The sequence below is a fragment of the Aspergillus nomiae genome (assembly GCF_001204775.2).
Source record: "Aspergillus nomiae NRRL 13137 chromosome Unknown contig00109, whole genome shotgun sequence".
Classification (NCBI taxonomy): domain Eukaryota; kingdom Fungi; phylum Ascomycota; class Eurotiomycetes; order Eurotiales; family Aspergillaceae; genus Aspergillus; species Aspergillus nomiae.
The window spans coordinates 1-66,996 of record NW_015378164.1 but is presented as its reverse complement, the minus strand read 5'-3'; the positions used below and the strand labels follow the sequence as shown (position 1 = coordinate 66,996).

The window sequence follows — 66,996 nt, the reverse complement described above, 5'->3', positions numbered from 1 at the left end:
GACCTTTAAACAATGTGACGCAACATACGAAGTGTCTAACGGAAACCTTGTCCTCGCCAAACGCTATCTGGACCCTGTGCTCCATGATGTTCCCCAAGGCCCCCGAAGCAGAGCTCCGAAGGGACGAGAACCCATGGGTGGAGGCGTTCTTCAACTACCAGATGATCCATGTCGAGGCATATGTGGTGCATGTTGACATGGTATCTCGAAACGAGGTCGCATTCAAACTGACTCCGGAAACAATCGAAGCTTTGGTCGACTTTCACAAGGAGATTTACTCCGTTGACACAGCCGCAAGTACCTGGGACTGGTCTGAGAAGGAGAGCCAGTTGAAGAAATTACAGGAGGAGTTTGTCCAGGCTGCCAACAAGTTCGTCTATCGCACCAGCGCGCAGGCACTGGAAGGATTGGAGGAGGACGGTGCAGGTGAGCTGCTTGGGGGCCGGAGTGAGGAAGCAAAGTCCGCGATCACCAGCCTGTTCGTTCCGTTGCTTCCTCCCCCTCCACCCGTGGTCGACGTGCTTCGTTCGACACCTGTTCTCCCCAGTTCCACCGGGCCAGAGACATGGTGGCACGACCCTATGCAGCAACCTGTGTCGATGGATACGTGGAAAGTACTGCCATCCAGCCCAGCCACGGCCAGTACAGGAGATTCTAATCCGAATATATGGACCAGCCTGAACAACATGAATGAGTTCTCGTATGCTTCTCCGACACCGTCCTACAGCCAACCGTACACCACTGCTCCTTACAATGCGACGCAGTATTATAGCACCGCTGCTACGTCCGCTGCACTTGCCGCGCTCCCATTGCCAAGCATGCTGGTACAGCCCTGCAGCACAGCGGCGAATATGCTCGGGTTTGGGTGGGGGATCGATACCAAGACTTTGCGCTGCCGTACGGGACAACCATGTAATACGCCCATGGAACCATACACTTGACGTTGATGGTCTCCCTGACTTCGCGTATTTTTGGTTTAGATCCCAGAGTCCCTGTCTACAAGCCACATCTAGCTCGTTTGTACCCTTCGAGTCCGAGATACACCTACCAGAACGACCGGGAGCACTATACCCGCTATACAGACAACAGACTAATTGGCATCAGTGACGGCGTTACCATTGACGATTCTGCGACCATGATACTCCACTTCGTTTGCATGACCATCAAAGAACATAATATCTTCTCTCTTTGCAATTGTGACTACCTTGTGTTTGTTTGTTTTTTCTTCTTTTTCTTCGAGCCAGCGTTAGCGTTCCGTCTCTCCTTGATTCTTTCGGTTTTGTTTTCTTGCATGAAGAAGCGGCGGGTCGGCTATCTGTTTTGTTTGTTTCATGAGAATATCCCATTGTTCAGATCCCGTTTTATATGTCATGAAAGACCTGGTTAGCCTCGCGGCTTGGGATATGATTTGGATGAGAAACGCTCGCTCTGTTTTCTTTCGTCGCCGCATCCGTCCAGGATAGCTTGATCGATGGTGCTATGGCTGGGCCTAGACGCCTCGTTCTCTGTCCTGGACACCCTCTTTCTGGTACAGGCTGCCAGACTGGTCATCTGCTAGGTCAGATTGAAGAGGTATTGATTGCGGCGCTGCGAGTTACGTTATCGTTTCGTTCGCAGTTTTTCTGGCAACACAGACCACGTCGGCGTCGATAGAACAACGGAAGTTGGATTACTCGCTGGCCCGGGAAGGCTGTCCGTGACAGGCGCCCGGTGTTAGCTGAGGACCGTCGGGTCTGTGACCTTGATGGGACTCAGTCCTGCGAGTGAGCCAATCTCCCTTGGTCTGTTTGCGCGATGTGGACTGTGTTTGTCTATAGGGTCATCTCCTATCTTCCAGGCTGGGTTCTGAGTACCTGGATAAGCTCGTTCCAACCCCTCTCATTGAGTGAGAGGTGCGGGGCGAGAATCGGATGCTGGTATAGTCTTGCACTTGTTGAGGCCGGTTCCTCGTTCTGTTCTTTTGTCCCTGACTGTCGTTATTGTCGTACGCATTGATCCTTTGAGCATGATGTAACTAGTCTGGATAACATAATTTGAAAAATTGCAGGACTAGCGGAAGTGTATGGTCTCTTTGCTGGTAGATATAGTATGGTACAAATGAACCATCCTAGTATTAGTACTCGTCGTATGATCATAATTATAATAGCGAACAGTATAATAGTCGTCATGATAGTCATTCTGGACCTGGCTTTTTCGTGGTCTGCCGATCACCAATGACGTCACGGTCTGGGGAACCCGCCTTGTCTTCTGTTGCCGGACATCACGGCGACTTTCTGGAACAGGCTGCATGAGTTTTGCTGTTCACTTGTATTTACGTCTTTGTATATCCATTGAACGAATTGTGATTTTGAATTGATTAATTACGGACTACTGTTGGTGACAATCAGCCTCACAACTTGCATCAACCCTCGATCGACAGCCCACCTGTCTGTCGACCCGACAGTACAACTTGAATACGTACATCCAAAACTCCACCGGTGATCAACCTCCCCAAAGAAACCAAATGGCCGCCCTCCAAGAAGCCCTCGAATGCCTCGCCCCAATAACCTGGGACGACGTGCCCACCGACCCCTCCGCCCTTCGCGCCTACATCAACGACCTCTCCACCAAAGCCCACCTCGTCGTCAACTCCGTCCCAGAACCTCCTCCATCAACCACCGCCACTCCCATCCACAACGTCAAACCCTCCCCCGCCAGACTCAACACCTCAGACCCAACCCTCCAATCCCTCCAACAACAATGGAGCAAACCCATCAAGGTCTCCAGCACAAGAGACAACCCCCTCGACCTCCACATCCACAAACTCCCCGGCAACGACGGCAAAGGCCACTGGTTCGGTCGTCGCAGCGTCCACGAGGGCCTCCCATTCTCCACATGGCAGGCGAAGCTGTCGAGCGAGATGGCCGAGACGCTGAAGGCGAACCGCGAGCGCATGAAGCACGGCCAGACGCCCGACCAGTCGGTCCGCGGCATCGGGGCCGAGAAGCAGGTCGAGACTATTGAGGTAAAGGATGAGAGTGGGGGGAAGGTGTTGGCCCATGTAACTGTTTTTCATGTTTCGGCGCAGTTTCCGAAGCCGACGACGCCGAGGGATTTTGTTACGATGATTGTTAGTTGGGAGGTCGGAGTTGAGGAAGGGGGACGTTTTTGGATGATGATTTCGAAACCCGTGGAGCATGCTGATACGCCGCCTTGTCAGGGATATATTCGGGGGCAGTATGAGTCTGTGGAGTTTATTAGGGAGATTCCGGTTACGAGGGGAAGTGGTGGTGATGGCCAGGGGTCTGGTAATGGGGAGACGGGGGCGGCTTTGAAAGAGAAGCAGGGTGGTGATGTTAAGGTGGGCGAGGGGCCTGAGGAGACCAACCCTGTCGAGTGGATTATGGTGACGAGAAGTGACCCTGGAGGTAACATACCTCGGTGGATGGTTGAGAAGGGTACTCCGAAGAGTATCTGTTCGGATGCGGTCAAGTTTCTGGATTGGGCTTGTCGCGATCCTAACGCGTCCGCCGAGCAAGGTATGGACGATGGTCGCATGAGAAGGAGAAACAGCCTACATACGGCTGGCGTGCAGGAAACTGAAGATAGTGAGATCAGCGATTCTGAAATTTCGGATACCGAGGTGGAGCATCATGGTCTCATTGCCAGCTTTGCCTATCTACTCAACGCTGGATTGGAACGATACGCCCCCCAGGCTGTGCTGGACTATATACCCGGCCACTCACGCCATTCATCAGGAGACATGTCTGATGTGACTAAAGAGGACAGAGAGAGAGCGCCCCGATCCAGTGGGGATCCCGCTCCACAAAGGGATGCAATGGAAAAAGATAAGGATGATGCAAAGTCCCAGCTTTCGCAGGACAAAGCGTCCTCGATAAACTCCGGCCTCGCCACCCCAATCGAATCTGGACACCTCAATATCTCCGCTGCGGAGTTGGTGAAGATAGAGAAGAAGGACGGCAAGCTAACCTCGCATGAGAAACAGCTTGCTAAGCTAGCTCAACGTAAACGTGAAGTCGAGACTCACCTGGACCGAGTACGAGAAGACATCAGATCCCTCCATCTACCATCCCGCGAGGAAGGGTCCAAGAGAGACAAAGCATCTGCAGCTGCATTGGCGGCCGCCGACGCTAGCAGTGACAGCAGCAACCAGCGCCAATCGTCAGAACTCCGCTCGTCGAGCAGTCCTAACTTGGCTCATCTTCCAAGCAGTCGCGACACAGCGAAGATGCACAAGGTCGCTTCGGGCTTATTCAACGAGGAAACCAAGCTCCTCAAGCAGCTGGGGAAGATCGAGAGGCATCAGCTCAAGGAGGCATCAAAGATTGAGTCTAAACAGCGCAAGCAAGCAGACCATGAAGAAAAAACGAAGTCTCGAACGGAGAATGAGATCTTGCGCCACGAGAACGACCATCTGAGGAAAGAACTGGAGCGGCTTAGGAATGAGCGACGACAATGGCTCGAGCTGATCGCGTCCTTGCAAACTGAGAACACCCACTTGGCGGCGGCAGCTGGAAAAACGGAAAAGTGATGTTATGTTGGAAGCTTGACGTGTACATGTAGTTTTTGGTATACGGACGATCTTGCATGGCTATGTTTCGCATATGTATGAGTTGTTTTATTCGGACACCCTGTGGATGCATGCCCAGTCCTTTCACTAAAAGCATGGAACCGACGTTCTCGAATCATTATAGTACATGGAAATAAATCAACAAAAGTCAGCCCAGAGCGTACAACTGATAAGCCCAGTTCATCCCACCGAGCCGTCTAAGATACTCCGTAACTCCCAAGCGATGAAGCACAACAGTAAACGGACCGCATGTCAGTTGGCATCAAGCAGTACCAACCCAGCACCGGCGCTGATAACGAGTTCAACCCGCCAGCCAGCCATCAAGCAGAGTCCTCGCCTCAGAGAAAGCATTATCGTCCGTAAACCTCGACAATCATAATAAGACTATAGCTGATAGTCACCCGTCGCAATCAATTCACTCCTGCGTCTAAAGCCCAAACAATCAGCACTCACTCACACAATCCCCCCTACTCCCTGTCCCTTTCTCCCCCTCCCCCCAAAAAAAAGAGAGAGAGAAAGAAAAGCGAGAAAACTCACCTCAGGCGGATTCCCAGCCCCCCTCACCATCTTCTCAATAAACATCGCGCGCACCTTCTCCTTCGGCTCACCCATGCCAACAGCCATGTACGACAGCATCGGCGGATGCCCAATATACGAAGCGTAGCTGTCGCGGATGATGTTCGACGTCCATTCGTACTTGGTCGTGTCCGCGTGGCCCGTACCCACGTACCGCGCCTGCATGGCCTCGAGGTTCTGGAGCGTGCGCAGCTTGTCGGCCATTTTGGGCGATTCTGTCCGGTGGTAATATCTAGGAGTTGGAGGTGAGGGTGGTGGGGCGGTTGTAAGTTGTTCTGGACTTGGTTGGGGGTTTGGTGAGGCTGTGGGTTTATCGTGATATCTTTCTTTTATCGGCGGATTTATGTCTGGGTACTATGGAATCACGTGATAAAGATATATATAAGAAATTTTGTGGGGTATGATTGTATCGTGTGGGATTGTGACGGGGTCTTTCATTCTTTCTCTGTTACTCTTTAGAATTTGGTTATAGAGTGAGAGAATCCGAATCCGGATATGGAGGAGTCAGGCACAAAACCGCCGTTGGCATGTCGGATTGCGCGTCTGGTGCATGCGCATTTCGATGGCTTGCCTGCGCGCAGTAAGCCCAGTATTCGGCCTGATGGGACCAGGGAGTGGATTCCTATGTCGGGCATTGTGATTGTGAAGGGTATGTATGTTTCTTTCAATGTTTTTTCTTTTCTTTTCTTTTTTTTTTTTCTTTATATTTGTTTGGAATTGTATCTTCTTGGTGTTTTATTCCCTGTGCTTGCTTCGTGGTGTATAATATGTAGTATGGCGAGGATCTAACAATGCCGATCTTATTAGGGGAAGATACACCAGATGAAGAATTGACTTGTGTGGCTGTTACGTAAGTTTCCACTTCTATCTCACTGAGATACAAACGAAGAAGAAAAAAAAAAAAAGAAAAAAAAAAAAAAAAAAGGTAGAACTACCACTAACGATAAGCAGATCCGGCGCAAAATGCCTCTCAGCGTCTCAAGTCCCCCAAAGCAAAGGACTAGTGCTCCACGACTGGCACGCTGAGATCCTTGCTCTCCGCGCATTCAATCACTGGCTACTATCCGAGTGTCGGAGTTTGATTGCCCAGGAACGGGCCTCATCTGAGAACGATATAGCAACTGAGAAGAAAGAGGATGAGAAAGAGAAAGAGAAAAAGCCATGTTCTCCATACATTCGACGACGACAAGACTCAGCAGTAACGTTGCCACCGTTTGAACTCAACCCGGATCTGAAAATCTACATGTACTGCACCTGTGCGCCATGCGGAGACGCTAGCATGGAACTCTGCATGGCGGCGCAGGAGGACCCAACGCCGTGGGAGGTTCCCACGACGACGCCAGATGGTGAGGACGGCGAGCTTCTTGACGGCAGGGCGCATTTCTCGCGACTGGGCATCGTGCGGCGGAAGCCGTCTCGTGCGGATGCCGAAGCTACGCGGAGCAAGTCGTGCTCGGATAAGTTGGCCTTGAGGCAGGTTTCGTCGCTGTTGTCGTTCGAGAGTAGTCTGCTTGTGGCGACTACGGCGAATGCGTATCTCGAGGGGATTATTATGCCCGAGGGGGAGATCAGTCGGGTGGGGTGTGAGAGGTGCTTTGGGGAGGATGGGAGGATGGGAGAGCTCAAGGGGAGGTTTTGGTCCCCCGGTGCTGAGGAGGCAGTGGACGAGCGAAGATATGGCTGGCGGTTTCGACCGTTTAGGATTCTGTCGGTTCCTGCTGGGCTCGTCGAGGAGCTTTGGGCGTTTGGGAAGTCGGATCCCACGGCTGCTTCGAGGAAAAGTAAACCGGCGGTGATTTCTGCTGTTTGGGCGGCGGCTTCGTCGGTGTCGGTTCCTAGTGTGGTGGATAATGGCGCCAAGTCGTTGCCTAAATTGGGTGGCTCTCGGACAGGCTTGTATGAGACTATCATCAACGGGGTGAAACAGGGGAATCGGGCGTCGGAGCCCTTGGCACGGGGCGCTTCTGCGTTGTCAAGGGCGAGGCTATGGGGCCTATCAAAAGAGATTGTGCAATCTTGCGTTGAAGATCAGGATCAGGAATCTGGCATCGAGATCGGTGTGGAGGAAGGGCTGTTGTCCTTGGGACTGGATGTGACAAAGCGGATTACTGAGGCCCCGACATATCGGGAATTCAAGAAAGAGCCTACGGTTCTGACAGAGTCACTCCAAGCGCGGAAGAGTGCGCTACGAGACGCTAGAAGAGTATTGGGTGGATGGATCCCCAATCCAGGGGACGAGAATTGGGGATTGGAGGTACTGATTGATCCCAGGAAGCGGAAGCGTTGATCCAATTGATGGAATTTATGGCAATGAATATCATGACGTGGCTCTATATGATGTACATATTAAAAAGTAATAGTTATGAATACATAGAACGAAGCGACTGGTGTGGATCCAGGGTCTAATCCGAACACATCACGAACTTTTTGGTCCACGTAAACAGAAACAATATTAGGAGACCCCCAACATAGAATACAACGCGCGCGGGATCCGACTAGTAGATACCAGGGACGATGCGGCTGCGGACAAGAGACGTATAGCGGTTCCAATCAGGACCGTACTTCCTCTTGCACTTTTCTTCATCGCGTCTCTCGCGATGGATAAGCAGGACACCGAAATAGATCAAGAAGAAGTAGGTATAAATCATTCCCCAGCCACGGACCTCAGGATTCTGTACAACCTGCTTCTGCACGTCGCCGGTCTGGGTGATGCTTTCGATAATAGTATAACCGGCGAATCCAGTGGGCAGCGAATACGACCACGACATCAGCCAGTCACCCAAGTAATTGATATGACGCGCCATTCCCCACCATCCGGAAATCATCAGCTTGGATCCACTGGCCGTCTCAATGTATTTGATATGCTTCACACGGGGGTCATTGGGGTCCGTACGGAAACGGTTCTTCTGGTTGTTGGCGCCACGGAAAATCGAGTATCCCACGCCAGTTACGGCCAAGATAAGTAGGATGCCCTGCAGACCCAACTCCAAGGGGTAAACCGCGAGATACCGAGTTTGGAAATTGTAGACGAATGGGACCCACACCATGTCACCGAAAGAGAGCATGAAACCGAATCCATCCATGATCACGTCCATCGTGGTTAGGACAGCTGGCTCCATATACAAGCCATCCAGAACATAGAAGAGCTGGAATGCGGTGGAAAGAACGATCGAGTCCGTCACATAGCCATACGTTCTGTACTGGCGGGCAATGTTGGACAGGTTCAGTATATTCCACCCAAGCAAACCGGGCCGCATCTCACACCATACTTTTATGTCAATCGTCCGTGAAGCCTCACTGACGAAAGGAATAGGCAACTTCACCCGAGGATTAAGCTCCCGGCCGATGAAGAAATCATACAGGGCATTGCCAGTGTGGCCACCCGGTGCCAATTGTCTAAGTTCGGGGTTGAGTTGACCAGGCGCGGGGACGGAGAAGCTCCTCGCATAAACAAAGACCGCAATCGCTGTGCAAATGATCAAATTTGCCGTAATGACCTGCACGTAATTATCCCAAAGGAAGGTCCACACGACGAAGTCCGCACCGTCGACGTATGTGCCCAGAGCCAAACCGGAGAGGATCAACACGGCGGTGGGGAAGGCTGTAAATGGGTCAGCCGATATCACTCAAGCATCCAACATCAGATCCATACCATTGAACTTGTATCGAAGTCTTCCTGTGCAGGCTAATTCCGTACCCTCGACCTCGTCGCCGGGTAGGAACACGTTCAAGGCCAGGCTGAGGAGGTAATAGCTCAACACCCACAAGGTCACACGAGCGTCGAAGAACCCTTTAAGTCCATCTTGTGGCCAGTTAACCTCCTTCTTCAATTGATCCAGGGACAAGGTCGACGGATGGAGCAGCGAAGGAGCAGGACAGCCGGATACATCGTTACAAAAGAAGGTGAAAGCGTAGATGAGAGCTGGTAGGAAGGTCACAAATGCAAACGCGCCGGGGCTATTGGAAGGTCAATTGATAGGTTCCTGGCTGCGACACTCTTGAAACAACATACGGGCCACAGAATTCATAGCCCCGTTTTTCGGGAACGGGCTGTATCGGGACTTTAGTCTTGGTATTCTTCTTGGGCGCCATGATGCGACTGAAATTCGGGACGTCAGAGAATGCGCGATCCAAGGGGTCGCGGATATGCCAGAGAAACCCACAGACAAGACTGTAGAAGAAGTAGGAAGCTGTGGGCTTCTCCAATGGCAGGACAGCAGGTATTTATCTGTCGGTAGAAGAGTGTTTGTTGTAAAAAGAAGGTCTGTCGTCTGAGTCGGATGTTTGTTGGCCGACGGGGGCCGCGGGCCCTTTTTGCGTTTGTTCCTTTTTGTTCCTTTTGTTTTCTCCGCAGTTCCAGTGGATTGTTGGAGAACCACCACAGATCCAACATCTTACGTATCCTCCTCGGTTCTTATCCTTCGCTCCCCCCATTACTCACTCTCGTTCCATAATTCCTTCTTTTCCCTTTATCAACAATTCACCGGACTTTCTTTCCTTACTAATTTCGTCTGCGGCGATCTCGGTCCTTTTTATTCTATCATTGTTATCGCTATTCATCCCGCATTCGCCCTGCGGGACTTATCTCCCATCATGAAGTCGCTAGCTACGTCGTTGCTTGGGTTCCTCTTCCTTCTCTCAGCACCACATGCTTCCGTTTATGCTGCCTCGGATCCAACAAGCCCAAATGCCTTGCCGCCCTGTGTGGCACGCTCGCCAACTACCGGTTTCTACTATGATCTAAATCCAATCTCTCTATCCCCACCCAAGACGAAGGACGAAAAGCTTCGTGGAAACGTTCGCACTGAGAGCTGGCATGCCAAGGGTCATGACTACCATGCAAACTTCACATTAAACGTGTGCGCTCCGGTGGTGGAGAATATCAAAGATGTGGTGGGAGTCGACCGTGCAAGGTGGCAGAATATTAGTGCATATTATGAGAAGGAGGGCAAGATCTATTCTATCGGGTATGCTTGTGTGCGGGTTGTGACCATGATAACCAGAGAGAAACCAGGCTGACTTGTTCTTAGGCAACAAGCGTCTGAGCCATTGTTCCGGGGTCGCAAGCTGGTCCTGAACTACACTGATGGTTCGCCTTGTGCTGGGGAGCTTATCGGAAATGCCTCGCGCACGAAATCGACGATTATGTCGTTCCTTTGCGATCGTGATGCCCCCGCACATCAGGCAACCGCGTCCTTTGTGGGCACTATGGACCAGTGCACCTACTTCTTTGAAGTCCGAAGCTCTGCCGCCTGTGGTGCCGTGGCCCCGGCCGACGGCCAAGGCCTTGGCCCAGCCGGTATATTCGGTGTGATGTGAGTATTACCTATCCGATGGGCCATTTATGGAAGGGAAAAATTCGAAAGGGTTAACACCGTCCTGTAGTGCATTGATCGCCGTCGTCGCGTACCTTGTTGGTGGCTGCGCCTATCAGCGAACAGTGATGCACCAACGCGGTTGGAGACAGTGCCCGAACTACAGCCTCTGGGCGGGCATGTTCGACTTTGTAAAAGTAAGTATACTAGCATTGATACCGTTTCGGCGGGCTCCTTCCAGAGCGCGCCGCCATGATCGAGGTTCCTACAAGGAGTTCAACTATGCGAAGCTACCAATTTCGAGGATGGATTGAATGCCGCTTTGGCTGGTCTAGAGCTCAATTACATCGAGGGAGTCGGTACTTTCAGCATCTGGTCTATGTTCTTCCTATCTCTTGTTTGCTATATAATCATTTAGACCTATGTTGAACATGGGTAAACTGTGGTTTTCTGTGTACAGCAGCAGGATCTGCTTTTGTGATTAGCCCTTGAATGTTGGACATCAACGATTTCGTTAAATAGTTCTATTGTTTAGCAGGGTTCCTTCCACTTGTGTCTTTCTCATATGCCTAAACCATGACACCATTGGGAACCATCGCTAATCAGCAAGCGTAACTAGGACATGTTCACCATTGTCGGCTCCTCCCTAGGCCGCGCGTTCCGTCTCAAACGATCGCCGGCTCTCGGCCACACCCGCAGCGGCAGCCAGCGCGGCGGGTTCATCGGCGCGATCGGCGGGCGGAGAAACTCTGGAAGAGATGTCGATGCCGAAAATCGACTGATAGATCAACTGGACGAAGAATGGGAGGATTAACATATCATGATCCTCCCTGTTTCCTTTGCTTTGCTTTCGGCTGTTGTCTGTTCGTTATATGATTGTCATGTGAGATTTCACTGTATTACATGTTTGTGTAAGATTTCCCTCGACTGTTACGAATACGAGTCATTGGCGCTATGAATTCCTTCGCTTCCGAACACGGATATGATATTCGCTTTAGCATTTCGTCTGCCGAACCAGGTTTCATATTGAGTTATTCTGTCGATCCTGATATACGAAGTATGCAAAATCAAAGATACGTACGGAGTACAACGTACGATATACTATCGTGGAAAGACAGCTATTTATGAACCTGGCAACCTGTATGTACAACAGACCCTCCTCAGTACCAATACCATGCCGCTTCCCTATTATAGCAGTCCATACCAAAAATAAGTTGTCTAATACAATCCTGGCCAGTCTTTGAGTCCAGGGATGGCTGTGGTATTGATACCAAGGGCCATAATCCTTGGTATATTTAGCATAAATCTGAAGGAGATGATATCAACTAGCATCATTGGTCTAGTGGTAGAATTCATCGTTGCCATCGATGAGGCCCGTGTTCGATTCACGGATGATGCACTTTCTTTTTTGTTTTGATTTTGCTTGTCTTCCTGGATCTTAGTCCCCCTGTGTGGTATATATATATATAGATTTCGGGTTTTACAGATAGCGGGAGGTCTTCTTTTTTGCCTATTGTAGATGTGGGATGTAGAGATATGTTCTTTACTAGTTGGCACAGGATAAATACTTACCCAGGAGGACCTGACTGAACCACATGGTCTGATCCAGCCCAAGATATAATATAAAAACAGCAGAAGATACCCACACCATCAGAAGAGATTAGTTCATTCCCTAAACCCCAGGAAAATATACACATAAGACCACCGTACAGATATCAAGCGATCATAACAAAACTCCAACCATCTCTTTTTCCAAACCATCCCATACAAGCCGATCAAAAACTCGCCAAGTCGATCCCGAAAGAAAACCAAAACAATGAAAAACAAAAATCCGCCGGGATATCTAACATCAAGCGCCGGCGTTACTCGTTCACGTGAGGGCCTCGATTCACACCCGCTATGCCCATGTCAAACGTGCCCATGGGCATGTTTCCCGTGTTAAAGTTGGACATGTCTGGGGTTCCGCTGCCGGGGACTTGCGCGGGACTGGGGTCGAGGCGACGCCTGCGCTGACGGGGTCGAGGTTGAAGGGGAGGAACCAGGCGCTTGGTTGGTAGTACTCGCCTAGACCGGCGGGAGCGTTGGGATCTAGCTGGCCTGGGAAGATGGCAGAGTTGTCTGGGGCTGCCTGGGAGGCTCGGCGCCGTTTACGGTGGAGATGGGCGGATTGTCTTGAGGTATGAAGTTGGTGGAGGGATCGAGACCGCCGAAGGAGCCGTAGACGAACTGTCGGTCGAGTTGGGGTAGTTGGTCGGCTGGGACGGGGAAGTCGAATGGATACTGGCCGTAAAGTTGCCCACGAGCCTGGTTGAACAGTCCGGACTGCGGGAACCCGGCTCCAGGCGTGCCCATCATCCCGGGAGTGTTGATGTCAACCATCGGTTGAGAGGTTGGCTGGCCCATGTCAGACAGACTTTCGCCTCTGCTGTCCTTCCTGGAATGCTGTCGACCGGGCACGCTGGGCTGTGACGTAGGGGAGAGACTGGCAAAGAAGTCCTCAACGCTTTGGAGGTCGGCCTTCTGGCTCATCACGGCGTCGTCGGTTTTATTCTTCTGTTGAGTATTTGGGTCCTCCCAATGCATCCTCGAGACACCATGAGGGTACTTGTCGAACCAGTCACCATACTGAAACATTGCGGTGATCTGGCTGCCGTTCTGGGTGACAACCGACCCTTTAATGGCAGCATCTGCAAACTGCCGATATCGGTCCTTAGCGCTTTCCACCATATAATGGAACATACCCCAGTATTTCTTCATCTTGTTTAGATATCTATAGGTATATCGAAGGTTTTCCTTTGACCGAGCCTCCAGCTGGGAGTTCTTGGAGAAGATACCCCAGATGTGTACGGTGCTGGCTGAATATGCACAATAACCAGCAAAGGGAACGGTGAGAGGGTATGCCGAAGCGCGATCGATCAGCACAGAGATATGGTGGGCCGCCTCTACCGCGGCCCGTCCAGCGTTGCTCAAGAAAGCCTTGGGCATATCCCGTGGGGGACGCCCTCCCGGTGATAACGGAATGGCAAACTGGTTTAAGAATAGCATGTTCTGATGAATGATTATGTGCAGAAAGAGAAACTGGTTGGCGATCCTGTCGGCCGCATGAATCTGGAGATTCTCATAAGTAAATGCTAAATGGCTTGGAAGAGAGGCAGAAAACTCCTCAATTTGTCGTTTGAGATGCGTATACCCCGACTCGGGTGACCACAGTGGATGAGCATCTTTTTTCTTTCCTCCTAAGTTTAGATAGTCCACGATACGCCCCCATAATACTATGGCGCGGATTATATAGGCAGACACTCCCATGTTGTCCTTCGCGTTTGACAGCTGGCCCACGTCTTCTGGAACCGGATTGGGAACATTTCCATCCAGATCCTCTGTTGGACCCGGGATTTCCATCTGAAAATGCGATTCTTTGATCGGTAGTTGTATCTGTAAAAACTTTTCGTTTCCAATAGGTGGACGTTGACTTCCAGACGAGTTATAACGGTCCATCATGAAGCAAGCCCACATAGTCCGTCTTCGAATCTCTCGATCTGTAAAGCTGAGCTGGGACCCGCCCCCATTGGTCTGGCTCAATAGCGGGTCCTCCTCAAGTTCATTATGCAGTTGCAGAGCGTATGCCATCCGCAACGCCTGACCCCCGAAAGACCAACTTCGACCACCATGACAAGTTCCGAACTCATGCAGACCCAGCAGCAGGAAGACAGTCAGAATCGTGATGTTGGGTGCGTCGTGACGGCTTAAAGCTATTGCAGCAGCTGGATTGGCCCAATTCTCTCCGCGCAAAAAAGGCGGTTCGGAGTTAAGCTGTGGATGAGTTGAAAATCGAGCCGATACGGCGCAAACTGCCAGGATCAAAGCTGGCGGCACAGTCCTGGCCTTTAATCGACGCATGAAGCTAGGTTTGTGGAGCAGGAGGTAAGACTGCCCATAGACACAATCAAAGAAAACTTCCGCGAGATGTTCTTGAATCTCTAACGAGGGTAAAAATTCTGCTCCCTCAGTCATCAAACCAGTGCTATCGTTAATCTTACTTTCACGGCGCATTGGGAAGATATCCAGCGAAGCTTTGCGCTCTCCACGAGCCCACTCGTCCATCTCATTCGCAAAAGCTTCGTCGGCTGTCCGCTTCTTCTGGCTCTTCGAGGTCTGCCCTGGCTGGGGAGGGCGGACCACTGATCGCCCGATGGCTGACATATCCCTTGTCTCTTCCTTCGGGATCGTCTTAATGACGCGATCTTCCATTCGCTTTAACCGTTTATCTAGCATTGCCATATAATCTGTCCGCGGCGCTGCCTTCCGGGTGGTGACTTTGTACACGCAGGGAATGCGAGAGCGCGAGCAGTGTTTGCACGCGGGCTTCTCGCCGGAACATCGAATCTTTTTCCTCCTACACGCGATGCACGCCAAGGGGAGGCGCTTTCGCTCCTTCCCAGCCTTTGTCTTCATTTCGCTCCACGCTGGTTTATCGTTCTTTTGCTCACCATTCTGCGCGGAGTCTTGGTTCCCGTCCTCGGGGAGATGGTCGTACCCGGCTTCTAGATTATTGCCGATATCGCCCCCGGTTTGGACGCTCCCGGGGTCGCGCGAACTGGCCCGGCTCTGCGTGTCGAGATCGTCGGGGAGGGCGATATCGTCGTGCCCCAAGGTCAGGCCTGCGGAGGAGGCCAAGGGGGACTCGTCGGACTCGGGCGGGATCATGACGGGTGCAGGTACCCCAAGAGCCAGGCGCGGGTCATCGTTCGGTAGGCCGGAGATAGTCGATTGGGGAGAGGTCCAAGGATTCTCGTGGTCTCGGGAGAAGGACGGGACGAAATTGCGGGATGAGGCGGTCGCTTTTGGTGGGTATGGGGAAGATTGATGAGGGTCGGTCGGTGGCGGCTTGGCATTGCTGGCCGTCGTCATGATGGGGGATTATTAATGGGTTTGGCGACGGCCCCGAGTCAGGAAGAACAACTCGGGTTCACTACGGGCGTCGCCGGGGAGTTGAGGGATTATTTCTCTGTACAAAGTAGAAAGAAGCGCGAAAAGTGGAGGAGAAAGAGTTGCAGACTAAACTCCTCTTGGTAGCGGGTTCATGCAACTAAAAAGTCACGAAGGAATCATCGAGTCTGGATTTAAGTCAATAGGTGCCTTAACCCCGTCATCTGGGGGCCATCTTGCACGTTATATGCAATCCTGGTCATTGGGTGAACCAAATATTCTTTGAATTCGGATCCCAGGAGAATGGATCCTCTGAGTATATGACCTTTGGTTGGTGAGTTAGCCTCCCGTTTTTTTTCTGTTGGTTATACTTCCAATAGTCCAACTATGAAAACGGATGCGTGGGTTGTGGATCCTCACCGTGTTCGAGTCACGAGTCATGACTACCGCTAGTTCCTATTTGAATCTATCATCGACTATCTACGCATGGACGCCTGACAATTCAGGCGGTTACATGGAGGAACTCTTCCCATAGTCCGGGACATTTCCCATTCTCTTCGACATGGCGTATAAAACCCCTTGTGGTGACATTACGGTCCATTATCGACTGTCCGAGGTGAATACTCTACACTACCCTTCGAGCATATTCGGCAAGATAGTCCACTCTTGAAGATATACCGGTGTACTAAGGGGTGAGCTTGACATTACCGTGGTCGTCGCCCGGACCCCCATGACATCAAGTCTTTCTATTACATTAGCAATCAGAATATACATATCTAACATTAAACGTCACCGCCATACGAGATTACTCATCGAATTAATTATCACATCCCAAGATGCTTCGTTCGGCTGCGGTTCATGTTCCACGCGTGGCATGCCATGTAACAGTCCCCCGCATAAATGCCGTTCCGGCAACGGATCCTACTACGACCTAGGTCGCCCAGCACGCGGCCGTGGCACGGCGCTGACAAGGGAAGCCACGATTTCTGCGCCCAAAATATACATATTGTAGCCAGGGAAAACAATCCAAAGACCGCTGGCCCACCTGTAAGCGAACGAAGTGAGATCATGACCCAGGCAGCTTACTTTGGTATAATCCACAGGAAAATCAGAGTTACAGCATCGTTATGTCCAATGTTATCAAAGCCAGAGAAAGCCTCATTCAGCCCTGGGATCCTTGTAAGCAAGGCACAGCAATCCAATATAAAGGACTCTGCTTTTCACAACTCACAGTAGAGGACACTCTTGCTGAGAGTCGCCAGAGATGCGCTGTACGCGACTAAAAGGGCAGTGGCTCCAGTTCGGCCAGAGACCACCTTCTCGGTTCTCAGCATCCAAATAAGCCCCTTTTTGGCTTTGCGCTGCCCGCGACCGCCCGACGCGGAGACTCCGTGCCTATACACGATCCAGAGGTAATAGATGTACCCGACACATTCCACAAGGTTCAAGACCGTCTGTGCTGCTGGGAACCCGTTCCGAGCGTTGAACGCCGGCCAGCCGTAGAGATAGTCAATGGCTCCATACTGCGCATAAGGAATCCAAATAGGGGAGTGCAATTTGTTGCCTGGCATGCTATGCGGCCGGAGCAACACATAGCCTGCATCCCAGATAACTAGCGGGACTGACAAGACAAGCCAAATGATAATGGCAGTCGACGGGGCGTGTGCCCATCGGTTCGTAGCGCCATCGTTGTGAGATGGTGAGGAAGCCTTTCCCGTTGATGGAGGCGGAAAGTCGCGGGGATGGTGTCGCGTAGAAACCATAGCTGCAAGAGAATGATGGTGTATTGATACACTAGATAGTGACACCCACCCGAACAGTGAATTTGCGATCAATACAAGCCTAGAAAGCGTGAAACAGAAACCGTCTTAGGAATCGGGGAGAGAGATGATAGAGGAGTGCGACAATTGTTAGCTCTTGAATGAATAAGCAGCGACTGACGGCTAATGACGTTGTACAGAAGGCGCCGATTCAATCTCCCTTCAAGTGTATGGATCTTATTACGCACTCGACGGAGGGAACAGTGGTTCCAACCAGCTGTTGACCTGTCCGGATTTAGACTCCTTCATCTCCACTTGAAATGGGATGTTCCCGCCGCAAGCTGCAGCAAAAATCCCACTATTATGATGCGCTGCTCCACTGGACCCAGTGATAGCTCATTGTTCATCACCTTAACCCAGCCAAAGTGTCTTTGAGATGATGTGCCGAGGGAGATCTTACTTTTAACTACCGTTCCCGGTCGGGGGGAGTAAAGCTAATTTGCGACCAAGCTGCCCTGTCACGTGTCGATCTGGTTCTTGCCGTCCTCTCCAGAAACTATCATTTTTCCTTTCCTCTAAAGCATGGTACTCAGCCCAACATTACAGTCTAGCTGCATAAACTAAGTAATGGATAATACCAATCAAAAGGTTGAAGCCCCGGAGATCTAGTACCATCCAGTCAGTGACTGAGTTGTCTGACCCCGTTGCTAGAAAATTGATAAGCTTGCTCGAGTTCGAGAAAACCAACGCAAGAGCCGTGCTAGGAAGCAGGAGCACATCCGTGGCCTGGAGCAAAAGCTGGTGGCGCTCCAAGAACAAGTCCATAAAAAAGATGTTGAACATAGACTGGCTGTTCAGAAGCTGGAAGCCGAAAATAGGGGCTTGAAACGTCTTTGTTCTCGCTTAGGGTTTCCTACCGAAATTATTGCAGAATATGCTCAGGCACTTGCGGACCCAAACACGGCTCAGAAGGTTGCCATTCCAGCTCTAAGACAGTCCCCGGCCACGCAGAATCAACGGAACACTTGTGGGAGTTCGCCTTCATTACCTAGGTGCCAGGAGGGTGCCGAGGTCCCACACATAGTGGAGCTAGGAAGCTCATTAAAGACAGACGTGCTCCAGGGCGCTGCAAGGCCCGCCAAAAAACCGAGCCTCAGGAGATTTCAGATCAACAAATATCCGACCAACGTCTGTCCATATGTAGTTGTCTTCCTGGTGAAGCAGTGGGATCACGACCCACTAGTTATGATGTTCTCAATACGACCCTCTGCGCGATTGCGGAAGAGCTGATCAAGCAACATAATAGACGTGGCTTGGACATGGCAGAGATTCAGAAAAAGCTCTGGGCAGGTTTCTCGAATGGCCTTACAACTGACGAAGGATGCAGAGTGCAAAATCAGATTTTATTTCAGGTTCTAGATGAGATTAGTGGTGACTAATTTCTATCTCTTGGATATCATTTGGATATCATAAGCGTGCTCGATTGACCGCCACTACCAAGAATCCGGAGTTTCCAGGTCCATCTTCGTCTTTTGACAAGCTGTTTGACTAAATGCATTATCTTCGGGGACCAGAAACTCGATCAGAGGGCTGACTGTCACTACTGGAAACTGGCCACTGTTGCCACACCAAGAGTATAGCTACTGGTTATCTCGCTGAAGGAACCGTGACTGATGTAACGATGGCCGTCTGCACGATCGAGTCTATGGCAACTACAACTGCACAACACTCTATATTTTTACCAGCGTGCTCTTACCAGACCAGGGTTCCCAAAACATGTTAGTTTGCCATTGTGAAGGAACCAACATTGCAGTATACCGCATCATACTAACCTAAGAATAGTGCCACCAGAGACCCCTTTTGGACCAATGAATGACTGTGTTCATCCACACTATGGGGACTAGTTGGTGATAAATTGGCTTGGATGGTATTCCACTAGTGGACCACTAATACCGATGCTAAGACCAAGTTTCTTGCGTGAACTACTGGTGTAAGTCTCATACTTCATTGGTATGTGACCGGATACATCATAACAAACCAGCTGGTTGTTTTTGACACCAGCAAATACAAGAGCCAACAATGATACCTTTATACATTTATGGAAGGAGACCTACTGGTGGAGAAAACAATGTACACTGTTCCTTTGTGATATGTACGTGCATTAGTATGTGGCGGAGATGTTGCATTCACTCAGCTTGTTTGCTTTATTAGTTCAATGTAAGGATCAGGCTGAGTGCTCAAAATAAATGTCAGACTAGAACTCAACATGGAGAATAAAGTATAGCTTGGACATACCGTGATACGGAGGACACCGCGATTCCAACCTGTCCTGCGATGGATGGATGTCACGTTACCTATCCTTGTTTAGTACTAGTCCCCCAGTCAATCTATGGATCCTGACTCGAGGGACCTCCCGCCGAGCGCCATCCTTTTGAACCAAACCAAGTATGCATGGACAAACGGTGAGTTGCATGCTGCGAACGAATTGCAATAAGTTCCCCTGTGAATATACTTTCGGCTTGGCCCATTATGGATGGCTAAGGCACCGCAAGGTCCGCACACGGCTCACCACAGTTGGGAGTGGCTTGGTGTTTTAGCGCGGTGGCCTGACCTGTGCTCACCAATGAACTTGATAATACTTCCAAGAGCAATGATGCCGCTGTTGTATCTGAACACACTATTTCAACCATTGATATAACATGCTGGGACATGTGGCAAAGGACCCACCAATCGGCCTAGAGTCTCCTTGTATATTCAAGGAAGCAAGAGTGTTGATCGTGTGCTACTTCGGCCCATCCATCGCTAGCGGTTGAGAGCGCTAGAAGGACGACGATTGACAAGATCCCCATTATGACAGCGGGGAAGAGCTGTGACCCGCAAGCCACTTTACCACTAAGAGTGTGGCATTAGCCACCCAGAACAACGGATAGTTATAGCAGCGTTTCTTATATATTTTCTTGTACTCTCTCTGGGCTTTCCCCCCCTCCTGTTTTTCATCGCCTCCTGACTTCCCGCTATGGCAAGAGACTAAGTCACATCGCGTAGGGGTCTTTCTCCACTGCGGGTAATAGGCATGGACTAGCCAGCAATCATTTAATAACCCCGAAGCTATTTGTGCGCGCTTGCAGCCTAAACTAAAAGTAGTGGTTCTTAGCATGTGGCACAATGTCTGAATGCTGGTTCTCCCAATTCTTGTCACCCACACATATATCCGACGAAGAAAATGGGTGAACAGAATAAACGAGTTGCCATTATAACAGGCGCGACTGTAAGTACTCCATTTAGTCGATAGAGAGGACAGATCCACTTACTCCACGTCCACCCTCTGCTAGTCTGGCATTGGAGCCGATATTGCCAGGGACCTGCATTCACGTGGATGGAAAGTCGCCTGTGTTGGCCGCCGAACCCAGGCTGGAAACGATCTAGTGCAGAGCCTGGGTGAGAACGCACGTTTTTTCCAAGCAGATGTCAGCAACTATCAGAGCCAAGCTGCCGTCTTCAAAAAGGTTTTCCAGTTATGGGGGCGAATTGATGTCCTCTGCGCGAACGCTGGCGTGGGTGACCAGTCCTCGCTTTATCTTCTTAACCGGCGTGATAAAGGAGCGGAGGACGTCCCTCCAGAGCCGGACCTTTCCTGCACTGATATAAATTTCAAAGGTGTCGTATATGGCACTGTATTAGCAACGCACTTTATGCGGCACAACAGCCTGCGGCGGGCGGAAGGATCGTGGTGACCGGCAGTATCGGGGGTATTTTCCCTCATAAAACGTATCCCGAATACAGTGGGACCAAGGCAGCAGTCAATCAATTCGTTCGTGCCGTTGCACCAGCATTGAAGGCCAAGGATAACATCCTTATAAACTGCGTCTTGCCCGGTATTGTTGCCACGCCCATTGTTCCTCCTGAGATGATCGAGGCCGTGGCTCCGGAATGGTAGGTTTTGTCCAGTCGAAGTCGTTTCGCTGCTTTTATCTCGGCTCTCTTCCCCATATACCGTACTCTGATCCATATTTGAGCGGTTGCTGACCTGAAACCCCATAGTCGGACTCCGATGAAGACGGTCCTCGACGCAGTCCAAATATTCTTAGAAGATGAAACGGGCATGGCTGGCCAACTGCTGGAATGCTCCGCAGATAAACTGATCTATTACCATCTTCCAGAGATGGGGAATGGACATATCACCAAACGGGCTGTCACCGTCTGGGAACCATTGTTCAAGCTAGCGCACGGCGAGAACTCCGATCTCCCGGATGCGATTCCAGACATCAGCCCATTCAATGGCTCTTCTTTGGGTGCTCCACGAGATGCCAAGCTCTGATTTTGCCTGAGGAGCGACAGGCCTTGCCATCTCTGAAAAGCATGGCAGGAACAGCTGACGTATATATTGTGAACAGACTGTGACGACTATCATGGGAGGGGTTTCTTCAGATTGTACTTAGCTTCTATGGGTTTCTCTCCAGTATATGTCTCTGAGAACCAAACTTAATTTAACAGCGTAATTGAACCAAACTTTCCAGGACCTACCCTGCTCGAGAGCATGGTTCCGTAAAACCATCGAACGCACAACACGTCAGCACCACGAAGGGCAATGAACAAACATATGGACCAACCAAGTGACAGTCTAAACACCCCACGAACATTCGAGAAAAAGAGCCCCAAAAGACCCTTACGTCAAATAGTTACTAGTGACGAAGCTCTTACAAACCTTTCACCGGAGCTATATTCCCAAATGCTATAACCATGACCTATCCATTATCCGCTAACTTACCGCAGTTCCGACCGACCCGGGCCGTCATCTTGATGCTTTTCGGGAAATCCCATGGAACCCTTTTCGCTACCTTACCCAGTATTTAGCATGAAATAGCCACTTAGGCTATTATGCCGTTACCGGGTCATGGTGTCGATCGTCCCACGGTCCGATGTAGCAGAGAGAGAGAGGGAGAGAGGGTCGGGATCGGAACTTGAACTGGAACTAGGAAGTTAACCGTTATAATAACTATCGGTAATGGCCTTCGTAGCGGAGAAATGGTGGTTGGAGAGAGAGGAAAATTTACCGACCTCGGTGAGCGACTGTGGAGGCCGAATATGTCTGTGTCCGGTCCTTGGTTCCTGAGTTCCTGAGTGAGGCGGGTATGTGGGACAATGGCTTCGGGATTTACATTATGCGATGGGTTATGGATTTGTGGGTTGTTGTATCGGATGTAGTTCGAAAGTGCGATCAAGTATTCCAGCATATGGTGCATACTGATCGTATACCATGGTGTGATGGTTCCATGATGGGCCCATCTCACTGTGCGCGTACTTCTACCTTCATTCTTCACAAATCACGCCTAGGTACCATACGTTGAGCTATATGGAAATAGTACATTCTGAAGAGTTACAGCGAAGAAGCTACTCGGGAATGAGCGGATTGCCAATTCGTTTGCCGTTGGACCCGATACACTATTATACTGAATTTATAGTGCGGGTTTCAAGCCCAAGCGGCATACTCTGATTTCCTCTGGAAAGAACAGCAGATGCATAAACAGAAGCGAAGGCAAAAGGCAGCCTAGCAGCAACCAAACACCCTGCGCGGTCAATTTCATACCCAAAACTTTATATCTGAACTCTCCAGTCCAAAGTTACAGAAAAATGACTCTAAAGTCGGACTAGGGCACAATGGGTTACCATGTATAGAAGGAAAGGCACAATTTCCTTCTTTATGGCTAAACATCGGCAGAAGACATGGGAATCCGAGCGCCATCGGATTGCTAAAGTGCAAGCTGCGGTAGCCTCGGGGGTTGCGGCCAGTTGAAGGTACTCCAGATCCCCGGTTACCCCACGGGCGTCGTGAAATGTGGGGAATATTACTCCGAGTAAATAGACAAAGGCCTGTTTGTATCGTGTGTTCAGGCAGTGGAGTAGTGAGGATGACGTCAAGTTATTATTGTTGCTTGGCTTCTGAAGCCGTAGAGATGGTCAAAATGAGATGGGTTATTAAATACCACTGAGTGGGGGCATTTTACATGCACAGTATGCACTCCACAGTGCATTAAATGAATTGTAAACAGGCTAATTTGCGTATCCCGGTTAATGCTAAATAATGTAGCGGAGTATTGCTGCCGTGTGAAAGTAGCCTCATACCGAGATTCTTGGTAGCACACTCACCTTGCGGTAGTATGATATGTTATTGCCACATACCTCGATATGAAATATTAAGGAATCTTGTCAAACATATCGTGGTGAAGCGAGGAATCCTTTGCGGCGGAGGAAAAGCAATACTACCTTCATGCCATGTTGCCCCACCCTCAAAACCTTCACTAGTACTCCATACGGGTGATAACTTTCAATGATCGTAAAGAATGGGATTGTCGGAATGACCATGGGGATTCCAATCCCGAGAATCCATAAACGCCCCACGGATGATTTGTGGATTCCCCACAGCCAACCCCGAATCTTCGCATTCGGACCATTTCCGGGATCACATCTTCTACACACCGACGGAGAAGGTAAGAGGAGGCCGTCCGTGCCCCGGTACCGACTTTAGATGGCTCTACGAGCTTTATCTCGGAGTTTGGATTAAGGTGAAACTGACAGCCATGTGGCAAGCGATCTCTACTGTAGACGGAAACATGGTTCATCGTTGGAATGAAGATCTCGAAGGCTCTGCAAGATCGTCCCGGGATGTCGTAGGGACCACATTCCAACTGTATAGAAAGGCACCCATACTAGATCTGTCGGGAGCATGAACGCGAGCCATGCCGATGGATAGTATGATCCATGGAGAGGATTTGAACCCATCGGCTGCTAAAATGGATAAAATGATGTCGGTGTCTCTGCCGACGAAGGCCTGAATCAGGCAATAATGGAGGGCGATCAAGCGATGAAATTAAACATTGGACTCCACTCTGCGAGTGCATGATCACAATCTCTCGATCCCGTCTGTTCTGTTTTTTCTTCTTTCGTTGCGACTAATTGTCCCAGCCACGGAGTGATTTCTAGCGTATAGAAATAGAATAGATCTAGAATCACTGCACCGGACACGTGCCCGTTTCATCCCTTGCTCCCTGCCAAAGGGAATCTAGGACACAGGAGGCAGGACAGTGGCGATCCTGGCGACCTAAAAGTGATTGGAGAAAGGGTGAGCCAGCTCATTCCCTTCCCCAGCAAACCCTTCGAAAGATTGGAAGATGCGGGGGAGGCTGGTCTCGCAGTGATACCGTAACATCACTCATGTATTGTGTAGACGGATGCGGAACTTGTGATCTTAGTCTGGTCATTAAGACCATGGCACCGTTGGTAGAACCAACAAGGTTTTATTTTTTATTTTTTCTTATTCTTATTTTTTTTTCTCTCTCGAATTCACCTTTGTCATGAAAATATGGTGTAATGTTGTCCACTGGTACTTTCCTCAATCCTACCTAGTTTGATGGCCGCCTAAGGCCTATATCTTTCCTGGAATGGATATTGCGTACGGACTAGGGGTAACATGGATCGCGTCCTGTATCTATCCAGTTCTTGTCCTACAGGAGCATGACTTGTTGTGTCTCAACTCCTGCGAAAGAGTTGCCTAAATATTGAAGAGATAGGCATGTCAAGGATCTCTAGAAGGAGTTGGAATGTTAGGCCAAAAGTAAACGATGAATATTGCTGTCTTAACCCTTAGTAAATTCAGCAGTGCCTACTGGATATACTGTACTGAGAAGGCATGAAGGGACGGCGGTTCTGTAATCCGATTACCAGGGAACTACCCCTGAAGGGCACTAGCGCCGCCAGCTTCCCCATACACCATACAGGACGTACCTGATGGTCCCTTTGTTGTTCCCCAGTTTTCTTTTTCTTTTCTGGTGTCCAAAAGACAGCGAACCAAGGCGCGCCAGGGTTGCTGTTGCGGGGCAAATACCTTTCCAACCGGCTCACTGGGCCACCTGATGGGCTTTCTCAAGCCATGGCTCAGAATGCCGAGAAACAATGTGCACTGACTGACAACACACTACTCTTAAGAAACAGAGGTCTACAGGGTAACGAATCGGATCGTCATTGCTTTTTCCGCCGTGTAATGTTTATTGGTTCCCTTGCTAATAACCCTTTTTTTTCCCTTGAAAAGATCCATTATAGCTCCTCCCACATCATCGCATCTATTGATGGAATTTGTTCCACTCGCGTCGCTGAATCTGGAACACCCACGCCGATCACAGAGCAAACAGCGGGTCTCCCTTTCCCCCCTCTGCATGCGTGACAGCTTGCGCCGGGACGGCCAGTGGGTAGCTGTGCCGAGACCGCAAAGCAAGGACTACATCATCCGCTGTACTTAACCACTTTTTCCATTGTTGGCGGCGTCGGGTGGTCCCTCGTTGCCATGCCGGTAGTTATTTATATCATCTTTCTCCCCTCCACTCTTGGTGATTTTCCCTCACTCAGCAATCCCTTTTGGTGAACATCCTGTGGTGACCTGGTATCCATTTTCTGTTCTGCTGGTTACCTTGCACGTTATCATGAAGTTTGGTTGGTTCGAGGTGGCCGCATTGACGGCTGCCTCAGTAGTCAATGCCAAGGTATGCTTCACGATCCTATACGGTGCTATCGTACTTAGTCGAATCAGCTTTCTAACACTTTCCACTCCGAATAGGATGATCTCGCGTACTCCCCTCCTTTCTACCCTTCCCCGTGGGCAGATGGTCAGGGTGAATGGGCGGAAGTGTACAAGCGCGCTGTGGACATAGTGTCCCAGATGACGCTGACCGAGAAAGTCAACCTAACGACAGGAACGGGGTAAGCTTTTGTATACTCTAGTATGTCCGGGGCTCGATCAGCTAACATACTTTTTAGATGGCAGCTAGAGAGATGTGTTGGACAGACTGGCAGTGTTCCCAGGTAAGTAAATTTCCAACGTGACATTACACCCGTACAGAAGGCTAATGGCTGTGAATATAGACTTAACATTCCCAGCCTGTGCTTGCAGGATAGCCCTCTCGGTATCCGTTTTTGTACGTGTGGCTCTTCATCGCCCCTTTCTTCTTAACTTGTTTGCTGACAGTAGACGCGCAGCGGACTACAATTCAGCTTTCCCTGCAGGTGTTAATGTCGCTGCCACTTGGGACAAGACGCTCGCCTACCTCCGCGGTCAGGCAATGGGCGAAGAGTTCAGTGATAAGGGCATTGACGTTCAGCTGGGTCCTGCTGCTGGCCCTCTCGGTGCTCATCCGGACGGCGGTAGAAATTGGGAAGGTTTCTCGCCCGATCCAGCCCTAACCGGTGTGCTGTTTGCAGAGACGATTAGAGGTATTCAAGATGCTGGTGTCATCGCGACAGCTAAGCATTATATCTTGAACGAACAAGAGCATTTCCGCCAACAACCTGAGGCTGCGGGTTATGGATTCAACGTAAGCGACAGTCTGAGTTCCAACGTCGATGACAAGACTATGCATGAATTGTATCTCTGGCCCTTCGCGGATGCAGTACGCGCTGGAGTTGGTGCTATCATGTGCTCTTACAACCAGATCAACAACAGCTACGGTTGCGAGAACAGCGAAACTTTGAACAAGCTCTTGAAGGCGGAACTTGGTTTCCAAGGCTTTGTCATGAGTGACTGGACCGCTCATCACAGCGGTGTAGGCGCTGCTTTGGCGGGTATGGATATGTCGATGCCTGGTGATGTTACCTTCGATAGCGGCACGTCCTTCTGGGGTGCAAACCTAACGGTCGGTGTTCTTAACGGCACAATCCCCCAGTGGCGTGTTGATGACATGGCCGTCCGAATCATGGCTGCTTATTACAAGGTTGGCCGCGACACCAAGTATACTCCTCCCAACTTCAGCTCGTGGACCAGGGACGAATATGGTTTTGCGCATAACCATGTTTCGGAAGGTGCTTACGAGAGGGTCAACGAATTTGTGGACGTGCAACGCGATCATGCCGACCTGATCCGTCGCATCGGCGCGGAGAGCACCGTCCTGCTGAAGAACGAGGGTGCCTTGCCCTTGAGCCGCAAGGAAAAGCTGGTTGCCCTTCTGGGAGAGGATGCGGGTTCCAACGCATGGGGTGCTAACGGCTGTGATGACCGGGGATGCGATAACGGTACGCTTGCCATGGCCTGGGGTAGCGGTACCGCGAATTTCCCATACCTCGTGACACCGGAGCAGGCGATTCAGAACGAAGTCCTGAAGGGCCGTGGTAATGTCTTCGCCGTGACCGACAACTGGGCGCTCAACAAGATCGCTGCGGCTGCCCGTCAGGCCAGCGTGTCTCTCGTGTTTGTCAATTCCGACTCAGGAGAAGGCTATCTTAGTGTGGACGGAAACGAGGGCGATCGCAACAACATCACGTTGTGGAAGAACGGCGACAATGTGGTCAAGACCGCGGCGAACAACTGCAACAATACCGTTGTCATCATCCACTCTGTCGGACCCGTCTTGATCAATGAATGGTATGATCACCCCAATGTCACCGGTATTCTCTGGGCTGGTTTGCCCGGTCAGGAGTCTGGCAACTCCATTGCCGATGTCCTGTACGGTCGTGTCAACCCTAGTGCCAAGTCTCCTTTCACTTGGGGCAAGACCCGGGAGTCGTATGGTTCTCCCTTGGTCAAGGATGCCAACAATGGTAACGGAGCGCCCCAATCTGATTTCACCCAAGGCGTGTTCATCGATTACCGCCATTTCGATAAGTTCAACGAGACCCCCATCTACGAGTTTGGCTACGGCTTGAGCTACACCACCTTCGAACTCTCCGATCTCCATGTTAAACCCCTGAACGCATCCCAATACACTCCCACCAGTGGCATGACTGAAGCTGCAAAGAACTTTGGTGAAATTGGCGATGCCTCGGAATACGTGTATCCGGAGGGGCTAGAGAGGATCCATGAGTTTATCTATCCATGGATTAACTCTACCGACCTGAAGGCATCGGCTGACGATGATAACTACGGCTGGGACGACTCCAAATATATCCCTGAAGGCGCCACGGATGGGTCTGCCCAGCCCCGTTTGCCCGCTAGCGGTGGTGCCGGCGGTAATCCCGGTCTGTACGAAGATCTCTTCCGCGTCTCAGTGAAGGTTAAGAACACGGGTGATGTCGCCGGTTATGAAGTTCCTCAGCTGGTAAGTTGACATGATCGGATGAGGCGTAAGGATTATCAATGCTAACTTCTTCCGCACAGTACGTTTCCCTGGGCGGCCCGAATGAGCCTAAGGTGGTGCTGCGCAAGTTTGACCGTCTGCACTTGGCTCCATCGCAGGAGGTCGTGTGGACGACGACCCTTACCCGTCGTGACCTTGCCAACTGGGACGTTTCGGCTCAGGACTGGACCGTTACTCCCTACCCCAAGACGATCTACGTTGGTAACTCGTCACGGAAACTACCACTCCAGGCCCCGCTGCCCAAGGCTCAGTAAGGGGCGATTATGGGTTGTACAGCGCATTTCCAAAGTTATGATGTACATGTTTATGATTTACCTAAGGTAGAATAACACTTAGTAGGTTTAGTTCTAATTGTTGAAGTCAAGTGTTGGAATAGTGTATTGACTCACTGAGCCGATCAAGAAATTTAATCTAAATATTCTTCTCACTTCATTCATCACCGGGACTGTCAGCAATTAATACATTGATCAACTTTTGTAATCTAAGATGCTGGTGGCGAATGTGGTGAAGCTACAGAATTAAAGTCAACTGGCGGTGGGCACATGCGTGCCATCGACGTCATCCCTCCGTCTCCGAGGCTAAATTTAATCATTCAAGTCTAACTATTACTGTGGCTGCATACCCTCAGTTTCCGCCGAGTTCACCAACACAACTTCTCACTCAATTGCGTGAATCCGGAATTCTATTTGACTCTACCACATATTCTGTTTTATTCATCATCCTCAGGTAAATTGACTGAGGAAACGTGGAAGGCTCAGAACAGGGGATCGAAAACCGAACGAAAATAGGCAGGTGAAAAAAAACATGGCATCACCAGACAAATCCCCTTCTCCGACAATACCGCGGTTATACCAACCACCTACGGCTGCCCTCCTTGTCTATCCTATTACTTTAATTATAGGATCGCTGTTTTCTGTTCTCTCCCCGACAGCACAGGGCACCCGAGATCCCCCCTCCGGCCATCCGACGCCTCTAGCCCCTTCAATCGCCGCCGATGTGAACCTCCCCCAACACCCCGTCAATTACTTCGCCCGCAAGGACAATGTCTTTAATGTCTATTTTGTGAAAGTTGGCTGGCTTTGGGTGACTGCGGCTTTCGCTTCCCTTCTGTTTTCTCAGCTCCCGTACACGACCTCGTCCAGTCAACAACCGCGGCGGATCGGTCAGGCGCTCGCGCGTTATTCTCTGGCTACCCTAATCTGGTACCTGACTACACAATGGTTTTTTGGTCCGGCAATAATCGATCGCAGTTTTGTGATTTCGGGCGGGAAGTGTGAGCAGGTCATACCGCAGGCTGAAGAGGGTTCTGCCTCGCTCCACACACTGTTGACCGCTACAGCGTGCAAGTCCGCCGGTGGAGCATGGAGAGGCGGCCATGATGTAAGCGGACATGTGTTCATGCTGGTTCTTGCGACTGCGATGCTGGCATTTGAGACAATTGGAGCATGGAGGGGCGCTTCGGACATCGACCAGGGAAGCAAGAAGTCGGAGGACGGGGATCGCGAACTGAGTGGGTCGAGGAAGTGGTCCGTATGGTTCGTCGGTGCAGTTACGGGCCTGAGTTGGTGGATGTTGCTGATGACTGCTATCTGGTTCCATACGTGGTTCGAGAAGGTATTTCGCCCCTCTGACATACATATTCAACCGAATCACCTTTGCTTTGAGGATTGACTAATACGTGATAGTTGACCGGTTTACTGATCGCCCTAAGCGCTGTTTATACCATCTACATTCTGCCCCGGCGGGTCATCCCCTGGAGGGATGTTGTGGGCATTCCTGGCGTATAGAGTGTTCATTGTTCTCTTTACTTGACGTTAATACGATTTGCCACCCGGGTCATATATTGTCGAGCATACACGGTATCTGGCACAATGATGCATATTGTAGAGTACTGGACGCAGAATATACACATGAATTTTTTTCCAAGTACATCTTGACTGCTCAGTATCTTTGTTTGGTTAGTTCTCTGGCCTGACCAAAGGCTCAGGTCCTAAGTACCCGCGAGCAAAAGCTGCACATTTCGGTCAGTCCAATCTTATCAACGTACTGCAGCATTGGAGATTGATATACTAACCTCCTGGTAGCAGTGCCGAGGCATACATCACCCGCGTTATTGGGCGGAGATCATCTGGTGTCACTTTTGTTGCGAGTGATCTTTGCATGTATATATTCCATGAGTCCAGGATATTGTTGGCATACACTTTGAGATCAACGGCGCTTTCCTTCTCAGACAATTGCTCTGACATGCATTTGATGCCCATACAAGTCCCGAATTCCCGAAAAGCCAGGCGATATTTGTGGCTGCGGTCGAGGTAGCGGTCAATCTCAAAGAGCTCATCTGTCTGATGTTATTACCAAACACGACGAGAGGGACAACACGAGAATCAAGGACATACAAATTTGTTCAAAGCATTGACCGGACAAGCTTGTTGCCCAGTCCTCCTTCTCTGCGAACCAATGTGCTGTCCACAAGCTCATCCCCAGATCCAACGGATCACTCGTCACAAAGTGCTTCCCTTTTCTCTCCATCACCTTCTTGTAATCTGCAATCTCATTGGCTAGCACCTCGCCGTCGCCCATCTGCATGGCTGCCGCCTGCAGCAACCGAAACGTCACAAATCCATCGACCGGGTCCAGATTGCCCTCTGAGGCCACCAGTGCTGTGGTCAGATCTATTGACATCTTCCACACCATCCGCGGCCGGGGCAAATGGCGCCCGATGAAGAACCGAGGATGGATGGCTCTGGCCAACGCTATCGCCTGCCGATTGTACGTTGGATCACCGGTTGCCAGCGATAGCCGGTTGAGGGCGAACATCCATAAGGTTAAATAGTGATGGTATTGGCCATCACCGTCTGAGCCGTGCTCTTCTATCTTACCAATGCGCAGTCCACCACCCATCGGATTGTCGTCTGTTGCACCGGGCAGGCGACTTTGACCATCCCGCGTACGCCCCAGAACCTCGTGGACTGTTTCGACTAGTCGACGTGCCAGCGTCAAGTATCGGTCATCAGGTGCAGAGGCAGAGGGCGCCAGCCCCTTCTCGTACTCACGATGTAGCGTGATGAAGTTGATCACCCCGAAAGCGTCAGTCCAGAGGTATCGGCCGCGATGACCACCAGACTGCGGGGGTGGAGTCCAATCCTGGGGATTGGCGATAGAGCGGAGGTCGCCATATAATGATTCCTGGGCCTCCTGGAAGCGCTCTAGGCGAGAGGTGGCGTCGGGAAATGCATCTGACATGATCCTACGATTGCAGGGATATAGAGGACTATTGTAGGTTCTGCTTAAAATTACTGGATAAATAGATCTTCTGAGTGTGTAATTGGGAAATGGCATGACCTACATCCACCTGGAAAGGCTTTGATGCTTGTTCTTTGGCTTGATTGCTGCGAAGGCGTTATATGGAGAAGATGTGAAGTCATGATGACCACCGTTGCCGGGCATGTGATTTTATTTGCCGCTCGCCCAACAATAGAACGAACACTATAACAAATTTGCTTCGCTACAGTTGCTGAGAATATTAAGCCATTATGTTTACGACATTTGATCCATGAATCGCAGATTTTGGCATTTTATGCGACCGTTCCGACAGGTTCGTACTATGCCACAACTCCAGGAGCTATTCGCAGCGGCAGCCCATCCCCTGCCGGACATTCAAGACCCCAGCTTCAGCTCGAACTTCGACAGCTTCGCGGATTATCGTCTTGTCCTTCTGGGAGATGGCAGCCATGGCACCTCAGAATTCTACACCGCGCGGGCGGAGATCACCAAGCGTTTAATCGAGCACCATGGCTTCACCATGGTAGCCGTAGAGGCCGATTGGCCCGACGCTGAAGTAATCGACCGCTACGTGCGTCAGCGTCCAGGCCCCAAGACAAACATTGGCGGCCACTCGAAGCCCATTGATCCCTTTACTCGGTTTCCCACGTGGATGTGGCGCAACCGCGAGATGCAGGAGCTGGTCGAATGGATGCGCAATTACAACACACAAGTCCCGTACCACAAAAAAGTCGGGTTCTACGGCCTTGACATATACAGTTTGGGGACCTCGATCCAGGCGGTGATTGACTACCTCGACCGTGTTGATCCAGCTGCCGGTAAAGTTGCCCGTCAGCGATACAGCTGCCTGCAGCCATGGGTAGACGATCCCGCAATGTACGGGCTGGCTGCAATGCGCGGGATGGAGAATTGTGAGAAGGGGGTGCTAGACACGCTCCGTGACTTGCTACAACGGCGACTAGAGTATTCCGAAGCCCGCCATGACGGCGAGGAGTACCATAGCGGTGAGCAAAATGCGTATCTGGTGCGCGATGCCGAGCGCTACTATAAAGCTATGTATTACAGCTCCGCGGCGTCGTGGACACTGCGCGATACACACATGGTAAATACTCTCCGTCGAACACTGCATCATAAGCCCGAGGGCACAAAAGCCGTGGTGTGGGCACACAATTCTCACTGTGGAGACGCACGATACACCAGTATGGGGACCCGGCGCAAAGAGGTGAATATCGGTCAGCTCTGCCGTGAGCAGTTCGGCCGTGAGAATGTTGCATTGATTGGCTGTGGCACGCATACTGGTACGGTGGCAGCAGCGCACGAATGGGACGAGGACGTGGAGGTCATGGAGGTTCGTCCCTCGCGGAAGGATAGCTGGGAACGTGTGGCTCACAATACGGGAATCCCGAGCTTCTTAATCGATCTGCGACGGGACCGCATCGATCCAAACCTGGCGGCTGCATTTGAAGCTGAGTCTCTCCGGCTTGAACGATTTATCGGTGTGATTTACCGGCCAGATACAGAGAAGATGTCCCACTATTCGGCGGCAGACCTGCTCAATCAGTTTGATGGGTATGTATGGTTCGATGAGACCCATGCTGTGAAGCCACTGGAAAAACATGAGCCGGCGACGCCACTAGGAAAGGAGGAGACTTATCCATTTGGATTATAATGAACGATAACTGAAGTAGAACCAGTATAATAAGTCATCTGTGCACAAAAGTTTATAGTAGACGAACTGAACAGCCATTGTGATTCATCCGAGGACCGTTTTATGTAAAATATCGGCAGCCGGCTTCAACGAGATCCGTGGAGAAAAGAACAGAAACAGGCAATTTCTTGATTTCTAATCCTTGAACGCAGCTCGATGTTTGTGCCCTCCGGAGATTGGAGTTAAGACGGGAGCCGATTTCATAAACCACGGAGAAAGAGTCTAACCCTGGCCCGTTTTGTTCCATGGCCCTAATCGCCGATCCATCCATTCCTAGTAGGACTGACCCCCACATATTCATCATACCCAACGTTTGATCACTGTCCATTAACTTGCATAGGGGTTCGGTCTCAAGGGTCACTTTGGCCGTTCCGTTAACACCGACAGGACGATGGCACATCTCAAATGCAAAGGATGGGTATAAATAGAGACCAGCCCTCAACAAGAGGGTACACTCTTTCGATACACCATCCCAATCGACACGATCTACCCAAGCTGATATCCTTTCAAAACCTCCCAGTATAAACTCCTTCCCAACCATGTCGGCATCCAACTCTGCGGTCTGGCTTCTAGAAGCGGGCGGAGACTTCGTTGTCAAAGAGGCCCCATTGCATACCCCCGGTCCTGATGAAGTTCTCATCAAGAACAAAGCTGTCGCGGTCAATCCCAGTGAGTTCACACGTGTTGCTTCCTTCATGCGTTCAGAGGAGGTTGTTAACTGAATATTCTCAGTGGAATGGAAGATCCAGGTCTATGGACCGGACCTTCCTTTTCCCAAGCAATACCCTTTCGTGCGTATACCTCGTCTCCCTTGAAAAAGAGCGGCTAATAAGATGATCAAATAGATCCTCGGCGGCGACATAGCCGGAGAAATCTACGAAGTGGGCCAAGATGTAACCACCTTCAAAAAGGGAGACCGAGTAATGGGGTAGGAAAAAACCCACCTCACTTCACAAACCACCAAAGGGTGAAACTGACCTTTTTGTAGGGTAGCCAACTGGTTCCTTACCAATGAAATCAGGAACTCTGGGTTCCAAAATTATACGATCTGTAAAACAACCCTCCTGGCCCCCTCCCGGACACTGTATCCTTCGAGAGTGGAAGCGTCCTCCCTATAGCCCTATCAACGGCAGCAATGGGCCTCTACCCAGCTGGCCGGCTTGAGCTCCCCTTACCCCATACCCTTCAGCCAAAACCCATCAACAAGGTTATCCTCGTCTGGGGCGGCTCATCGAGCACCGGAAGCGCAACAATCCAACTGGCAGTAGCATCGGGGGCAACTGTTATCGCCACCGCGTCTGCAAAGAACCATTCCTTCGTGCAGAGTCTCGGTGCCGCTAAGGTGCTGGATTACCACCAGGATAGCATCATCCAAGACCTAGTCAAGGCTATTCAGGACACCCCAGGGGAATTTGTGGGTGCCCTGGATGCTATTGCGGAGGAGGGGACAGTAAGGAGCTGTGCAGATGTGGTGAAGGGACTTGGTGGTGGACGTGTGGTTACGAACTTGCCTATGCCGGTTCAGGATATACCTGATACAGTGGAGGTTGTTGGTGGTAAGTTTCATATACGTCCGATATCACCGTGATGGAAGCCAGTTGTACTGATATACGTGAGCAGTTGTTGATGTCGCGAATATCTCTGATTTTAAGGAGATCTCGGAGGGTATCTGGGGTAAGTTTGTCCCTGAGGCATTGAGGAATGGGACATTGAAACCGGTTCCTGAGCCCTTAGTGGTTGGAGAGGGCTTGGGGAAGGTCCCTGAGGGTGTCTCTTTATCTCGGCAGGGCATCTCAGCGAAGAAGATCGTTGTGACCTTGTAAATGAGGTAGGAAGTTTGCCTAGGGGAAGGTGAGATGGGGGGGGGGGGGGGGTACTATGTGCATGGGGCTTGACATTATGGCTGTTTTTTCTACTTTTTGTTTTCGGGTTGAATCAGGAGGATGGTAACGAAGAATTAGATAACTAATGAAGAGTTTGTAATGGTCTTCTCTTTGCTCCATGACCAGACGATAAGCTCTCGTTCAGGTCTCTCGAAAGGTTTATTCGAACTATCTTACATACTAGAGCCATAATGTTACCGGAGCAACGTGTATCTCCTACTATAGTATACGAGGATCAACGATGACTTGGGAATGCCGAACTACAGTGTGGGGGCGTAAAGAACGGGGAAGGAAACGGAAAACGATGATTGATCGTCCTGCTCAACCAGGAATGTCTGACTTAGCCCCCTGCAGCTCTGAGGACATCTATTACCTACTTTATCTGCAAGTAATGTGTTCCGCAGGCGACTGGGGCCTGTCATACTAATGTTGGTATGTTGGAGTCTTGGAGATGCTTCCTAGTAGTTCGACGCTAGCGTGGGTACTATGGTCGAGTCGCTGACGATACGTGATAAATATAGCGTGCTGACTCGGCAGCTAAGGGGCATGTCCTCTTAGCACAGGCAGGATAGTAGCCACTTTCAAAGAATCAGAAGCATATTGGACATGATGGTTTCAGGGCATCTGACATCAGATGGTCTCCAGTCACGTTGCATGAAGTCACTCCACTGACGTCAGTTCACCGCCCGGCAATATTTGTTTACATTCTCGCCTAATCGGGCGACGCTCGCCCTTCGCTCTCTTTCTTTTTCATCCCTTCGTCCCCGTTGCCACAATTCCATCATTCCACGGCCAGCGTCTTCCATCCTTTCCTGAATTCAATTCACACCGCTCGCGTCCCATCATCATGGCGGTTCGACGGTCCGCCCGCCTGCGTAATCGCCAGGCTTCGAATGTAAGTCGTCCACACAACCATCGACCGGTTGATTCCCATTCATTCACTTGCCCATGTTTGCCCTTGCATCAGTCTTGTCAAGTGCCAGACAACTGACTTTGGTTCCTGATTGAAGGAACCGCAGCCGCCCGCGTCACCTGTCAACAACACCACTACTACCGAAACCAACCACAAGAACAACAAACTCCCCTCCGTCATGGAACGCGACGAAACTCCCGCCGACGTTCCCTCTAACCACACCACCACCGCCGCCGCTACTCCAAAGTCCACAACTGATGTCCGCACCCCACACAAGGCCACTCCTGCTCAAAAGCAAACCCCGGCGAAAACACCCACCAGTGCAGTCACTCGTCCTTCTCACCAAGAGATGCATCCCAGCAAGGTCCATCAAAGCACCACCAAGCAGGCGGACTCGGGCCTAATCCTCGGTTTTAACCCGATTAAGAAAGATGCCGAAGGGAATGTGATGAAAGATTCTCTAGTCGAGACTACCCCCAGCAAGACAAAGGCCTCGCCCGCTTCGGCATACTACGGCACGCCCGCCTTCGAGTTCAAGTTTTCTTCCGCGGACTCCCAGCTAAGCGATGAAGCCAAGAAGCTCATGGAGAGCGTGCGCGAGGATGTTGCTAGAATCAAAGCTCAGATGGTTCAGGAGAAGGAGAGCCAGCCCGACCAGGGTGGCAACGACCAGGCAGAAACTCGCAGGATCGCCGAACCAAAGGGCCAGGCCAACCGATTCAGCGCTGCTCATATGGCTGAATTCAAGAAGATGGATTCAATTGCTGGACACGCGTCGGCCTTCCGCGCCACTCCCGGTCGCTTACAGCTTGTCCAAAAGTCTCTCAAGCGGCCACGGCTGGATGAGTCCAACCAAAACTCGCCCACCAAATCGACGACTAAATCGACGACTAAATCGCCTGCCCCTGCTCCAGTTAGTGCCAAGCGCGTTAAACATGACAAGGGCGATGACACCTCCACTCGCCGTCAGACGGTTGGTGAGAAGAGCGCTTCAAGGCCAGCTGCGAGTCGCACGAGGCCTGCGATCCGCAGTTCTTTGATGACTCCTACTCGAGCCTCCATGGCGCGTACTTCGGCCACCAGCCTCAAACCCTCTCGCACCAGCATGCTCCCTCGACCATCTCTTGCACATTCCCCTACTTCGAAGCAGTCGACAACCCCGCGCACACCCCGCACGGACTTCAACCCTCGATTCAAGAGCGGCTTGCCCCAGTTGAACCTAAAGTCGATCCTTCGTCCCCATCAGCCTTTGTTTTCGAAAGATCCCGCGAAGATCGCAGCAGGAACACATGCGGCAGCCCCCGAATTTAGTTCCAATTTCCTGTTGGGCAGAACCCGCGATGCTTCGGAGGAGCCTGCAGTGACCCCGTCACCCAAGAAACGTGTCGAGTTCTCCTCCAGTACTAGATTGCAGGATGATGAAGCTCTGCCATCCCCTTCGCCCTCCAAATTAACCACCGGCTCTCCTTCCCGGGTTGTATCGGATGTTGTATATCCCACTTTGCCAGCTTTGACACCGGATCATTCTGCAAAGAAGTCCGGTACCGAGATCAAGTCGCCCACCATCCGTCACGTCCGTCAATCAGATGCCCCTACCAGTCTCTCTATACCGGATATCCCCGGTGTTCCACATGGAATCGGCAGCAAGAAGCGACACCGCGAAACGGAGGCCACTCATGATCCGTCCCTTCCCGATGTTCCAGGTGTGCCTCATGGCATCGGCAACAAGAAGAGACATCGAGATGCAGCTGGGAGAGATGTTGACACCGAGAATGTGCCGCCAGCCGACATCGCCACAGAAAACCGCAGTGCGAAGAGAGTCAAGCTGAGTTCCCCATCGAAGCTCTCGCCGTTCAAGCTCTCCCCATCGAAGATGCCAAACCCTAGCCCCTCCAAGGCGCGTTCACACACTCCTCTCCGGTCGACCACAAGTGCTAGTCGAACGGGAACCCCGGCCAGCGCACGACAGAGGAGCCGGAATGCGCTGACCATGAGCCGGCTGAATGCGCTTGCTCAGCCAAAGAATCGCTCTTAATCGTTCCTTGTCCACCATAACGAACCACTTGGAACTGCCACGACCAGTTATTGCATTTTACGAGAGTTTGAGTCGCACATAGATGCCATTTCGACTTTGAGAACCTTCTTTCAGATTCCCCAGATCCTCAGTTCCTTTTTTTTCCCACGTAGATTATACCAAATCACCTATCAGTCACTGTATTTACTTGTTTCGTCGGATCTGACGTATCTCTCCTTTTGGGCCTGGTCTCTTTTCGCCTATCTACCTATCAATGGGTATTTGATTCTTGTCACACGCAGGCGTTCGGAGGCATCCGGTATGCAGGTTCTGGACGGCGTTTGTGATCTTTTTGTTTTGCCTACTATCTCTTGTGGACAGTAGATCTCCATACCTTTATGGTGCTTGTTGGTTGATCGGTTGATATTGTTGAAATAATGAACGTCCTACAACTGGTTTCAGTGCTTTTGTTTCCGATCTTGTTTCCATCTACAATGTCCGTGTATAAGATCGTTCCAATTAAATCAATTCTTCATACCATACATCTACCCAGTAAGTACAATAGACACATACATCATCATACCGTCTAAGTAGACAAAACATATCTGTCCTTGGCAGACCAAATTATGTATCAAGATGATAGGATCGAATCTTATGAACAACCGCTTATCAATATGTACACGAGTGCAGTGGTAAAAGTACAGCAGGAAAAGAAAGGAAAAAGAAAAGGAAAAAGGATAATGAAGTAAAATAAAATAAACACCACGGAAGGGAATAAAATAACATACATAATTCCCCTCCATGTCTATCCTTGATTTCGTCTTCGTAAGCACCGAGTCATTCGTTCAATCAATGATTCAATGAATCATTAAGATAAGTAAGAGATTCGAAAAGAAAAAAAAAAAAAACAAATCGCCACCAAACTCCTGGGATACAGTTCGTATGAAAACAGGGGAGGGGAGGAGGAGAGAATCTGAGCGATGGATGTACAACACTAACGAACGCCCACCTGGGTTCAGTCAATCGTCTAGTAATAAGATAGGATCAGAAGGCGAAAAGAAGAGGGATGAAACGGGAATAAGACAGGAAAGGAGAAGCATGGCTGATGTCTTTTGCAGTTGAGATTTTTGTTTTTTTTTCCTGCGAAGTTCCATAAGAACGACCCTGAGAACTCCAGTCCGTTGTAACACAAGAGGGTTTGTTTAGGAAACCGAGGTTTTGGCATGATTTATCAATCAACCTTTCATCGTCTGCAGGAATGAGTCCAGGTTGTATTCTTCTTGGTATTGACGGTCGTCCCAGAGCTCGCCGAGGTCGTCGAGCCAGCCCTTCTTGCCCTTTTCTTTGACTTCGCCGTCGATGTCGACCATGTCGACTTCGTTGCCGGCGGCGTTGTCGCTGGGTTTCTCGGCATTCTCGGCCGTTTCTCCGAGATTGAATAGGTCTAGGAGCTGGTCTGTGTCCATTGTGTTTAGGCCTGCGTTTTGTTGGTTGACCACCGTCGATGCCACGTCGATCTTGAAGCGTTGGAGGCTGGGGTAGACAAGTTAGTATGCGTTGTTGTTTATTGGAACATTTTAAATCGGGAGGAACTTACTTCAGAATCTTCTCCTCCAAAGTACCTCTGGTGATCAAACGGTAGACATTGACGACCTTCTTCTGACCGATACGATGTGCACGGTCCATGGCCTGGATATCCTTCTGCGGGTTCCAGTCATGCTCAACGAAGATGACTGTGTCGGCACCTGTCAAGTTCAGACCAAGTCCACCAACGCTAGTCGTCAGAAGCAAGGCATCGTAACTAGGATCTGTATTGAATCGGTTGACGATGTCCTGACGCTTGGTGGCTTCCACACTGCCGTCTAGACGGAGATACTGAACCGATGGTAGAAGCTTCTTGAGGACTTCGCTTTGCACGATGTCGAGCATTTCCTTCATCTGACAGAAGATTAGAGCCCGGTGGGGACTCACATAGCTTGCACCAGTGCCCAGGTCCCCTTCGCTTGGCGGGTCAACACCGATGCCACAGTCGAGGAGAAGATCGCGCAAAGCGCTAAGCTTAGGGGCATGTGAAACATCGCGGATGTAAGAATTCTTTGCCTGAAGGTATTGCTGGACCTCGTCGTACTGCTTGTGCCCGTCTTTAACCACAAGCGCAGGAGAGTTGCAGAGGCGTCGCATATACTGCAATGCTTGGAAGATGTGCTCTTTGTCGGACTTTTCCGAACTGCCCATCTTGTTCGCCAGCTGCTTCTGCTCCTTCTTCGTGAAGTCCTCAAAGAGTTTCTTCTGAAGTTCACTAGGATCACAATAGTAGTTCTGGATAATCTTCGGTGGTAGATCGTTAAGAACTTCCTCCTTTAGACGACGGAGCAAGAAGGGGAGCACCTGTTTGTGCAAGGCCTCAATTGCCAATGCACCAGCTTCTTGTTCCTTCGAGGACGATTTGCTGAAACGGCTCGCTGCAATTGGCTTGGCGAAACGATCCAGGAAGACCTTTTCAGTACCAAGGAAACCAGGCATCAGGAAGTCAAAGAGGGACCACAACTCCAACACGTTGTTTTGGATGGGGGTGCCGGAAAGAATCAAGCGGTGATTGCTGGCAACACGTTTGACAGCCAGGGTAACCTTGGCCTTTGGGTTCTTGATAAGATGTCCCTCATCCAAAACGCAATAGTTCCAGTTCAGCGGGGTAATAACATCACTGTCATTTCGGCAAATGTCGTAGGAGGTAATAACAATATCAGCATCGCCGAGGGAGCCCTTCAACCGTGCGCGTTCTACCGGAGGTCCAACGTACGCAACGCACTTAAGGAACGGTGCGTATTGCTTGATTTCTTGTTGCCAGTGTCCAGACAGTGACGGGGGGCATACAATTAAGGACGGAAGCTTTCTGACCTCGGGCGCTTGTGTCCGCGCAAACTCTTCGGCTCGCAAATGATGATCACTAGCGACGATGCAAATTGTCTGAAGAGTCTTACCGAGACCCATATCGTCACAAAGGATGCCATGTAAATTATAGCGGTTGAGGAAAGCAAGCCAGTTGACACCCTCTTGTTGGTAAGGTCTAAGCTCCGCCTTAATTGCTACTGGTAAGGTGAACTCCTCAACCTTCCGCACATCCAACATTTGGGACATGAATTTCCTTTCCCTCTCTCGTCCTTTGAGCAATTCCTCGGAAAGACCAGGAGGATCCGGGATGCCAGCTTCTAGGGGAACAAGCTTGACTAAGGTTGCAAATGACGTTGTAGCTAGCAGCCTGACATCGTTGTCAGAATCGCTCATGCGACCCAAGACGGGGACAACAAGGAAGATGACATAGGGTAGAATTCCATCTTCCATCACATGGATAAGGTGGTAAATGCATTCTACGGCTCCCTGGCGGTGGTGCACATCCAGACCATTGTTAATGGTAGGCAGTACTTTCTCGACTAACATGGTCATGCCCTCCACCGTAATGACACTGCAGACAGTTGCGAAGCACTTGGCAGCTGCGTACCGAATCACAGACAGTCTACATTGCAGTGCTTTGGAAATCAGGGGCATGAGACTAATGACCCACGAATGAAGACCAGGATCGAACTTGGGTAATAGGGCACGTAGCGTGGACAAACCATCCACGACTTCTTGGCCAAGCTCATTGTCGGGGTCGTGAATGTCTGCTGGGAGCTCATTGGTGAGGGCATCTCTAAGCGGTCGTTCAACCAGAGATGCAAGGTTGGGAACTTTTTCCAAGAGTGCCGAACCGAACTTCACAGCCAGTTGCTCCAACGCCTCCTTGGCGCCGCGACGCATGATTCTTGCTTCCTTTGCTTCCCTTTCAAATTTCGCTGCATCGGGATGGTCACGGCGGTCTTCTTCTTTGCGGAGGGATAGAATCGATTTCTCCAGGCCTGCATTGTGGTGGAATTCGGGAGTCTCGGACGTATCGACACAGCAGTATTTCACCAGATTACCAATGACCTTATCGACAGGGCCCCGCTTGGTCGCGGTAGTATAGTACTCCACCAGAGTAGCAACTGCAGTAGCAGAGCGTTGTTGAAGTTCTGCATTCTCTTCTTTCTTGATACTGTCCATCATTCCCTTGATGATGTGACTTGGTTTCTTGGGGATGTCATGCATGGCAACTAGAGCGCCCGCTGCGGCAGCGAGGATACGCAGGTCCCTTGCTTCGCGGACGCTTCTGGCTTCGTTGATTGCACTCTCTGCAGTTGCTCTTGTGTCGTTCAGAACCTGAAGAGCTGTGATGCGCTGGGCTGGCGCCAGGCCCTTCTTTAGGCGCTCGAAATCGGGTCCAACAACCTTTTCGGCGTCCGCCAGCGAGAAGGCACTCGGGCCAGCTTCGGCGTCACCTTGGACAATGACAGCTAGAACGGGCAACCTCGAACCAGGAACATGAGCGTGGTCCCGGAAGGCATTGAGCAATGAGTGACATTGTGCACGTGCAACATGAAGATAGCATGCTATGTCGCCGTACCATGATGGACGATCCCCTTCGATAATTGGGCGCAACTGTTCACACAGTACAGAAGCATATGGGCTGTCAGATCCTGCAATTCTAGCATATTCCTCTATAATCATAGCGGTTGACAGCTGGGAAGTGGATGCCGAGTGGTTAAGGCCGTGCATAATAGGCTGCCAGAGGTTTGGAAGCCCGTTCTTATCCCAATGAGAGAGCAATTGACCAAGAGCCTTTGCAGCATAGATCTTGGACCGCAGCATGGTGTCCGTACCTACCAAGTCGATATCACCCTGCAGCATATGGCCATCGACATTGTGAGCCGAAGGCGGGGGCACTTCTTTCTTCTCTGCCTTGCGACCCCTCTTCTTGGTCGCATCGGAGGTGTTGTTAAAGGCACTGGGTGAGGACTTTGCCGGTGCAGCTGCGCTCATTGGGAACGGTACACCGGACGGCTTGATAAAGAGGGAGGCATTCATGGGGATGGGATAGCGAGGAACGCCGAAAGGAGCCATACTCAAGGTAATGAGAGGCTGGATGTGAGATAACAGTTCGGCCTCTGATTTGAAGGACCCATGCTTGTCGAGCGCTTTGAGCAGTTCTGACCAGACTTGGAGAGACAATTTCAGAACACTCTCGTTTCGCTCCACCAGCAAATTCTGGAAAATCAAGCGGAGCGCTTTGCCATTGACCCATTCGTTGGTGCCATCTCCTTCTAGCTGCAAAAATGTGATAAGAGCCCGGAGCACGGCCGAGCGCACACTGGTAATTGTATGTCGCAGGAAAGGATAGAGGCGAGGAACAAGATTGCCAAATGATGACTCGGGGTCCACAGCTGCATTCGCTTTCATAGCATCAAGGACTTCACGGAACGTGCAGAGCTTCGCTAGAAGGTCCATCACCGAGCCAGTACTGGCGCTGAGATCATCTTGGAGATTGGAAAGGCATTCCCAAACGATGTTCATCAAAGTGCCGAGCGTGCTCTGCCGAGAAGTCACGAATTCCTCTGCAATAGGAACAAGTGTTGCTGCACTCACTGCACGAACATCGTCATCGTAATCACCCAGGCCCTTCATGACTGCCTCCAGGACCCCGTCCATGAGCTTTGCATCCTTGACAAGCAAGTCTTTGCGGACTGCCACTAAATACCTGAGACCGATCATACCACCATGGCAAACTTCCCAAATAGGGCGGTCTAGTCCTAAGTCAATTTGCATGATGATCCGGTATAGGCATCTATAGACGGCGATGACGGAGCGGGATGGGAGCTGAGACAAGAGAGCACCTAATGTTTGACCTACAGTCTCTCGAATGGGGGCGACAACGTTGTCAGAGATGTAGTCGCCGAAACGGTCAAGCATGAGCACGCAAAGAAGGCGACATGCAAGATCATCCAGCCATTTGCGATTCAAGGTGTCGTTTTCAGATCTGCTCTTCCCTCGCAAGCGCCCGGCACCGGCACCTTGAACGCGAATGACCTCTCGCAGGGCCATCGCAGCTCCATGTCGGACTTCCCAATTTGGATCAAACAGATCGACCATGAGAAAATCACACATTGGTTCATAGGGCCATGCGATGCTGGGGCCTTCGTCGGAGGTCTCAGGCTGTATTAGAGGTTTTTCTGGGGCAGCCTCTCCTTTAAATTCGGAGACGATCTTCGAGTCATCATCGCCAGCAGGTCGTTCAAGAGAGAAGTAGTCTGATTTCGAGTCGCCGTTCCGCTCTTCTCCATTCTCTGCTTTAATAGGGTGCGGAGTCGTCACTGACGGTGTCGTGACGTCGGACGTCTTCCGCGCAGAGAGGTCGACGACGCGCACTTTATTGGCACCCATCTTCGCACTCTGTTTATTTTTTCGTTTCAGCTGATTCAGTTGCCGCTTGCTCAGTCCGGACTCCTCTCCGTTAGCAGGCTCACTTGGTGTGGTCACAGAAGCAGAAAGTTGGTGGCTGTTCTCTCGGGAAGCAGCCATGTGAGAAGATGGATCCTCCTTGATAGCCGGGGTCTTCAGGGCTAAGTCAGTGTCATCGATCAGGTCTTCCTCGATATACTCCCCTGCAAGGCCCAATCGGGAGGTCAATGTTTTCTTCTGATGCTGCAGCCGAGATATGGGATCCATGGCGGCCAAAGAGTATTCATATTCTTTACCAGCACTCCCTAGTAGCCTTTTTCCGTACTTTAAAATCGAGGTTAGATCCAGACGTTCTAACTGAAGAAGTTCATCCGACGGTGATAGTTGGGCCTCTTCAGATTTAATTTCTACCGCTAGGTCGTCATCCTCGTCGGTCTTTTTGATCCCTAGGCCATCCTCTTCATTGGGGTCAAAGATGTCGGCATTTGTTACAATGAGCCCGATCGCCCTGGCGGCAGCTGTTCTGGTATCCCATGATTTCGACTTGAGATATGGGAGGATACGCCCCAGTAAGTTGAATAGCTCATCTGGATGTTGTTTCTGGACATCTGCCAGTTGTTGGGCGGCAGTGTTCCGAATGAGAGGCGTACTGCCCGTCTCAAGCAAGCTGTGAGAGTGGTTAGCATCGACCCTGTCAGTATGAGAACGGTCAAGTATGGTGATACTCACGTGACCAAGCGATCCAACCTGTCCCGAGATGGTTAGCGTGCGAAACTAAATATGACAGGGCTGGGCAGTTAAAACTTACCTGGAGGTCATGGCGGGCAATCACCTCTTCACAGAGGGGGTGGTGGGGATGAAAGGATGATTGAGGTGTATTAAATAAAACGGTCGATCGTGAGTGAATAAAAATTGAAAGAATAAAAAAAAGAATAAAAAAAAAGAAGTTGCCAAGCCCAAAGAGTTCCGGTGACGCCTCAGATATTATAATGGGGGAATCCTTCCAGTATGCAGATGGTCTTAGTCAGGTAGGTAAGGAATGTAAAGTATACCGAACCGTTACACCCACGTCACAGCCATTTGACGAATGGAACTAAAAGGGACGACAGAGAGGGAACTTGAATAAAACACAAAATAAGTCGATGTAGGACGATCGATCCGACAGAGTGGAGAATTAAGGTAAACCTGACGAAAAACAAAAATAACAGAAACTAGATGAAGGGAGTTTCACACTATTAAGTCGATCATCTGTGAGGCCCGAAGGTATTAAGACCATAAAGAAACTTTTGAGCATCAAGACAGCAGAAAAAATACAAATAAAAAATAAAATAAAAATAAAACCACACGGGGGGGAAAAAATAATAATAATAAATATTAATCCCAAAAGTGGAGAGGGAAGATGACGGGCACGTCGTCGGTGGTAAAAGAGCCGATATTAAAGTATGGGCCAGTCAAGCTCCCAGGTAAGTAAGTAAGTAGGTATCAACAAGTCGTCCCGTCGTGCTTTCGTTTTTCCCCCTCGAGGTCACGCAGCCTGTTTATATCATTGGGGGCATCTTTGCCTGGGCGCGCCTACCCATGCTTGGGCCCTGCACTAGGCCCAACCCGGCTTAGCCGCCCCACTCCCGTAAAGGTTTTCGTTATGGTCACGTGACCCTCCCTGCGCCAACCTCACGATCGACGGCCGCGAAATTGCTGCCAATGTCCATCATGATGAGACTCGCGGCCGAAGTGATCCGTGGGTTTAGCTGCAGGTACCACTATATCCTTAATTCTACCACCAGAACCAGTAAGTTGATCCCGGAGATCTATCGCGACGGACAGGACCTTCCTTGGTTCCCCATGAGTAGTGATCCATAAGCTTCAAGTGTCGATTTCCCCCAAAACATGCCAAGAAATGCCAGATAGTCTCGTCGTAAAGGAAGGGGATTCTTTGTCCACTCACACACGTTGACCGAGGGACGGCCCTAATACAATTCCTTGTCCCATGCGCAAGCCTTCCCACGCGGTGGTGACCCTCCAATGTCTGCCTCAGGCGATGACCGAGACACGTTGCTCGATTCTCCAATCAAACGGCACCTAATTTAGTTTATATATAATCCGCGGAGTATTTACTTTCCATAGCACAGCACTTGACTTGACATCTTCACACAGCCCTCCTCGTCGTAATATTCCACCACAAACTACCATACGATAACTGACGTAGGTCTTTCTTGCTACTTTTTATCTATGGAAATCGAGTCGACATAGTGAAATAAATAGTAGCAGTCAAAGCGATCTTCGTGTCGTCCCGGAACACGGGGTTGCGGTGATTCGCAGCATTCCTAGCAGACATCACACACTGCGATGATCGTCGAAACGGCGCGCATCAAATAGACTTGTCCATTTCTATACACTGAGGGACTCCAAGTAGGAAATAACAACACGACATTGGTGGTGGTAGTAAAAACAACGAAAACAGAACCGCACCCCTAGTGTGCACAAAATCCCCTTAAGCCTTCGTTAGAAAAGCCGATGCCTCTTCTTCCTTCCCTAGCAGCCCCAAACTGCGAATCTGCTCGGCCTTGGGCGCGTTCTCCCGGGGGTGTGCGGCTTCGGCCTTCCGGTAGGCGGCCTGCATCTTCATTGTTCGCAAAGCCTGGAGGTCCATGGTGTCAGAATATAGCAGAACCACATATAAAACAACCAGGACAGTCGACTGCGTCTTGGATTGACGGGCGAGGAGCCATTGTGCAAGGGCGAGACCCTACCTCTTTTCTGTGGTGCAGGCACTCGTAGTAATCCTCCAAAGCGGGCATACACTTCTTCTTGCCGGTTTCACCGTCGCCGGCGTTGACAACGTAGCAGCCGAGGACCTCCTGCCAGAAGTTGTAGCAGCGGGAGGGACCTGTGGGAGAACGCAAGTATTAGCCGGGGACGTCCATCGAAGAAACGTATCGCGACCGAGCACCACGAAATCGTAATCAATTGTGACAGCAATCCCCCCTCAGACGCTAGACAATGAGCACATACCGCCATTGAGACCAAAACCCGAAGCCATTGTGTGTTTGGTGGTAGATGAGAGGAGGGGAAACGAGTGGGCACAGCGTGTAGGAGCGGAGGTCAGGATGCGATGAGGTTCTTCCGGTCGATTCGCCGCTTTCCGCCCAAGTTGGTCCGAGCGTCAGCGTTTGACGTCTTTAGTATTGCTCCCGACCACATCACCCTCTTTATTTTCCCCCATTCCCCGGCGAAAGAGCCGCTGATTGACGCATGGCGATTTCTGGTCGACGATCCGGTGCTCATGCGATTCTTCTAGCCACCCATCTTTGTGTTACTGGGAATGTCTCCCGCTTACCACAGCTACACGCCCAGTTTCCAGCCTACCTTCCTCTTGACCGGATACTTCGCATCATCTTGACCTTTCTGCCGGAAAGCACAGCGCCCCAGTCTTACACGCCAGTCCTTCAGGAGCTTTTAGATGGCCATTCATCGCAACCAGACGGTGACGATATCGATGTTTCCCCAGTCGACAATTTCTCGGAGGCTGCTGCCAAGAAACGAGTACGGACGCTTCGTTTACTCCCACTAAAGTACCACGACGACGAAGACAGTCAAGATCCAGCCGACCTTTTAACTCAATTCCTCATACATCGGGCATACCGTATAGATCTGGAAACTGCCCTTCAACCCCTTATACTTGAACTTCTTTTACCGTTCTACCAGCGCTTACCGACCGTGCGGACATGGTTAATCTCTAGCTTACTACCGCTGCTCCGACTTAACTACGAATACTATCCCAGTCAGGATGAAACATTCTCTCTGGATGTTTTAGAGACGATGGACAGCCACACCGCGATCAATGTACTTCTCTCGATGACGGGCGCTCAGAAGAACAGCATGGATCTAGTGAACAACTTACGCGGACTACTTGGCCCGTGGATGTACGGGAGTAACCGATCGAAAAGGCGTAGACTCAATCAGGCTGCGGAGGCCAATTCCATCTCTCTTCCTCAGGTTAACACCCAACAGCATGATAAGAATACCTCCGGATGGCAATACGTGAACGAATGGCTGCTGGCGCGCAGTCTAGTAGATCATGAGAGCACTGTGAATGCATTCCTTAATTGGAATGGTCCAGAGGATGTGGACCTTGGAGGCTTTGAGGAAGAAGACCAAAAATATGACCGCGATGTGTCGAAGGACCTGAATCTTCGATATGGTCAATCAGGGCTTGCCGTTATCTACACAACTTCCGATACAAGCAAGTCTTGTCTGGAAGGCTCAGTCAAAGTTCTGACTCGGGTTGCTGAGCTGTTGAGCCTTGAGGATCACTTATTTATCTCACCTAACAGCTCGGTATTTCCCTCGGTGACGTTTGATGCATCTCAAATCTCTTCGTCATCGAGGGTGTCCCTTCTGCAGAACGCTTTGTTGGTGGCATCAAATCCACTAACATACCCTTCCGCCTCCTCTATATCGTTCCTCAGCGCTATTCTCCTCTCCATCAAGACGTTGGCCGAACTCGGACATCCGATTACATGCAGGACAGCTGCCAATATCTGCCTTCATAGTAACCAAGATACGCAAGTACAAGAATTGCGGAACATTGTCTCATCTATTGTAAGACAAACAAAACTTAGCCATGACTGGCGGGACGTTCGCCAGCAGATTCTCTGGCTGCAGCATTGGGGATCAGACAAAATAGAAGGAAATGAAAGCAATTTACCCTGTCATGGCCTCTTTTGGAGGGTCTCACGAGATGTGGTAGAGGCAGAGATCTTGAAGGCATTGCTAGAGTTCAAAGGTAAGCAAACACTATCCCATCTTTCATAATGTGGGGACTAATCAGTGTAGAATACAACTTGGCCGTTGATATCTATATAAATTCCAAAACTGCCCTTAGCTCAGCCCAAGTCGAAGAAGCCGTCAAGGAGGCCATTTTCACCACTTACGATAACGCTAGCAATGGAAACAGAACTAGGGGAGGCATGAAGCGAGCGTACGACATGTAAGACTTGATCCAAATGAGCGTCAGATCGACCAAGGAGCTAACTATTATCCGCAGCTTGCAAGCCTTCCAGCCACACTTTCCAGAGTCCGTCTCCTTCAAAGAGATTCGTGCCCTCATATCAGCAACACATGCTCTATCTTTCTACTCCCTAACTCTGCAACATGGTGTTCCCTTTCAACCTGTCAGTATCCGTGTGCACCCCGATCCTATTTCCTTGATCGAGAAAGTGCTTGATCAAAACTCAAAGGCCTATACGAAGGTCGATGATCTTCTTGCGATCGGAAGAAATCTGGTCGCGGCTGGTTTTTCCACTCGCCTCTCCGATAGCGACGACCTAGATCTTCCGTCTACTTCCGAGGAGGATGCCGTCGTCACAGCTGAGCGACGTATTATGTCACTCGCAATTTCATCAGCTCTCTCTTCCAATGATTTCGGTACCGCATATTCTTACATCCTCACGCGTCTCACTCCTCCATCTCTCCTATCCACCTCCTCGCCCCTTACAAACCCAGCCGTAAGGGATGACATTTCCTGGCGTGCTGTCTACAATGCTGGCCGGTACCGCGATCCTACGCTATCCTCATCTGCCAACCTCCAAGCCCAAATAACCCAACTCTCCCAGCGAATGGAACTTCTTTCTCTTGCCCTGATCCTCGTCCCCTCTCCCGACCCACTGCCTGAGATCCTCGGCGCCTGGCGACGGTGCGATGAGGAGATGAACGGCCTTCGCACGCGCGAAGCCGAAGAGGAAGAAGTATGGGACACCAAGGGGGACAACCTCTCATCAGTCCCTGGTGGCTTCGGACCAACAGATAGCGAACAGGACGCATACGAAACAAAGAAACAACACGCTCGACGTGCTCGAGCCCATCACGACCGTCTCAACGCCGAAGAAGCCCCCATGGGCCTCTTCGAAGTTGCCCGAGGCGCCGCGCTAGCCCTCCACAAGAACGCATTCCCGCTCAGCGGCAGCGCCGCTACCACCGACCAGCAACCGACGTCATCATCTCACGCTCGCGGGTCCAGCGAGGACTCCGCTGAAGAGAGGGTGCGTAAGCGAGATGTGGTCAGTAACATGGTGACAGGCGGTTTAGTCAGTGGTATCGGATGGGTCTTAGGTGCTCAACCGGTGAATCGCTAAACCATACGCACCGAATTTTCATGATGAGTACGATGATGGTTTATCTGGCGGATCCTTCTATAATGCTTCCATTATGTGATATCCTATACAAGCGGCTTTGCGCGGTGTTTCTAGCAATCTATCCTAATTATCAAAATACATATTATCCATATAAAGCAATCATGGACCTAGTGAACAATGACTTCCTGAATATCGAAGCGACCCACATAGAACTTGGATATATTTCAAATATTGGGCCTTTGTATATGAGTGTATATATTTCCGCTAGAGTGCGACCTGCAAAAACAACCAGGACCAAATCTTACGTCAGATTCAGCCCTGAAAACGCTGGCCATGGACTAAGAAATCCTTTTCTTTTTTTCTTATTTGATTATTGTATTCTTCCAAGTAACTCCATCAGCACTAGTTAAGCCCCGTTTCTGACTTGATTGTAGGTAGAAATCAATAGCCCTTTGGGTTAAGTAGACGTTGATTTTGGTCTATTTTTGGCCAGAATGCATGAGGTGAAGCAAGTCCCAGTATATATATATATATATACCTTGTTAGTTGCCTGATTACTTTGGCTACATAGAATAATCGGTGAAAGATCTAATGAATGAGATGGAACAGTTACGACAAAAATGCTGTTGATGATATTCTGCGCGACTTCCTGTATGGATTATAATCTGCCGATATACAGAGGATTGTGTCCATCTCACAGTTGCTATGCTCTTGGATGACAGAATCAAAACAAAATCAATGACAAGCCTATACAATATGTATGTGCTGAAGAAGAGATGAGGCCCGGAGAAAATATGAGATGGTATGAAAATAAAGACAAAACACCTAAATAACAACTTCTCCCATTCGTGTCGCAAGGGAAGCAGCAAGAAAACAAGGGATGAAACCGGGAAGCGTCAGCGCCGCTGACCGCTGGCAGGTTTTGTGCAAAGACCTCGGCTGGCGACAAAATCGAGGTTACGAGGGCGGATACAACTGCCCGTGATAAATGGATCAGCAAAATAAAAGAAAGACATGCATGATCAGGTAAAAAATCAATCCCAACTCCATGAGTCCAGTAACGATAGACGTTGCAATGCGGTAAATGAGCGTCGTCATAATCACAAATCGTATGCTTTTGACAACCTGGTCAACCAACGGCCAGCCACTGGTAAGCGTAAGAAGGGACCGTAAAGATGCGATATATTATGATGGAGAGTAGCAATTAGATGCATGGAGGGAGGTTGTTGCAAAGGAATGAGTGCTGCTGCGGAGAAAGTCTAGTTGTCCCAACCCCACACCTGTCGCACGAAGTTCGCCATGTTGACTTTTTTGTTTTTCATGTCCAGCATCCAAGGATGATCCAGCATCCGCCATGGAGTCGCTCTTCGTGGAGGCTCTTTCTCGAGGCTAGGAAAGTTAGGTTCACCGCGCGGGCAATGCAAACGCAGATGGGGTCACATACCAGCATTCTATAAAGTACTTGAAGCTATCAGACCAGCGAATACCGTTATCCGGCTCATCCTTCAACTTAGGAATCGGTTGGCGAACGATGTATGTAAGGAGGTCGATTAACCCAGCGCGGGGCTGCATTTCGGTTCCATCGGCCGGGAAGGGGAAGCGATGCTGGGCAACTTCAAGTAGCGTTACGCCTAGAGACCAGACGTCCGAAGTAATCGTATAAGATTGACCGGTGATCCGTTCGGGGGCCATGTAATAGGAGGTGCCGATGAACGTATTGGCATCGCCCTTGGTGCCGAACTCTCCACTAACGCCGAAATCACATAGCTTGACCTGTCCGTTGCGGCATAAGAGAATATTGGACGGTTTGATATCTGTGTTCTTGTCAGTGCATGAGTTACATTGATCACTGAGAGTAAATCGAACATACCTCGATGGATAATCTTTCTACTGTGCAGATATGTTAAACCGTTCAATACGCCTTCTGCGACCTTACCCAGCACTTTCTCTCCTGTTCGACCCCCTAGTTTCTTTACTTCTTTGTAGATACTGTCTAGACTGCCCCCCTCACAGAACTCCATCGCGATCGAAATTGTGCCGGTAGACTTGTCCATGAATGCACCGTAATACCGACAGATATGTTCTGACGCACAGTCCTTGTTGAAGTTGAGTTCCCGAACAATCTGTTTTTTCACATCTGGGTTGGGGTCGGTTGTGATAATCTATAACAATCGCACAGTTAGTGATGAGTGGAAATAGAGCATGAAGGTTGAAACCCCCTCTGAAAGAGTAAGAAAGTATATTAAACCCACCTTCAACGCGAAGACGGTCTTTCCTTCCTTGAGCTTGCAACGAGTGACCGCACCTCCTGCACCCTCACCCAGACTGCCCAACTCCACGATCTTCTTCTGTTCACTGGCCGCGAGCCAGCCTTCATCATCCAAATCGTCAACGTCTAGTGGCCTGCCCTTTTCTAAGCTCAGCTTGTCGAGATCTGGAACCAATCCATTTACGCTGTTGTCACGCTCCATCTGCACACCCCCTTCCCGATCGGAGTAAACCGAGCTAATGGCAGAAGATGGATCCGGAGTGCTCCCCTGTGGTTGCCGAAGACCCATGGCGAACGACAACGCCGAGTAGTTTGATGATGAAGCGGATGCCGGGCCACTGGCCTTTCCATCCAAATAGTTGAAGCTACCTGACCGCGAGTGTCCGTTCGGTTCGTTCAACCCACTGGTGGCTAGAGGCGGGGGAGCTGGGCGACCATTGACTTGTTGGATATTCTTACTGCTGCCCATCGGGGTCGCAAGTCGCAGTTGCGGGGGCGCCGGGCGGGTGGACGGGCGCTGGAGCTGTGGCACTTCGGGGGCTAGAGCGGGCGCGGGACGGGCGCGGAGCCGGTATACCGTTACCGGTTACGGGACGAGCGTTGGGTGACGGGGGAATCCCCAAGGTGAGCTTTGGGGGTCGGGGACCATTGCTGTTGTTGCGATTACCCGGCACGGGCGGTTTGAGGAGGGAACCGCGGGTGTCGACATGGCGAGATTGTCTTGCCTCTCCCCGGGCAAGAACAACTCGTTTGGGTCAGCCAAGGTAGCCAGATCGGCGGTATTTGATTTAGACACCTTGAAAGAAAAAAAAGAATGAAGAGTCAAGAGATAGTGAGAGAGAAAGTAACAGGATGATTGGTATAATGAGAAGTTGGACGCTCGGAAGAACGACCGTGGGGCTGAACACGCGGCAAGGCGACTGCGATAAGAGGGGTTGGTTTTCGTTGATCGAGCGACAGAAGAGCGAGTGCGCGAGGAAGAGGAGGGGAAATGTAAGCTGAAGTTCTTTAAATAATGAGAATTGAAATCCAAAGCAAACAAGCGAATGTTTGATTAGACGCGAGACAACAAAGATCTCGACTCCAGGACGAAGAGAAGGTCGTTTAGTATGTAAGATAAGTAGTCGTAGTGGGAGGACCGTAGTCGGAGTCCAGGGAGGAAGAAAAAAAAGGGAAGAAAGGAAGAAAGAAGAGAACAGACGAAGGGATGGAGGATGGAACGCAGATGATGACGGTCGGAAAGCGTTTCAATTAATATGATTATGAGGAGAAGAGCGAGAGTGTGAGCGAAAAAAGCCGGATTGGAGTCAAGGATTCAAATGGGGCCCGTTTGGTCAAGTTGTTAGTCCGTCAGTCAATCACAAAGTGGCTAAAAAAGGCTCGTCGGCGGTTGGACTCAAAGATTGTAACTCTTGACCTTTTTGCACCTTCATTCAGCTAATAATATTCCACGGTTCATCCCTCTCTGGGATTAGTGCCAATCATAAGGCTCCGCCAGTGGAACACTCGGACAGACGATGTTGACTTGACTCGGTGGAACCAGTCGGTTTCAAAAGGCGCCTAAAGACCGTTCTTTATTTGATACTTGGGTCTTGGTGCTTGTTCAGCGGCCCTGCGTTCCCTCAGATGCTATTATTATATGCTATCAACCTTGTTAGTTCAGGGACTGACTCCATTTTGAGCATAGAAGCAATTTTTAGGTCCCAGAGTTCTGTCCGTGTGGTTTGTATCTGAGATCCATCTGTCTGTCGGTTCCCCTTCGTAGCGTGATCTGGTTCCTGAACCCTCAGGCATTTGTTTTTAGGCATCCATGAACAGGCGCCCCAAAAAAGGAAGGAAAGAAAAAAAAGAATCTGTCTACATACCACGGAACCACATTCAATACTGGGTATCTGATCCGAATTTACTCCAGCAGAAACAAAAGAGGAAATGCTGTGTAGAGTCCTGGGTAAAAATAAAAATCAATTAATTAAATTTCCTCTAATCAAAATTTCCTAAATTAACCACAAAAATAGATGCGACTCTTGAGATTCCTCCGCAGTTAGTGTGCAGGAAGAAGCCTGTCGGTTTCTATTTCCGTTCGGTAATAGACTAAATTAAGACCAATCTAGTATCTTTGTGTTCATTTTAGTCTCACTTTCAAACAACTGCATGGCCAATGTTTTACATCACCCCCCACTTTTCTGATGAAATGCTTGTTAACTTGAAATCGTAACCGAACTTGACCAGGAATTTTTATCATTATGATTAGCTTCCAAATTAAGTGACGCACTATCCGGTTCCGAAGAACCATCCATAATAGCTTCACATCAGTATACAATACGTAGTAGTAGTAGTTTTCATGACCTGGTCTACTCAGACGAATCGCATGACTAATAACAGTCTGACTAGTCCAGAGGATGACCAGTACTTTTGCATCGAAGATACCTCACAGGAGAAATTGAACGCGTCAGCCAATGTACGGAGCAGACGCATAGACCTCTCCTCTGTGAGCCAAGAGCACGTGCTTCATGTCGGCAGATGATCGATTAAATGCATACTTCTGCATATCCATCAATATCCAAGCTTTCAGCCCTGTGACGGTGAGCTTGTTCAAGACCAACTCAACTCCAGACTTATCCACTGAATCTGACATCATATAGCCACTATTAGCTCATGCCCAAGCTCCCGTACGCCACAATGACCGAGAGAGACGGGAAAAGCACGGAAGCACTGGACAATATGGCAATAAGACTGATTCGTCGTGCATCTCGAGTCCGACCCACCACCATGCTTAAAATAGCCTTTCCCCATAAGTGCACCGCCATACAAGATGGAGAAGCGTCATAATAATAGCAGTGACGCTGAATTGGAAGTAGTTCATAGCATCCGTGCAGGCCCCGAGGAAAAATCATGGTCCGGTGATGATGTAAAGGGACTTATCGTAATCGTATTCTGGTCAATATCGGTCATAACACCACCATTATCGCGGAATTCCATATGTTGCCTCGTTTAGACAATTCACGAACTAACTCAATGCGTCTGAGTGGGGTCTGCTCCGGTTATCGTCTCTATTACATTGCCATGTTCTCTACATTTTTGTTGGTCATCGTTAGAGAGAAGACATTATAAACACGACAAGTACAAACGAGAAAATGCGTCCAAAGCAGAAAGAACCCCTCTTGGTAGACGCGCGGCGATGGACGATCCTCAACAAGAAAACCCCACCGGATCACCCGGTTTCCTGTGATGATGGGAAACAATGAGCGGGAAACGGCGACTCGGGCACCGACTTAGCACCGCTGTCTGTTCGTGCGCTTCTCTGTGCGGCGTGCGCATCGTCTCGGGCACTGACTATGGGGTTTCCAATCTATATGATACATAGCACTCATTTAATTCTGCTCGTCATGCTCCACGAACCTTCGGGGTTCAAGGACGAGATTAGGAGACGTGAGACTCGCAACTTGAAAACCGGGGTAGCGGCTTGGAAGCCATGGCTGTCCGAACTGTCTACGCCCGGGGTAGAACGCGCGTATCGAGAGTGCGGACTGCCGTGAATCATTGAACCTTTCCCCTGTTGATCGGTGGAGCCCTGAACCCAATTAACCGCCTTATGTTGTGCGAACGGGTGAACACACCAATATGTTTTCTCCAAACCCGTCCATAGAGTCTGCGCAATCTTTGAGGATTGATTCTTCTCGGTTACCTGGCTGCAACGGGATTATGCCAGATGATATCCTTCCGTTGAGAGATTGACAATCAACCTATCACTGGTTCTAGTTTCGAGCAGGCCCCCCCCTGAACTGTGGACATTCTGCAGAAAGATGAACACCCCTTTCTTTAACGATTATCCAGAAGACAGGAGTCCTAAAAAAGAAGCTCATGAACTCCCTGGGTGGTTTGTACCCACAAAATATTCCGGAGAAGGTTCGGAGTGCAATAGGTTTTTCAATAGTTTGATAACTCTACCAGACTCTATTCCTTGTCGACAATCATGTCTCAGCGTTCTCAGGCCCAGAAGGCTTCTCATAGCTTATGTCTAGGTTTTGATGGCGCAATCACTCCAATTCTAGGTGCCGAGAGAAAACCAAATTGTGTCTCGCGTGAACATATGGGATCCTCTCGAACCACGACTAATCGATTCGGTACTATAAAAAAAGTTCCTATTATTGCTATGATTGACATTATACAACGCGAATATCGACTAGCTAGGCGAGGCCCGACCAGGGGTGTAGGTAAACAAATCCTTGTATAACCGAGTGCACAACACTCTCTTTCACTCCTTGGCAGTCTTAGCATTTAATAAGCAATTAATGACGCTGCCCAGGGTTGTAAACGAATCATAGTACGACTAACTGCCCTCTGTCACTGGCTGCAACGCTCTCCTTCCCTTTTTGGCAGTCCTTAGCGTTTAATAAGCAATTAATGACGCCGGCCAGGGTCTAGTCAAGCAAAATCAGCCAAGCTTCCTTCATGTAATTAACAGGGCTGAGTAGATACATCGGCTGCGTTTCTAGACCGTCGACAAGGACAGGGATGAGATGAAGAATCTGCACTCGGAGAAACACGATCGTGTGGCGAGAACAATGGATGTCGGTCCCCTGTTCGGAGATTTTACATGTGCGTGATCCTTGAGGATTGCGAACGGAACCGGCCGTCAGCACTTTGTACATGCAGTCAGGGCACCATTGGTCAAATGATACTAAAAAATTGATTGGAACCCTGTTTCCTGAGTCTTGTGACTTTGATGGATAACGGATATAGACTCTTTCCGCATAGTTGATGGTTACAAAAAGAATCGAAAATTTTCTTCTCAAAAATTGATCATTTCTGTAGCAACTTACTAAGTTACTACCTCACATTGAGAAAAAATAATCGAGATAAAAATGGTACGTAGCAGAGACAGGGGTTAGTGGGGCGGACCCACTGGGACTTGGGCCTTGAATATTCAAGTCATTGGCCCATGAGTGGAGCCCAAGAGCCACAGCGGGCTGTTGGCGACTTGAAGAAGTGGAGCCTGGAGTCAGGAACGGATCTCTGTACGGGACCCTGATTGGCTTGACCCGAAACCTGAAACATCTATCGGGAGTTGTTCAACGTCCTTGTGGCTTGGCCGATGAAAATACCCTTCCCCTGAAATTGCCCCAGGATGCATGGATGTATCACGCAAGGATTGTTTGGGCGCAGGGCTAATTTCCGGACGGGGGGTTTTTGGGTTCCATGCCGCTAGCGGGATTGGATGTTACAATGACAATTGTGTAACGGCAACACAATCTCGGAATCCCGAGTCTTTCATATTCTACGTTCTACTAGTACAGAGGAGGAGGGTTTATGTGTCTGGGATAAAAATACTCGGGTATTACAGTCCAGTAAATAGTTTATGATGATCTTTTGCCATTCGTGAGTATAACTGAATCCAGTAAGTGAGCGACAGATCATCGGTGCGCTGAACTGAACCCAAGCAGTGGAAAGCATTGACTGGAACCCAGCTGTGGCAGCGAAGCTAATCACAAAACTAGTCCATTACTAGTTCACTAGTAGTGGTTCTTTGCGACGGCCACATCCGCCAACCATGGTGCGTCAAGCCGCCATCCCACGAGCCCCATGAGGATGGCGGCCCCATTCACTCATCTATTGGGTTTAGTCGAGGGTGTCTTGTTTCTCCTGGAGAGAAACACACCGCATTACCGTTCACCAATTGATAGAGTAACGCCAGCATCTGCAGCGCTCTCCACCCGCCTGCAGTCCCCCTCTCCCCTTTTCGTCCCTGAGACGATCTCCAGGTTAATCTCCCGGTTCATACAAAGCCTCCAGACTCCCCCGTCCGTTCCTTCGTTTTGTTTCAATCCGTTCCTTCTCTCAAGTCCAAACTTCCTGCTTGAAGCATATCAACTTTTTGACTTCGGTCAGCCATTCTTTTTACCAACCAACTATCCACACTCTCTTTTTAGCCCACCGCTAAACAACACCAATCAATCAACCTTGACGGTTAGATTTCTCTCGTACAAACAAAAACCTACAGTCAACATGCGTTTCTCTGCTGCCACCGTTGCTCTCTTCGCCGGCCTTGTTGCCGCCCTCCCTAACGGCGAGGTCCACACTGTCTACCAGACTGAGGATGTGACCATCACCTCTTGCGCTCCCACCGTCACCGACTGCCCCGGCCGTCAGACCTCCACCCCTGAGGGTGTTGAGCCGATCGCCACTCCCACTGGTATCACCACTGAGGAGACCCCCGTTGCCCAGACCTCCTCTGCTGAGGTTCCTCCCGTTGAGGAGACCACCCCCGCTGTTCCTCCTGCCGTCCCTACCAGCAGCTCCCCTGTTATCCCCTCTCAGGGCCCCAGCAGCAGCGGCAGCGTCCCCGCTGTTCCTTCCAGCAGCAGCCCCGTCATCCCTCAGCCTCCTCAGCAGCCTAGCCAGGGCACCACCGTCATCGCTGTGACCACCTGCATTCCCACCGTCACCTACTCGACCATCACCGGCCCCGCTGGCACTCCCACCGGTGTCTCCCCCGGCAAGAGCTCTTCCGTCCCCGTGATCGGAACCCCTGCCCCCAGCGGCGGTGCTACGTAAGTTTTCCTTCACTTCCAAACCTGAAGACAACCACCAACTAACCACGCTCCCAGCCCCTCTTCTTCCGGCCCTAACCCTCTCTTCACCGGTGCTGCCAACACCCTCGGCCAGTCCTTCGGTCTTGCCGGTGCCGCCGCTGCTGCCGCTTTCTTCCTTGCCTAAATTCCCTTCTTGTCCATAGTGTAGCCCCGATTCACTCGTGAGTCCGGCTCCGCTGCAGGCGGGGGAATCTAGTAATGGACGTTCTATGTGAATGATACCAGAGTTGGACGGGGTTTGTCTTTAGTTTTGGGTGTGATTTGGGGGAGAGTTAATACCATTTGACTTCATATGCTTCATATTTCACATATTATTTATACCTCATTTTTCTTTTTTTCTGTATTACTCTTCTTGGCTTGGCTTCTGGACTGCTTCGAAGATATGGAGCAGTTTGGTCGCTGTTTACGATTTAATGTAAACCATGACGCTTTGACAACTTTTTATCACTTAAAGTACCCTCGATTACTGTAGCCACAAACTCGAGCAATCCCAGTGCAACCCCTACGACAGTATACTCAGTTTCCAGAATCCTCAATCCTCATTCTATACAAACCCCAGTATCCCAGACCCCAAACCCTCCGCCTACGCGAGATCGCCAAACCAACAGGAGTACCCAACCTTCCCCAGATTCGCTTCAGCCCCCAATCAGCCTCTCGACCGCTGCGTCTCATTACACATGCCAAGGACCCGCCTGTCGCAGATCGGAATCTACCAGGGATGAGATGAGATGTCGGTTTCCGATTCCAATCTGGGGGCGCAGGTTTCGAGTTGATTACTGTGGGAAGTGGCCTCCGACATGACACATTATATTATTTTTTTTTTTCTTTCTTCTTTTCTTTTTGAAGGGATTGGGAAGGTACCTGGCAATGAGTTATGGGAGATGTTGGAAAATAAGTGCACTGATTGACACGGGATGAATTAGTATTACCTATATAGGGAATTGTATTTTGGTAGGTAGTACCAAGGTAAGGTCCATGAATCTGTACTACTCTAACGAGAGGTATGGAGCACTAGGTAGTGTGTAGTGGTTTTTCGGGATATTGCCGAATCACAATATACCGGGTTCGATATCAACATGAAACAAGACAAAAAAAAAAGCAAAGTAAATGGATATGTATAATTAGATATCATTGTTGCATAGTACTAACCCATGTCCAATAATGCATGGAGTAATATCCCTCGAACGCACCAATGCACGATCATGGCGCGATCAGAGGGCCAAGTGAGGCAGTCGAATCGACGCGCGGCGTGCGTGCTCGCTCGGGTTCCCACTCGACGGTCACTAGTGATAATAATAATAGGTACCAGACCAGGATTATACTATACTATAAAACTGTGCTAATGGGTGTATGTCCATACTTATGTGGTCTTACCACTCATGGATGTTTAATATGCGTAACTAGCATGTCTACACCCGTGATGGTCGAGTTGGATATGGCGTCCGGCTGTGACGGAATAATACTTTGTCACTGGAGGGTCGCCGGGACGACGTTTTTGTTGAGGTTGCTGGGTGCTGTAGTTAGTGGTCATGACTTAACTATACAAAGTGTGGTTTACAAAGTGTAGTTGGGTCGAATCTACGGTCAAGCCGCTAGTTTCAAACTTTTTGCATCCCCCGTTCTGTGTACATGCACACAGTACATAACATACCCAGTTCTATTTACGCGTTGTACATTCTTATGCCGTGGAACTGCCAGCCTTACGGGCCAAGGCGGGAGGGAGAAATAAAGGAAGGTGAGAAAAAGGAAAAAAAAAAAAATCGAGTCTGTCTGGATATACCTCAGCGCATTATCTACTGCCAGCGACATACTGTGTACATTCTAGAAGGTCACGGAAGGAGATCAAGAGTGATCTTCGTGGTCTCGCTAAAGATTTCCTGTTGCAAATACACTGCCCGATCTAGAGAATTTTAGTGCCCCGATTTGGTGGACTACTGCGTATATGTATGGGGAATGCGCCGTCTTGTTGGTATCCAAGTGCAGATATGCCTTCTATCGCAACCGGTTGAGATCTAACCGAGAAAGACCAATAATCATAATAAATGAATCAAGAGGGGGGAGAACTAGTTAACTAGTAGAATTATTTTAAGTAATATCTGCGGTAATCCGGCAGCGAACCATGGATGATGAGGCATGGCGCGGCGATGACAAAGAGCGGCCGTGGCAGTGTTTGATGTTCGTTTGGTCGCCCCAAGGCTTTGCTCTTCCCTCTCCTGCTGACCGACTGAAAGAAGCTAACTAACTAATTTCCACCCGATATTCTCTAGGCTATGGGATGTTTCCACTTGGACCCTTCCCTCCTCTTGGAGGTGCTTTTCTTTGCTCGGCGCGGAGAAAAGGGACGTGGTGGCGATAATTGAACCCTCCCAACTTAATCCAATTCCCCCCATTTTTTCCAGGGACTGGCTTTGATCCGTTTCTTTTTGGATCATTCTTACTGGCCAGCGTATATTTTTTGTTTACTTGCCGGAGTATACCGAATCCTCGGCATGAAACTCGACCCCAAATCCCTATCCGCGCTACTAAGTCAGTTTGGGTATTTTGTAGAATCCTGCAGGGCATAATCAAAGGGCAGGGGACGCCTTCTGCGGTGTCAACTGTACTTTTCCCAGTCTGACATGTTTGATCGACCACTGGAAGAGAAGCCCCGAGATGGAGAATCGGCATCTAGGGTGCCTTAGCCTGAGGGCCCCCATCACCAGATCCCGAGGAGAGGGCTGAATCCACTTATGGATCCTGGATGCATGGGGCGGCGCAGAAGTGTTGGTTTAGTTGTGCTGTTCTCTCTGTTGGACGAAGCCCGCAAAGGACTCGAAGCTGCATAAAGCACCGCCTCAACGCATTGTCCGACGTTGGACCAGGTGTGACCATATAAGTTGAATAGGGCAACCTGTCTCGCAGGGGTCTGCTTGATTGAACCTAAATGCTTTCTTGAACGTCTTCTGTTGCCAAATACGCATTTTGTGTGTGGCGATCCACTTGGCCCTTCCGTTAATCGTCGTATTCATCGCTTTTTTTGGAATCTTGCCTCCACGACTTCGTACTCGGCCGTGCCACTTGTCCTAGGCAGGGGCCCGGGTATGATCTAGTATAATAATATAGTTACGAAAGCGGCCAGTCCTTACTCCTCGATCTTTTTGTTCCTTTCGCCTGTTACCGTTCCCCAGATCGACAACGGCTTATGCTCACCCTCGCCGTCCAAATGGACCAAATAGACCTGTCGTCCTTAGAAGGCCCGCCTGTCATTCACCGGCCTCATTCCACGAATCCTTACTCGGGCGTACCCAGTATACAGTTAGATTATTCAGCATTACCACTGGAAGCATTCGATGGCCTGCCAAGCCATCCTCCACGGCCAGCCTCCGCTGAGCCGGTGCCGTCGTCCCGACAGAAGTCGCCTAGTATAGCACCTGGCGTGAACTGGCACCGTCGTGAACGAGGCAATATGCAGCATCCAGCAAACTTAACACCCGGGAATGGCATTCGCCAAGGTGCCTCTGAACGAAGAATCGATTGCTCCACTGCGCGCCGCCCCATCTCTCATCCGGGCCACTCCTCTCCTCTGGGCCTATTCAACCCGCATCCTAGAGTAGAAAGGCCTATTCGCGTGCAAAGCGCCTCGCCATCCCACCAACTTATCTGGCTCGATGAACAAAATATCTGGGTGCGAGCAGAGATCACCATCTCAACGAATTTCCCTGGCCAAGTGCCCACACTGACTCACTCTCGCTCGATGGACACATACTTGACGAATAATGGCGAGCGGGACGCAGACATCCCCTCCTCTCCGCCACCCCCATATGAACAGCATGTATTCGATCAGCTGATAGCGTCGCGGCGGGTGAGCCGGGGAGAGCCTTCGTCGCGAATGGCCGCGCACGATTCAATGTGGACGGCCGTGGCGGGCCGGAGGGCACATCGGGCCCCTTTTGGCAACTGAGCAGCATTATATACGCTCCAACAGACGTTTCGAACTCTAAGCCACCAGTGTCGGCTCACCGCATCACGGCTTATATCGACGAGCGTCAGTCAGTTTGCAATAATTCCCTGGCCCTGCGAACAAGGGATTTAGCAGCTGGGATGACAGAGATTGCGCTTATATCAGGGGTACTGACGGCGCATTCCTGCTTGTTAGTGATTTCACCTGGCTTGGCTCACAACGAAGCTTTGCTAGCGACAAATATCTTCGTCACTACCTCTGTCAATCACCTGAAGACAGCTCTTGCCATACTCAAGAGGCAGAGTGAGTCTTATATGCAGACGGCGATCGCCCGACCTTGACTGTGACGAAGAGGGCCCGTTCTGTGCCAAGATAAAGTTTACGGAACGTTGTATATACTACGCTTGTACTATAATCGACCGCACCGCCCCATTCATACTTACACGGGGGTTTTACTTTATTCACTGACCTGGCGAACAAGTGAGTCGACAGTGGACCAGATGGCACGCGACTACCACGTGGCGATCATTGCGTTCCGGCCCGCCAGTTCTCTGTCCCAACAGGTTGTAGATTGGGAACCGAAAAGGCGGATCTGCAAGATGACCAAGGGACGAGACAGGAAAAGAGGCGGGCGAGTCGCCTAGAAATTTGCCTGCAACGTCAGAAGGCGTCGGGAGAAGTGGACCTCAGGTTAACGCGAGACGAGTAACACTCGAGGCCACACTGGAAAACCGAGGGGGTGGGCCGCATTTGGCTGGCACGGCTGATCGGGGAAGAAGTCGGCGGTACTTCGTGTGTAAAACAAAAACCGTACTGAGTACGGAGTATAGGGAAGATAGTTTGCTATGGAAACGACCAAGCGTCATGCATAGGATTTGGTGTTATAATTGGTTTCTGGCGTACGGATTGGCGGAGTGGATCTGATCCTAGTTGTTGGCGGCTCGGGGATAATAATCATTCTTCCCTCTCTGGTCTCGTTTTTGTTGGATTAGGTAGCCATGAGAGGATCCTTTTTCTGTTTTAGTGCCTGCCGGGCAGAAGATCGTAAAGGATTGACTGGACTGGACTCAAGAGGAGCGACCGTTACTGGCGATGCAGTCGTGAGACGTTTCTTTTCGACAGGCGAACGATCGATGGGATTCGACGACAAGCTGCACGCTAGGCGGAGTTCGTCACCTTCGATCACCAGCCTCCATGATTTTTTTTCCCAAGTGGAGGGAGAGGAATCCCCAAATAAATAAGTCTACACTAAGGGAAAAGATATTACTACCTATATAGTTGAATTGATCACTCGAGCAATCGCCAGCCTCACTTTTCGCACCTTTTCCTTCTTCTCTCAACTCCTCGACCATTGTCCAGTTGAACCCAACGACCATTTCTCTCCTCTCCGACGAGACACCAACATACGAGAATATTATGACTGCGCCATTGTCATCATGACCGAACTCTTTGTCTAGACTTGGGTTGATTTCTTTGTCAAAATCGGGTTGTGTGATTCAGCGGGTATTGATCGTTTTCTTGTGAATCTTCTTGCGACCGAGATTCTTTTTATATACTGTTTGTTTTGCTTTTTTAATTTTTTTTTTTTTTTTTTCTTTTTTTTTTTTTTTTCTTTCTCTCGCTTTCTTCCGCCCCGGAAGAAAGAGAAAAAGAAAAAAAAAGAATTGATATCAAACTCTGAACTTCCACCGCCTTCGTTGCAATTCGATCGGCCACGACCAATCAGAGCGATGGTTCTTCCGCAACTTTTCTCTCGTCACAAATCGAAGAGATCCAAATCCAAGCAAATTCAGCATCCGGATCTCTCAACTCTGACTCCGAATCCGACACCGGTCTCTTCTTCTTCTTCTTCTCCTCCTCCGCCACCTCCTAGAGTCTCTCCGTCGTCGCCTCCAGCCTCTTCTTCTCCCCGTCATTCTTATAGTACCCGGAAAAACCCTCCACCCCCTCCACCGTACCAACCCACTGCTGCGGCGACTGCTCCTCCTCAACCGAATCTTCCACGCAAATCCTCGACTCGTCCGGCCCACAGTCGGTCGTCGTCCACTCCTTCACACTCCAAATCCTGTCACCGTCCAACACATTCCTCTGCTACGGCTAAGGGCAGTTTCTCTTCTTCCGCTTCACGCCCTACTTTCTCCCGTGCTTCGACCGTTCACCGGTTCAAGAAGCACGATCCCGATCTTCATCCGTTAAATCTTCCCCCCGACGAGCTACGTCGCCTATCAGCCATGGCTGCTGCTGCTGACCGGAGCTCGATGGACATCGACAGCAATGACCCTCGTCTGTCGTCGTCCGCTAACGGTGTGAACGGAACGCATACCGAAAAGAGCCCTACCCCCCTCCTCATAGATCAAATGGAACGACCGCTGAAGCGGATTCCTTTAAGTTGGCGGGAAATAAGTTCTTCAAGGACCGTAATTATGCTCGGGCTATTGAAGAGTTCAGCAAAGGTGAGCGCTCTTCTGCGACGGTCTCATTGTTACTTCTGCTGACAAACTTTTAGCCGTTGAGATTAACCCTAATTCTTCCGTGTACCTGTCCAACCGGGCGGCGGCGCACATGGCCGCCCATCAGTATATAAATGCTCTCGAAGACTGCGAACGGGCTCTTGAGCTTGATCCGTCCAACGCTAAGATTCAGTATCGTCTGGCCCGTATCCTCACTAGCCTGGGCCGCCCTTCAGAGGCACTTAATGTCCTCTCTCGCACGGACCCTCCCGCCTCGGCGACCGACCGTGCGCCTGCTGAGAAGATGATTCGTTTCGTGACACAAGCGGAAGAGACCCTGGCTCAGGAACGGGGAGTGTCGATGGCTCTGTTCTGTCTGGACCAGGCGAGAGCGCTCCTGGGCAATGGCGTTAAGGAGCCCCGCAAGTGGACCTTGATGACTGCGGAAGCACAGCTGAAGATGGCAAACGAGAATTCGTTTGCAAAGGCACAGGATATTGCCATGAACATGCTTCGACAAAACAACCAAGATCCTGATGCTCTGATGATCCGTGCCCGTGCATTTTACGGTCTGGGAGAGACGGAACAGGCGCTGAAAACTCTTAAAATCTGTATCAGCTTGGATCCTGATATGAAGTCGGCTATCAAACTACTTCGTACCGTTCAGAAGTTGATGCGCACGAAGGAGGAGGGTAATAATGCCTTCAAGGCCAAGGATTACCGCAAGGCTATCGACCTCTGGTCGCAGGCTTTGGAGGTAGACCCGACCAACAAGGACATGAACGCAAAGATCCTACAGAATCGTGCCCAGGCACACATCAACCTGAAGGAATACGATAACGCAGTCAACGACTGCACGGAGGCCCTGCGGTTGGATCCGTCGTATGTCAAGGCACAGAAGATACGTGCCAAGGCCCACGGCGGTGCTGGCAACTGGGAAGAAGCAGTGCGCGATTACAAGGCCGTGGCAGAATCCAACCCCACCGAAAAGGGTATCCAGGAAGAGATTCGCAAGGCCGAATTTGAGCTCAAGAAGGCCCAGCGGAAGGATTACTACAAGATCTTGGGTGTGTCGAAGGATGCTTCCGACCATGAGATCAAGAAGCCTACCGCAAGCTGGCCATCCAGTACCACCCGGATAAGAACCGTGATGATCCTCAAGGTGATGAGAAGTTCAAGGAGATCGGAGAGGCTTATGAGACCCTGATCGATTCCCAGTATGTCCCCTTCTGTCTTT

At 50.3% G+C, this 66,996-nt stretch overlaps 22 protein-coding genes across 22 annotated transcripts in view; 14 read left to right on the top strand and 8 right to left on the bottom strand.

Annotated features, from left to right (window-relative positions):
• Positions 1-941, top strand: part of ANOM_006491 (uncharacterized protein) — a gene marked incomplete at both ends in the record, with an annotated part of 1,068 nt that extends 127 nt beyond the window's left edge. Inside the window, one exon of the mRNA XM_015551747.1 lies at positions 1-941. This exon is cut by the window's left edge and continues 127 nt beyond it. Within this exon, the coding sequence (XP_015407531.1) occupies positions 1-941 (941 nt within the window).
• A 1,562-nt stretch (positions 942-2,503) lies between these two features.
• ANOM_006490 (uncharacterized protein) lies at positions 2,504-4,531 on the top strand (the record flags this gene model as incomplete). Its single annotated transcript, XM_015551746.1, has 1 exon — positions 2,504-4,531. The coding sequence occupies one exon, from the start codon at positions 2,504-2,506 to the stop codon at positions 4,529-4,531; it is 2,028 nt and encodes a 675-aa protein (XP_015407530.1).
• Positions 4,532-4,985: 454 nt separating this feature from the next.
• ANOM_006489 (splicing factor 3B subunit 5 family protein) lies at positions 4,986-5,350 on the bottom strand (the record flags this gene model as incomplete). Its single annotated transcript, XM_015551745.1, has 2 exons — positions 4,986-4,997; positions 5,108-5,350. The coding sequence occupies 2 exons, from the start codon at positions 5,348-5,350 to the stop codon at positions 4,986-4,988; spliced, it is 255 nt and encodes an 84-aa protein (XP_015407540.1).
• Positions 5,351-5,641: 291 nt separating this feature from the next.
• Positions 5,642-7,433, top strand: ANOM_006488 (tRNA-specific adenosine deaminase; the record flags this gene model as incomplete). The annotated part of the gene is made up of 3 exons (XM_015551744.1): positions 5,642-5,795; positions 5,954-5,996; positions 6,098-7,433. 3 exons carry the CDS (start codon positions 5,642-5,644, stop codon positions 7,431-7,433), a joined length of 1,533 nt encoding a protein of 510 aa, XP_015407541.1.
• A 208-nt stretch (positions 7,434-7,641) lies between these two features.
• erg24B (c-14 sterol reductase) lies at positions 7,642-9,238 on the bottom strand (the record flags this gene model as incomplete). Its single annotated transcript, XM_015551743.1, has 3 exons — positions 7,642-8,747; positions 8,799-9,103; positions 9,159-9,238. The coding sequence occupies 3 exons, from the start codon at positions 9,236-9,238 to the stop codon at positions 7,642-7,644; spliced, it is 1,491 nt and encodes a 496-aa protein (XP_015407534.1).
• A 394-nt stretch (positions 9,239-9,632) lies between these two features.
• ANOM_006486 (putative vacuolar sorting receptor (Mrl1)) lies at positions 9,633-11,442 on the top strand (the record flags this gene model as incomplete). The annotated part of the gene is made up of 4 exons (XM_015551742.1): positions 9,633-10,113; positions 10,177-10,461; positions 10,532-10,658; positions 11,081-11,442. Coding segments are annotated over 4 exons (1,002 nt in total), but the record flags the coding sequence as incomplete, so codon positions are not given.
• Positions 11,443-12,549: 1,107 nt separating this feature from the next.
• ANOM_006485 (putative C6 transcription factor) lies at positions 12,550-15,369 on the bottom strand (the record flags this gene model as incomplete). Its single annotated transcript, XM_015551741.1, has 1 exon — positions 12,550-15,369. One exon carries the CDS (start codon positions 15,367-15,369, stop codon positions 12,550-12,552), a length of 2,820 nt encoding a protein of 939 aa, XP_015407532.1.
• A 942-nt stretch (positions 15,370-16,311) lies between these two features.
• Positions 16,312-17,150, bottom strand: ANOM_006484 (uncharacterized protein; the record flags this gene model as incomplete). Its single annotated transcript, XM_015551740.1, has 3 exons — positions 16,312-16,423; positions 16,474-16,555; positions 16,619-17,150. 3 exons carry the CDS (start codon positions 17,148-17,150, stop codon positions 16,312-16,314), a joined length of 726 nt encoding a protein of 241 aa, XP_015407533.1.
• A 624-nt stretch (positions 17,151-17,774) lies between these two features.
• On the top strand, positions 17,775-18,437 carry ANOM_006483 (bZIP transcription factor; the record flags this gene model as incomplete). The annotated part of the gene is made up of 2 exons (XM_015551739.1): positions 17,775-17,795; positions 17,859-18,437. The coding sequence occupies 2 exons, from the start codon at positions 17,775-17,777 to the stop codon at positions 18,435-18,437; spliced, it is 600 nt and encodes a 199-aa protein (XP_015407538.1).
• A 1,933-nt stretch (positions 18,438-20,370) lies between these two features.
• ANOM_006482 (15-hydroxyprostaglandin dehydrogenase (NAD(+))) lies at positions 20,371-21,465 on the top strand (the record flags this gene model as incomplete). Its single annotated transcript, XM_015551738.1, has 4 exons — positions 20,371-20,415; positions 20,480-20,809; positions 20,854-21,080; positions 21,189-21,465. The coding sequence occupies 4 exons, from the start codon at positions 20,371-20,373 to the stop codon at positions 21,463-21,465; spliced, it is 879 nt and encodes a 292-aa protein (XP_015407539.1).
• Positions 21,466-25,532: 4,067 nt separating this feature from the next.
• ANOM_006481 (beta-glucosidase A) lies at positions 25,533-30,166 on the top strand (the record flags this gene model as incomplete). Its single annotated transcript, XM_015551737.1, has 8 exons — positions 25,533-25,681; positions 25,756-25,898; positions 25,956-26,000; positions 26,061-26,113; positions 26,175-28,225; positions 28,285-28,514; positions 29,053-29,878; positions 29,950-30,166. Coding segments are annotated over 8 exons (3,534 nt in total), but the record flags the coding sequence as incomplete, so codon positions are not given.
• Positions 30,167-30,222: 56 nt separating this feature from the next.
• ANOM_006480 (uncharacterized protein) lies at positions 30,223-31,594 on the bottom strand (the record flags this gene model as incomplete). Its single annotated transcript, XM_015551736.1, has 3 exons — positions 30,661-31,594; positions 30,339-30,602; positions 30,223-30,275 (listed from the first exon to the last, which is right to left on the bottom strand). The coding sequence occupies exons 1-3, from the start codon at positions 31,505-31,507 to the stop codon at positions 30,223-30,225; spliced, it is 1,164 nt and encodes a 387-aa protein (XP_015407537.1). The 5' UTR covers positions 31,508-31,594.
• A 274-nt stretch (positions 31,595-31,868) lies between these two features.
• On the top strand, positions 31,869-33,215 carry ANOM_006479 (putative erythromycin esterase; the record flags this gene model as incomplete). The annotated part of the gene is made up of 1 exon (XM_015551735.1): positions 31,869-33,215. The coding sequence occupies one exon, from the start codon at positions 31,869-31,871 to the stop codon at positions 33,213-33,215; it is 1,347 nt and encodes a 448-aa protein (XP_015407527.1).
• A 578-nt stretch (positions 33,216-33,793) lies between these two features.
• Positions 33,794-35,077, top strand: ANOM_006478 (zinc-binding alcohol dehydrogenase family protein; the record flags this gene model as incomplete). The annotated part of the gene is made up of 6 exons (XM_015551734.1): positions 33,794-33,923; positions 33,987-34,045; positions 34,100-34,182; positions 34,243-34,304; positions 34,373-34,810; positions 34,875-35,077. The coding sequence occupies 6 exons, from the start codon at positions 33,794-33,796 to the stop codon at positions 35,075-35,077; spliced, it is 975 nt and encodes a 324-aa protein (XP_015407526.1).
• Positions 35,078-35,932: 855 nt separating this feature from the next.
• Positions 35,933-38,085, top strand: ANOM_006477 (uncharacterized protein; the record flags this gene model as incomplete). Its single annotated transcript, XM_015551733.1, has 2 exons — positions 35,933-36,032; positions 36,148-38,085. Exons 1-2 carry the CDS (start codon positions 35,985-35,987, stop codon positions 38,083-38,085), a joined length of 1,986 nt encoding a protein of 661 aa, XP_015407521.1. The 5' UTR covers positions 35,933-35,984.
• Positions 38,086-39,299: 1,214 nt separating this feature from the next.
• Positions 39,300-45,192, bottom strand: ANOM_006476 (DNA-binding ATPase; the record flags this gene model as incomplete). The annotated part of the gene is made up of 4 exons (XM_015551732.1): positions 39,300-39,597; positions 39,662-45,040; positions 45,103-45,120; positions 45,182-45,192. 4 exons carry the CDS (start codon positions 45,190-45,192, stop codon positions 39,300-39,302), a joined length of 5,706 nt encoding a protein of 1,901 aa, XP_015407520.1.
• A 1,406-nt stretch (positions 45,193-46,598) lies between these two features.
• On the bottom strand, positions 46,599-47,458 carry ANOM_006475 (uncharacterized protein). Its single transcript, XM_015551731.1, has 3 exons — positions 47,386-47,458; positions 47,124-47,260; positions 46,599-47,011 (listed from the first exon to the last, which is right to left on the bottom strand). The coding sequence occupies exons 1-3, from the start codon at positions 47,411-47,413 to the stop codon at positions 46,865-46,867; spliced, it is 312 nt and encodes a 103-aa protein (XP_015407519.1). The 5' UTR covers positions 47,414-47,458; the 3' UTR covers positions 46,599-46,864.
• Positions 47,459-47,625: 167 nt separating this feature from the next.
• Positions 47,626-50,507, top strand: ANOM_006474 (secretory pathway Sec39 family protein; the record flags this gene model as incomplete). The annotated part of the gene is made up of 3 exons (XM_015551730.1): positions 47,626-49,159; positions 49,210-49,363; positions 49,421-50,507. The coding sequence occupies 3 exons, from the start codon at positions 47,626-47,628 to the stop codon at positions 50,505-50,507; spliced, it is 2,775 nt and encodes a 924-aa protein (XP_015407518.1).
• Positions 50,508-51,766: 1,259 nt separating this feature from the next.
• On the bottom strand, positions 51,767-56,317 carry ANOM_006473 (MAP kinase kinase (Mkk2); the record flags this gene model as incomplete). Its single annotated transcript, XM_015551729.1, has 6 exons — positions 51,767-51,896; positions 51,952-52,321; positions 52,378-52,669; positions 52,760-53,180; positions 53,236-53,521; positions 56,176-56,317. The coding sequence occupies 6 exons, from the start codon at positions 56,315-56,317 to the stop codon at positions 51,767-51,769; spliced, it is 1,641 nt and encodes a 546-aa protein (XP_015407525.1).
• Positions 56,318-58,782: 2,465 nt separating this feature from the next.
• On the top strand, positions 58,783-59,493 carry ANOM_006472 (GPI anchored serine-rich protein; the record flags this gene model as incomplete). The annotated part of the gene is made up of 2 exons (XM_015551728.1): positions 58,783-59,327; positions 59,385-59,493. 2 exons carry the CDS (start codon positions 58,783-58,785, stop codon positions 59,491-59,493), a joined length of 654 nt encoding a protein of 217 aa, XP_015407524.1.
• A 3,078-nt stretch (positions 59,494-62,571) lies between these two features.
• ANOM_006471 (uncharacterized protein) lies at positions 62,572-63,309 on the top strand (the record flags this gene model as incomplete). Its single annotated transcript, XM_015551727.1, has 1 exon — positions 62,572-63,309. The coding sequence occupies one exon, from the start codon at positions 62,572-62,574 to the stop codon at positions 63,307-63,309; it is 738 nt and encodes a 245-aa protein (XP_015407523.1).
• A 1,730-nt stretch (positions 63,310-65,039) lies between these two features.
• Positions 65,040-66,966, top strand: ANOM_006470 (DnaJ and TPR domain protein; the record flags this gene model as incomplete). The annotated part of the gene is made up of 3 exons (XM_015551726.1): positions 65,040-65,613; positions 65,685-65,762; positions 65,816-66,966. 3 exons carry the CDS (start codon positions 65,040-65,042, stop codon positions 66,964-66,966), a joined length of 1,803 nt encoding a protein of 600 aa, XP_015407522.1.
• Between the last annotated feature and the right edge of the window lie 30 nt (positions 66,967-66,996).

What these genes read in the sequence shown, in the direction of transcription:
- ANOM_006475 (XM_015551731.1), bottom strand. Translation starts at nt 47,413, where the DNA reads ATGGCTTCGGGTTTTGGTCTCAATGGCG. An exon ending in GGGTTTTGGTCTCAATGGCG is followed by an intron (nt 47,261 to 47,385) that starts GTATGTGCTCAT and finishes GTTCTCCCACAG; the next exon opens with GTCCCTCCCGCTGCTACAAC. An exon ending in GCCTGCACCACAGAAAAGAG is followed by an intron (nt 47,012 to 47,123) that starts GTAGGGTCTCGC and finishes ATGGACCTCCAG; the next exon opens with GCTTTGCGAACAATGAAGAT.